The sequence below is a fragment of the Nomia melanderi genome, chromosome 3, assembly GCF_051020985.1.
Source record: "Nomia melanderi isolate GNS246 chromosome 3, iyNomMela1, whole genome shotgun sequence".
NCBI lineage: Eukaryota > Metazoa > Arthropoda > Insecta > Hymenoptera > Halictidae > Nomia > Nomia melanderi.
In genome coordinates, this window is record NC_135001.1 from 8,561,870 (window position 1) to 8,624,469 (window position 62,600).

The 62,600-nt window shown below is 36.5% G+C and overlaps 8 protein-coding genes across 13 annotated transcripts in view; 2 read left to right on the plus strand and 6 right to left on the minus strand.

The window, feature by feature from the left end:
- Positions 1–2,612, minus strand: part of gb (solute carrier family 7 member genderblind) — a 4,102-nt gene extending 1,490 nt beyond the window's left edge. The window contains exons 1-10 of one of the 3 annotated variants that reach the window (XM_076366212.1): positions 2,596–2,612; positions 2,083–2,235; positions 1,670–1,843; positions 1,295–1,517; positions 1,108–1,223; positions 837–962; positions 559–703; positions 361–484; positions 90–290; positions 1–8 (exon numbers count right to left, since the gene is read on the minus strand). The exon at positions 1–8 is cut by the window's left edge and continues 142 nt beyond it. In XM_076366212.1, the coding sequence (XP_076222327.1) occupies positions 1–8; positions 90–290; positions 361–484; positions 559–703; positions 837–962; positions 1,108–1,223; positions 1,295–1,517; positions 1,670–1,838 (1,112 nt within the window). In that variant the 5' untranslated portion in view covers positions 1,839–1,843; positions 2,083–2,235; positions 2,596–2,612. Of the gene's footprint in view, positions 9–89; positions 291–360; positions 485–558; positions 704–836; positions 963–1,107; positions 1,224–1,294; positions 1,518–1,669; positions 1,844–2,082; positions 2,236–2,348; positions 2,574–2,595 lie in introns of those variants that run through there. The other 2 variants (XM_076366211.1, XM_076366210.1) reach the window with 2 other exon arrangements.
- Positions 1–5,848, plus strand: part of Vha14-1 (V-type proton ATPase subunit Vha14-1) — an 8,856-nt gene extending 3,008 nt beyond the window's left edge. For all 3 annotated transcript variants that reach the window (XM_031983035.2, XM_031983042.2, XM_031983027.2), the window contains 4 exons: positions 3,796–4,729; positions 4,993–5,034; positions 5,276–5,436; positions 5,510–5,848. In XM_031983035.2, the coding sequence (XP_031838895.1) occupies positions 3,796–4,729; positions 4,993–5,034; positions 5,276–5,436; positions 5,510–5,659 (1,287 nt within the window). In that variant the 3' untranslated portion in view covers positions 5,660–5,848. The remainder of the gene's footprint in view (positions 1–3,795; positions 4,730–4,992; positions 5,035–5,275; positions 5,437–5,509) is intronic.
- Positions 5,849–7,580: 1,732 nt separating this feature from the next.
- On the minus strand, positions 7,581–11,245 carry LOC116429779 (vitamin K-dependent protein C). Its single transcript, XM_076366221.1, has 7 exons — positions 10,924–11,245; positions 9,681–9,768; positions 9,397–9,565; positions 8,793–8,998; positions 8,166–8,377; positions 7,947–8,004; positions 7,581–7,811 (listed from the first exon to the last, which is right to left on the minus strand). The coding sequence occupies exons 1-7, from the start codon at positions 11,008–11,010 to the stop codon at positions 7,690–7,692; spliced, it is 942 nt and encodes a 313-aa protein (XP_076222336.1). The 5' UTR covers positions 11,011–11,245; the 3' UTR covers positions 7,581–7,689.
- A 366-nt stretch (positions 11,246–11,611) lies between these two features.
- LOC116429771 (trypsin-1) lies at positions 11,612–17,461 on the minus strand. 2 transcript variants are annotated; one of them, XM_031983100.2, is made up of 6 exons: positions 17,105–17,461; positions 16,034–16,127; positions 15,469–15,631; positions 14,629–14,831; positions 13,205–13,407; positions 11,612–12,363 (listed from the first exon to the last, which is right to left on the minus strand). In XM_031983100.2, exons 1-6 carry the CDS (start codon positions 17,168–17,170, stop codon positions 12,181–12,183), a joined length of 912 nt encoding a protein of 303 aa, XP_031838960.1. In that variant the 5' UTR covers positions 17,171–17,461; the 3' UTR covers positions 11,612–12,180. The 2 variants fall into 2 exon arrangements, with proteins under 2 accessions (XP_031838960.1, XP_031838952.1); XM_031983092.2 differs by having other exon boundaries at positions 14,629–14,843.
- Positions 17,462–20,189: 2,728 nt separating this feature from the next.
- Positions 20,190–25,801, minus strand: LOC116430965 (trypsin-1). Its single transcript, XM_031985761.2, has 7 exons — positions 25,685–25,801; positions 24,974–25,056; positions 24,491–24,630; positions 22,262–22,424; positions 21,569–21,777; positions 20,968–21,219; positions 20,190–20,311 (listed from the first exon to the last, which is right to left on the minus strand). Exons 1-7 carry the CDS (start codon positions 25,799–25,801, stop codon positions 20,190–20,192), a joined length of 1,086 nt encoding a protein of 361 aa, XP_031841621.2.
- A 3,142-nt stretch (positions 25,802–28,943) lies between these two features.
- Positions 28,944–35,956, minus strand: LOC116430960 (trypsin 3A1-like). Its single transcript, XM_076365679.1, has 9 exons — positions 35,878–35,956; positions 33,846–33,979; positions 33,380–33,484; positions 32,869–33,037; positions 32,369–32,528; positions 31,481–31,686; positions 30,507–30,712; positions 29,737–29,794; positions 28,944–29,088 (listed from the first exon to the last, which is right to left on the minus strand). The coding sequence occupies exons 1-9, from the start codon at positions 35,954–35,956 to the stop codon at positions 28,958–28,960; spliced, it is 1,248 nt and encodes a 415-aa protein (XP_076221794.1). The 3' UTR covers positions 28,944–28,957.
- A 2,788-nt stretch (positions 35,957–38,744) lies between these two features.
- Positions 38,745–43,867, plus strand: LOC116429769 (trypsin-1). The gene is made up of 7 exons (XM_031983080.2): positions 38,745–39,279; positions 40,257–40,446; positions 40,971–41,133; positions 41,530–41,738; positions 42,208–42,410; positions 43,122–43,176; positions 43,682–43,867. Exons 1-7 carry the CDS (start codon positions 39,211–39,213, stop codon positions 43,795–43,797), a joined length of 1,005 nt encoding a protein of 334 aa, XP_031838940.1. The 5' UTR covers positions 38,745–39,210; the 3' UTR covers positions 43,798–43,867.
- LOC116429729 (soluble guanylate cyclase 89Da-like) lies at positions 42,474–59,409 on the minus strand. The gene is made up of 13 exons (XM_031983006.2): positions 59,224–59,409; positions 53,490–53,689; positions 52,122–52,315; positions 51,833–51,966; positions 51,046–51,282; positions 50,361–50,563; positions 49,953–50,060; positions 49,369–49,537; positions 48,379–48,522; positions 48,140–48,293; positions 47,284–47,393; positions 46,472–46,561; positions 42,474–46,394 (listed from the first exon to the last, which is right to left on the minus strand). The coding sequence occupies exons 1-13, from the start codon at positions 59,263–59,265 to the stop codon at positions 46,284–46,286; spliced, it is 1,896 nt and encodes a 631-aa protein (XP_031838866.1). The 5' UTR covers positions 59,266–59,409; the 3' UTR covers positions 42,474–46,283.
- Between the last annotated feature and the right edge of the window lie 3,191 nt (positions 59,410–62,600).

Below are 62,600 nucleotides of genomic sequence, written 5' to 3' on the forward strand. Positions count from 1 at the left end.
AAAATGCACTGTAAATAAGGGTATATAAATTCGAGGTATCCATTAAAAAATGCATGCCATATCATTAGATATCCATTTTTTATACTTACAAGGAATACTAAAGCAGGCGTAGGTGTAAATCTTGAAACATTAATGTGACCTAACATTGAAGGAAAATGTCCATTCCTAGCACCAACGAAACATAATCGAGACGATGTCATAATATGAACACTTAATCCTCCAAATGCAGATATAGCTACCATTACTGGAATTGTCCAAGCCATCACACCAAGTAGATGATCTCCAAAAGTCTAATGAGAACATATTTCATTACTTTTTTTTTTAAAGATATACAAATGAAAGTTAAAACAATATATTTACCACAGCTATTGCATGAGAAGCAATCATAGCAGTTGGTGTTAACACTGATAAATATGCGACATTTGCAAACACATATATACAAGTAACTAAAGGTAATGATATATAGATAGCTCGTGGCAAATTTCTGCAAAATTAATTATTTGTTCAGAATGTGAAAATACAAAAAGTAACACGATATAACAAAATTATATTACATACACGTAAGGATCTTTTAATTCTTCTGTCATAAAGTTTAAATAATTCCATCCAGAATATGAAAATATACCAGAATAAAATGCTACTGCAATTTTACCGGGGTCAGTTACAGTATTTTCAAAGGCATTTTCAAAATTTTCTGTATGACCTACAAATGTATGTTGCTTTTTATAGATTAGAAAGACATCAGATTTTTAAAAAAAGAGAATGATTGGTAATTATATGATCCTACCATTTATATGATTATTACTGTTATTTCCACCTACAAAAGTTGTACTTACCTAATAACACCCAGGCCAATCCGGCAATTATTATAATTGTTAAGGCTCCAATTTTAGTGAACATGAATACATTCTGCATTTTAGATGTTTCTTTAACATCATGACAATTTGCGAATGTGAGTAAACCTATTAAAAAAATTAAATTATACAGAACAAATAACCACTTATATGAACTACTTGAGAAAAATGGTTGCAGTAAAATATCATTTTTTAATTCACAAGAAATTATTAAAGATTTAACAATATTTTACACATAATAAAAATATCTTACAGATGGTGATAGCTGCTATTAATCGTACACTATTTTCTGGAATAGCACAATTTGGAAAAAATGGTTGCAAAACATATTGTGCAAAAGTTAATCCCATAATAGCATTTGTAGTTGGACTGTGAATAAATAATATTTATTTTAATAAATAATATTAATATTTTCTATTTTCAATAGAAATACAACTTACACAACAATTAAATTAGCTGCCCATAAATACAAAAAAGAAGGTAAAGCACCAAAAGATTCACAGATATAAACATAATCACCACCACTACGTGGTATACAAGTCCCTAATTCAGCATAACATAATGCTCCAATCATAGAAAGTAACCCACATAAAACCCAAATAATTAAAGATAGTCCGACACTTCCAACTTCTATAATTACACCTTTTGGAGAAATGAAAATACCTAAACAGGTATAATAATTTTATTTTAGTACATATAACACAAAGTTATTGAGCACATGTAAATCATGTTATAGAGTCATTGTGCTTTTCACATTAATGTTTAATATATTTGTTTATCGAACATCAAAATTAAATGTTGTAAGAATTTTTTACCTGAACCACATATAATTCCTACAATAATTGCAACACCTTCTAATAGACCAAGTTGTTTTTTCATTTGTATTTTTTCAATATTATCCATTTGCTTTTGACTTTGTGAATCATTATCTGAATTTATTAACTGCATTTCTTTAGGGGAATCATCAAATATTTGGGAGACCATTTTGACTACACAAAACAAATATTAAACATGTAACATTAATTATAATACAATATAAATCAAAATTTCAAGTTATGTTCCATGATACTTTTTAATAAATGTAATTTTATCAATACTGTTGCATATGGAAGCAATATGTTGTAATAAGTGGAATATATATGCAATTGTTTAGATCTTTTAATTAATTATTATGGAAACTTTCGATTTATAAATATTATTTTCGGTTTTATGAAAAAAATACACATACCTCATGGAAGACAAACAGTTCAAATTAAATTACAATACTGTATTTATTTTTGGTATGAGAGGTGAAACATAAATTTAAATATATAATATTATTATCTATCAGTATTTATCATTATCTACAAATTTTAATGTTTTTAGTTTTAATGGCTATTATCTGAAACATACAATAAGTATTCATACAAATAAATCACAATTTATCACAGTTTATAAAAAATCAATAATAAATGATTTCTTTCTGTTTAGCCAGTAAAGTTTTATTTTAAGTACTTCTATTTGAATGAAAAATAAATGTAGGTTACACATGTGAGAAATACACGTGCGTCAAGAAGATTTAAGGGCTAGTTCGCAACAACTCTAGATCAAGATACTAGAAAGAAGTTTCTAACTATCTTTGGTATATATTTTGTTTTGAAAATAAGTGAAAATGCAATTAAATCATTTTAGAGAGTTCTTTAATTATTAATTTATCTATTATATTAACTTATTGAATTCATGATCTTCCTTATTACCTAACCTTTGTAATATAGAATAATTAAGTATGATTTCTGATTTTCCTTTGGTGTGAAAGACATTAGGAAAGGAAAGGAATTTATTTATGCCAATAGTACTTCATGGTTATATATCAGACCTTTTAATAATGCTATATATGTTTATTTAGAAAAAAATGGTCTTATCTATGTCCAATCTGTATTTTGAGTAGACTAATAATATTTATCGTATACTTGTTTTTCATGTGACTGTTTATCTTAAAAATTTTCTTATTTACTTAATTAAAATAATTTTACATTATTGATGTTAATATTGTTTTAATTAGTAATAGTTTAATAGATTTGTTATTGTTAGAATATATACAATTCTTAAGCTTAAATATTTAAAACAGTAATTTGTAAGGTTATGTTATAAGTGTATTCAACGAACAAAAAAGATGGCGTATCTGTCAAATTCTGTGATAAGTGTATGAATAGATTTGCATCGGGACAAGTTCAATTTTGAGAGGTTATGGCCGTTACAATCACATAAACGTTGAATAGAGTTTTTGACATCGCATTTTTAATAAGAAGAATACGAAAAATTAGAGAAGACAAATAAGTATAATCCCTGAGAAAATCTATAATTAATATCCAATAAAACGAAGCATGACATATAAAGGACGATAAAACTAATACTTTGATAGTCTACCGCTTTTTTCAAGGAGAAATTGGTGTAATAAACAGAATACATAATGGGAAAATGCATAGCTTGTTTATTTTACGGGCTGGCCACTCTTATTTTTCTCCTTTACTCTGCGAAAGTGTCAAGTGATTCAATTTTAGATGTTATGAAAAATGATAATAAATTATGCAAAATTCCAATATTTTTATACAATAACACTGTTACAAGTACTTGTGCTAAGGAAACATATCCAGTATTGAATGTGTCAGCTGAACCTAAATATAGAAATACACTTTTGTGTCTTGCTTTCTATGACACATGGTACAAAGTCAATAAATCTAGTTCATTGTGTGACTTTTTTCACAAAAATTCTACCGATTCAGGTACTTTTGACTTATATATGCATCAGTTCTTTCCCAAGGAGGGAGATCTTGATGGCACTACATTTTGTAAGAATATTAAGGGTATAACGTTTTCATATAATAAATTGAAACCGTTGTTGTCTGTTTTACAACATATAAATATTTTTCCCATGTGTTATTCTTTATGTTTCGATATGAAGGCAAAATTCAATCCACTTTGTGGGATGTTAGCTTGGAGTAAAACCATTGATGGTAATAGTAATGAGCAAAGTGTTGATCTTCAGTCAGAATTAAAAACTGGAGAACTAGTAAAAAATGATACAAAAAAGGGACAAATGCCATCACATCCAGAACTAGAAATTCCAGGTCACTCAGATGGTATTAATAAAATTGAAACAATGGTAACTAATAATGATAGAACCATTGATGCATCTGACAGTAAACAGAAAGTGCTAATAGACTCAATAAACTCACTACCAAAATTATTAAAACCAAATCCGATAGGTGATAGGAAACATAACAATATACATATTGGAAATGATAATGGAATGAATCAGGAAAAGATTAATGAAATAGACCAACATGAGGAACATGCACAGAATAAATATAATAAAAACATGATAAATTCAAAAGAACCAAAGAATCAGAATGACGATGAACATGAAGAGCCACAGGGTACTCATAATGAACTGCAGACTGGACTTAAGAAACAACAGAATTCTAATGCGGTTGATATAGATGATCAAGCTCCAGAAACTGTAAAAGACATTAACGATAACACCAAAACAAATGTAATGCCACAGGATACTAATAATGAACCACAAACTGGACTCAAGAAACAACAGAATTCTAATGGGATTGATACAGATGATCAAGCTTCCGAAACTGCAAAAGACATTAACGATGACACCAAAACGAATGTAATGCCACAGGATGGTAATAATGAACCACAAACTGGACTCAAGAAACAACAGAATTCTAATGGGATTGATACAGATGATCAAGCTTCAGAAACTGCAAAAGATATTAACGATGACATCAAAACAAATTTAATGCCACAGGTTAACCAAGATCAGTATAATTCTCTTAATCGAGAAGAATGGAATCACTCTAATGATGAAAAATTATTAGAAGGTAATAATTTATACATATTTAAAATCTTTCGATTTTCTGCCTAGCTTACAGTACATTTGAATTATTATAGTTTTAAACACAAATAACCCAAATAGGCTTGATTAACATATTGATACAGGTAAACTTTTGTTGTATGTTCCTTTATCTATACAGTTCAAAATTTGAGAATTCTATATTTGTATATATAATGATATTATAATAATACAGTATTATCAATTTGCTATTATATTTCGTAATATATTTGTTAATTACTATGTTTTTAGATCAAAATGATTTAATTGAGCCTGACCAGCATATTGATCAAGGTAAACTTTCATTATATGCACATTTTAAAAATGTCTCTTCCTAAAGTTGATGATTATTTGCATGTATAACAATGATATTAAGTTAAAATAAGTAGTATTAATTTTGCAGACAAACAATTATGTTTCTACTAATTTGATTAATGGGATCTATATGATTAATGGGGCATATATTAAAGCTTCTTTATTTTAGTAGTTTTTTTAATATTGTTACACTGCCTTCAACGTATTTTTTTTCTAACAGGTGATCAAACTCAAAATATACCTAAACCGTCTGATCAAAAGGACATTATTTCTCATTATCATAGTTTGAGAACGGACGAGGAATCACACTTTTTTACTTATTTTACTATAGTTTCTTTGATCTCCATAGTTGCATATATTGGCTATTACAATAAACAAAAGGTAATTGAATATTCTGTAAATAATTGAAACTTTTTATATACATTGGTAATAATTTCATATTTTAACATTTTAGATATTGGCTATAGTATTAGAAGGACGGAGATCACGAAACAGCCGTGGCAGGCGGCGTCCTAGCACGGCCAATTATCGTAAACTAGATTGTACATTAGAGGAAGCAGTTACGTCACAATGCAACGCAAATGTTACCCATGTCATATATTAATGCATGTAATGTATTTGATACAAAATCATTGTATAATAGCACTTTATGTGCAACGTATTTTGTATTTAAGCATACTTCCATCATTATATAAGTTTATTTTTAACAAATTAATTGTTCGTTTATGTTCTATCGATCTTTACCATTTTAGAATTCATTATTGGTGAATAATATAATAAGATTCGATTACAATTTACAATAGTCTAATATTTCGCTACCATTTCCATATATTTAATCTCATTATCAATTACATATATGTTTAACAGTTTATTATAATCTGTCGTATTGTTGATAAACTTTTCTTTAAAATGACGGTAATCTTTCTTTACTAAAAATAAAGATCTCTGTTGTAAAAATCAATTAAATATAGTTTCTCTATGATTGCACATAATTTTTACATCATGATATCATGAGATCAAAACTATTACCCAAAATATGTAAAAGTTCATGTTACTACATACTTGTTTTATTAATACCGTTATTCCTTATACGATGTATAGAAAGATGAGCCTCATTTTGCAAGATGCCAAAAAAAACATGAATGGTGTAAATAAATATAATGTTAGAGGCAAGTAATATTAATAAATAAAACGTTTGCTCATGCATTGCTTAGCTTTATGTAACCATTTTTACCAAATATGTAATATATTACGGTTGTTCCTTAAGTTCTCATTATGAGATCACATAAAAATAATTTTGATGTGTACGTTTGTGGTATTTAAAACATATATAAATGTTAAACGCTTTACATCGAGATGTCGGTTACAAAAGTAACTGTTTTTATTCTCTTTCGAGTTACTATGTAATTATTAACACCTTTTGAAATATGATTTTCACGTCACTATACTTATTCTATTGACTCTCCGTTATCATAGACTTTCTTAAGTGAAGTGCATATTATAATAATAATTATAAGTAACAATGTTCATTTCCGTATATACTTCACGATCAAATGTTAACATCGGTGTTAAAATTAAGTAATACACTTATTTATGCGTTATTCTAGATTTAACTGATAATTTCCTTGCACAATGGACATATGTATTTGTACGTGTGCGTTAATATCAAAATTTTTGTCATTTACATATAATGAGTTTGTTGAAAATTGTACCGAATTAATTTATCAGATGAAATGCCGTCCACTTATATACGGTTGTGTCATAAAAAAATATTGTGAGTTTCGGTATCAAATATTTAATAAATTTCATACAACAAAATGACTGCAATTTTTCTTACAAACAACTGTAATGCATAAGTACAGATTGTTCAGCCTTGTTCAGGCAAAAAAGAAAGAAATTATAAAATGTGAATTAAGGTAATTTGCAATTAAAAATATTATTTTCAATAATAGTTTTAATTTTAACGTATAATATATATCATATAATGTAAAATAATTTTAATGCAAATATAATGTTCAATAATACATAAATAATATGAATGTGATTACTGAAAGGTTGCAAAATAATTTTTTATTTTATAATGTTTCCTTAAGTAGAGAAATAAGTAAACGGGGTATGAAAACACTCTACACTCATACGAGACTTGCCCTTTATATTTATAATAAATTAAAGTAAATTAAAGTAAAAGGTTAATTTATCAGAACGTATATTCTGAACAAGATAAGAATGAACTATTACAGAAGCATTGATTATACATCGTTATATTATATTTTATCATTATATGTATCACAACTAGAATAAGGAATAAATGAACTACAATACATTACCAGCTATTAAAGTTACGTTCGTAAAGTTAGTTAGGCCGCCGTAAAATAAATATCTCCGTGTTGGTACTACCCCGTACCGCGACAGCACACTCATGAGTGCGCCGCCGTAGCGAAAGGGTTAAGAATTGGAGAAAGGAATATTCGGGAGTAGGTGCTTAATTCGAATAATGAAATTTTGCAGCTCTGAGAAACATTTATTAGTAGTTTGTTTATTATGTACTTCTGTAAACGTTATAATTGAAATTCATAATTCTGTCATAATATATTTACAAATAAATAAACCTCCAACGTACAAATCCGATTCGTGTTATTTGGGACAGTAACAAGCATCTTTGGTTTGCTGCAATATCCAATTTAGATGTGGACTGACTCTCGTATAAATTGAAACTGCAGGTGTGTTGCCGCATTCGTTTACGTCCGAAATTATGCCTGTTTCCGAATATAAATTTCCTTATAAGCGAATATTCCATGAAGTTTTGTTTCAAGTGAACGAAATGGAAAAACATTTTATGCATTCTTCCATGAAGATCGATTATTGAACAATAAGTACAACGATATACATACCGAGGAGATCATAAATTCCTGCGTATGAACGATATTGTACAGAGAAACCTACGTCGTTCTGAAAAAATATATTTAGAATCTATATAAATCGGAAGTACACATAATTTCATAAATATTCTGTTGCAGACGGTATGGTTTTAAGGAAAACTGATAGTAACGTAAGTAAATACGCACGGGCGTGTCTGTATGTGTTAATAATTATTAAATTAGTTACTATACCTCGCATACGATTGAATTTCCACCTAAAACACCAGCACAGCCGGAATCTTTATGGAAATTTACAGGATTTATTCCAGACTTAATGCATTCGTTGTAACCCAAAATCGGAAGACCCAATTTCCGTGGCCGGCAAGTTTGATTACTGTTTTTGTCTTCTGTTTTGCTTACCGTCCATCCGACCAGGGTTCCCACTTGTCCGAGGTAAGTCGAGCCTCGAAGTTCAAATTGAATTTCAAATGAAACTGTGATTGATCGTTTTCCATACATTACTTTCCCTAACTTCTATTTCTGCTTTACTTTATCCCTGTGAAAACCTGTGGTAGACCATTTCTAGCGGGCACACTCTAAATCATTTGAAACTATCTTTCAAATGATCAGTTTGATGAAATAGACAAACAGGTAGATCTGAGATTGAACATTAGATTCGAAAACTCTATTTCCTGAACTGTTTTCATCTGAACTTATTGAAACAATGACTATCAAGGTATTCGCGTTACTGAGACTAGTAGTAAATATTGCATCTAATTATTCGAATGCCAAGTGTTCAGCTAAATAAGAGTTAGAGATTTAAATTGCCACTGCTTTCTCACAAAAATTGTCAACAATCTGAATGAAGTTCAACGGTACCTGGGTTCGGCAGACAGATAGGCGATATCCTCCTTTCGAACTTGATCGGTTGACTCAGTTTTATCAACGCTAAATCGTGTGCACGAGAACCCGGATTGTACTCTGGATAAAGGAGCACAGACTCCACGCTGATCACTGCTGAAGACACGTCCAAACTGCATCTGTCGAATTCTCCGAGGGATACTTTTACTTCCGCCGCAGTTACGCTATTAAAATGCGCGTTGATTATAGTAACATCGCAACAACGATTCCTCGGTATCGATGATAACGCTTCAGTCGCTTTCGAATAATAAGCTTCGTCAATCGCGTATCCAAAGTTAACGCTAGAACTACTAAATGGGACAAATTAACTCATTCCTAAATTCTTCATTTGCAACGACTAAAAAGACAAAATCATAGAAATCACGAAAGAAATTGGATTTGATAATACGCAAACTGAATCACAAATCAATCGAAATCTCAATGGATGCACTCGTCGAGTTCCTATAGAAGAATTTTAAAATGCCGATCTGACTGCTCGGTAGCTCTAATCTTATAGAACAGGATTGAACGTCGAAAACGCTTTCCGAAATGTTATCGTTTAGTTTTCGATATTGCTACGAACCTGACCAATTCGCTGGCCGCGGTTAAAATGTAACGATCGTTGATCAGGACCCCGCTGAAGGATCGTTGCGACCTCACGTGAACGTTCGCCAGCCACGGAAACTCGTGAGCTGCCGTGTATTCTCCGCCCAGCAGCCGTGCCTCGCCGGATCGATTTGGCCGTCCGCACACTGGGAAATCGTGCATCGGCAACGATTAAACGGAAGATTCTTCCAAAATTGAAACTGACTTCGAAACGCACAGATGGATCCGCGCAATTCACGTTCGCGACATGATGTTACTCACTGCAGTTGCCGCAGGTTTTGAATCGGCCGAGCAGAAAGTCCAAAACGCCTCTCTGTTGCCTCGCTCGCGTTGCCTCGACATACTTCGGCTAAAGGCAAAGCGAAATAACGGACATTCTCTGTTATTTTGTTTCGTGGTTGGTGAATCAAGAAGACTTTACTTTGAGAATCACTTTGCAAGACAAAAAGACCGGATGTTAATCGGTTGATTGCGTTTAATGAGTATACACGAGTTATCTTGAAGCTTGAAATCATACCAATCCTCTCAACGATAAATTATTTCTTTTTCCACATAAACATGTAATTATTCTTTGTTTCTTTTGATTTTTCAATAAAATATATACCTAAAGGTAATTGTAGCCATGAATTCCAAAACGACACAAGCCAACCAATCGACATTTCGAGAAAATCAATTTTTCCTTTCATCTTCGTTTGTTCATTCACCATCTGTTTCGTTGTATTCGTGCCGCACATACATCGTCATTACGTGTACATTTTGAACACATTCGAAACTGGTAACGGTGTCCCACGCCGTATCTAATTTTTTTAGAACGATGTCTGTGACATAGTCCTACGTCATTGAACGTTTATTTAGAAGAATACGGGTCACTTAATCCTGCGTCATTCCAAAGTCTGTAGCCAAGTATCAATAACATAGTTCTATCATATATTTTTTATACCCATACTCATTTGAATTGCAGTTTTAGCGCAGTCATTTGCACGAAAGCAGAAAACTCGAGTAAACCTTAATACTAGGTTTATTGTGTAACTTGTTCGATTGTTCCCAGAAAAATAGATGTTCGTTCGTTTAGATCATAAAAATCGAAGATTGAAAGACGGACAATTAAGATATCAGGTCTATCGGAAAGTTCTTTCTGTTGTCATCTGGAACTTCCAAAGACGAGTCATTGCACACAAATTACCATCGTGCTGTGAAAAGGTCATTAGTAACGGTGGAAATTGTATTGTTCGGTAAATATCAACAAACCCATTGAAAACGTATTATTCTCGTTTCATTAAAAAAAAAAAAAAAAAAAACGGCCAGAACTTTCCGGTAAACTCGTGTACACTCGTGTAATTCCGTCAATAAAAATCGACTCGATCGTTCGCCAAACGATCTTTATAAAATTCAATACGCGTCAAATCGACGCGTCCCTAGTGTCAACGCTGAAATTACGAAGCTATTTGATAATTTCTATTTTACTAGAAACCGGGGACAGCGAGCGAAGGAAAGCGAGCCTTACCGGTGAGGTGGATTCGTCGCAACGAATTAATCCCGTGGTTAGTGGAACGATGCAAACCAGGTACTTGACGAAATCTTGCAGCTTCATGGCTTTTCTGTCGACTGTCGAAACGGTACTGGTCTCGGTTAAACAACTGGTTTGTATAGCGGGACTGTCGTTGCCCGCATCCAACGGACCCCAAGGCTTTTTCTTCGGCGCGACGTTTCCCACGCGCAAGTTCGAAGTTCCGAGGATGCCGATTCGAGGATGTTCTTTGCATGTGTTCCATTTTTGTTAGAAATTTAAGTAACAGGAAACCGGTTCCGACGGTACTGTTAGACGATTTTAGGTTGGCGAGTCGATTGACCAACTCGCGGAAATGGAACACGTTATGCGTAACTAACAGATCGACGGGAACCGAAATAACCGAGTGCCGTTCGCTGGGTTCGCATACAGCGCGTTCACAGCGTGATTAGGTCATTCGATATTTCTCAATTATCATGCTTCTCGTTTGGAGGTTAATAGGAACTTTTGGTAGAGCGTTGTGCACTTTTTATTGTTATTTGGAGGAAAGCATTTTAAAATGATCTTTGCAAACAACGATTCGTTCGCTGCTGTCGGGAATGTAAGCTTGATATGTTTTGACGGAAGGTTTGAAAATTAGAACTATAGAGTGATGTATGTTGTTAAACGTTTTATTGTTCATTATTTATCTTGTTTTAACAAAGATTCTTCGCAAAGTCTTTAAAGTATACGGTAGGTGTCTTAATTATATGTTGAGCAAATCACGTAATAGCTTTACATAGTGTCTTTCAAGGATTTGTTTCGTGTTGCTTTTAATTAAGCAAATATCATCGTTCTGGTTATTAAAGATGAATTTTAATCGTGTTCGGGAGGAGTGACGTAAAATGTAAGGTGCACAAAAAAATAGAGTATCTTCAGCGTTTCGCCAGAAATGAGTATCGAAGTCTCCAACTTTCCACGGAGCATTTAGTCACACGAATGATCGAACGGTGCCATTTGTTTGTTAAGCTTAATCCAGAAAATCGAAGGAAATTAATTCGTTCAAGGAGCACTGATAAAAAATTTCAATTTCTTCGAAACCTAAATGAAAGTCTTCCAACTTCTACATCTCAAGCGAATAAAAATTAGAGTCTGGTTAAAAACAGTTTCGCCGACTGCGTTCATTTCAAAGCAATTTCCCACGGGCGCCAGTGATTGAACACTTTACGAATTCCAGCAAAATTGCGATCCCCAGTTTACATGCGAGTATCGATTTCAGTTATGTTCACAGAAACATCCTTCCCGCGAATGGTAAATGATCCAGTCTATGTATCGCGTGACTCTTGTGTAGACACCTGGATATCCTGGCCGGGCGCAGCCGTTGCCCCAGGACACTACGCCTATAAGCTCATACTTCTTATCCTCGCGTTCAGCTATTAGAGGCCCTCCGCTGTCACCCTGAAATCGGGAAGAAATTGTTACAGTTCGAGGACACAACGGTGATGTTTGCAAATACTGATAGGAAGCTGTAGGCCAGGCTTGTCCAACCTACAGCCCAAGATGGCTGTGAATGCGGCCCAACAAAAAAGTCATAAGCTTACAAGCTTTATGGTTGAATTACACACGCGAAGAATATTTAAGTAGGCATCTGTGCAAGATTCAGTATACCATTAAAAAACAAACGAAAATATAGATATTTGATAATCTAAATGAGTTTGTGTCATCGCACCCGAAATTACCCTAGTTCATTGATCTTCAGACGGTAAGCTAAGCACACAAATATTCCGTTCGCACGAAACGTTTCGGCTGAAAGTATTCAACACTCGAAGGATTAACTCTAGAATAACCGAGCGATTAACACGAATAAAATATATAATCCTAAAAATTGTAGTAATAGATTTTCCTTCAGTTTCTCTACGTATCGATTACAGCACTGAAGCGAAATTATTTACTTTTTTAGTCATTTCGGATATTTAAGGCTTTCACGATATCAATAGCTACGAAATAAGGAAACCGAAATCCGCCATTTTCACGGGTACGGTTATTCCAGTGTTGCCCCTTTGCACTCTAGAGGCGCCTCTTAGTCGCTAATTGATTCGACACAGCGAAATTATAAAATTGAATATTCAATATTAAACTTTGTATGATGCATCGATACGTGAAACATCGAAATGAAACAATTTCGTTCTTGAATTTACGTGCGATTCCTCGTTAGTCAGAGAAAATGTCGAGTACTCCCAGCGAAACGCTTTTGGAGTACACAGGGTTAAAAGAGAAAGACGACGAAATGAACTGTTACTTGGCAGGAGTCCTTTTTGCCATCGGGATATCCGGCGCACATCATGTTATCGGATATCATACGGGGGCTGTAGCTGGTGTTGCGGCAATCCTGGAGGCTCATGACCGGTACCTCGACTTCCTGCAAGAGGCACGAAGGCTTTCCATCCTCGTGCAAGGTGCCCCAGCCGGACGCGATTGCTTTCGTGCCGACGTATTCGTTATCTAAAAGCATTAAACGACCCGTATGCAATCGCGAGATGTGCTCGTCGAAGCGAAAAAGGAACGAACGGCCGAATCCGTCGGCGATAAAGCGTTCTGCGCTGCGTCGTGTCGCGTCGCGTCGCGCTGCGCTACGCTGGCTGATCCACTTGCGCTTTTCATTGAGAAGACATCGGTAAATAACAGGTGACGCGGATTACGCAATTCGGTAGCATCGCCAGTTATCGAGGTTCGATCCGAGCAGCTCCGAAGTCCCCGATTTACGGAAAAATCACCCGTTATCGCGCGGTTGCACCCGGCGACGGTACCCGTATGCTGACTAATTTATCGCTGCAATGGTGCAACCGAATCGGGGGAACGAATAACAGGTTGATTGACAGAATTGCGCAGCGAGAGACGACGGGGATCGATGCAATGCAACCGCCTCTGGTACGATACGCTTTCATTTTGCTGTATTTACGCTTAATTAGAGTGTCCCGTGTGGCCCTGTAAAAACACTTTCGGAGTTTCGAGCGGCGGACGATGGTAAGGCGAACGATTCTTTTACCGACCGTTCGTCGATGTACCGGGTGGATCGCGCAGTTACGTCGACAAACCTTAAGGAAAGTTACATGACGTTAAGGGGAGCAAGTAATATAATTAGTTTTTTTTTTCAATTCTCGCTTTGCATTTAGCGTGTAACGTTCGTGGTTGTAATTTGGGAATATTTTTTAATGGAAGACGATGAAATTGGTTAAAGGGATTGTTAATATTTAAGACAGGTGAACCCGTTGGCTTATTCCTTTCTTGGCTATGATCGATACAATTTTACTTTGTCGTTAATAATTCATTGCGAAAACAGAAAAATTCTAGGAATATTCTACACCTATGTTTGGTCTTAATTAGAATCGTTGGTAGCAGAAGGATAATACTTCATTCGAATTCAGAGAAATTGAATAATACTTATCCCTCTCAGCACTAGCTTTACGGAACGCATCAGTTTGACACATATAGAATTTCTTAAACATTATTTGCTACTCTAATCGTTTATTTTCCAACCCCTAATTTCTAAGATCCAAACGAACGGATATCCATTTTGTTAGAAACCACAGAATAAACTGTACAATGAAAGTCCGTAAACCTAGTGTTAAATTCGGTTTGAAATCTCCACTACGAGTCTGGCGTGTTGTTACGAAGTGAGGGGTTAGAAAGTCAATTTATGAGGAAGAATTTAAAAATGTTAACCTCTGACGGACGGCAGGCATATAGGTCTAATGGCGTCGCTCAGGGGCACCCTCTCGTTCAGTCGCAACAGGGCGATGTCGTTGTCGAAATTCAATAAATGGAAATCGCCCATCAGCACTCGGACCACATATCTAGTCTCAGCCCCCTTTTCGGTGCATCTATCGTGTTCTCCGAAGGTGACCTTGATCATGAACCACATGAACCTGAAAACGGGACTAGAAAATCTGACCATGCGCGGCTCGAGAACAGGATTATGATTAGCAATTTAAATTGAGACTTAGAAAAGGTAGCGAGATAGTTTTCTCTAGTTTCATCGTCGAACTTGCTTGTTAACACTTTGTACTCGAGAAGTGACTTTCATTCACCACTTGATTTGATATAACAAAGTTAAAAGGTCTCATGTAGAATATTAAGTGTTGTACAATGCATCGGTATGTGAAATATTCAACTAAAACAGCTTGGTTCCTTAGTTTGTGTTTTCTCATTATTTAAATTCAAAGAATGTCGTCCATATTTCAAAAGAAAGTTTTGAATATCTTTCTAATGAAAAACTTTTCGAGTGCAAAGGGTTAATGAACGCGTGATCACCTAATACGTGAGCTGACATGGAAGCAGCGATGAAAGCTCAGGAACTCGAGCTATGTACGTAATTTAGAAACTGCGTTTCCAATTTTCTGAATTGAACGAACACGCTATAATAAACGATTCCGATTTATTATTCACATCGAATCGAGCAGGTTTGAACGAAGTTCAACTTTCAATTAATTCGTTGGTCAGGCTAATTCCTCGGTATGATCGGGAGTTCCGGTAGTAAGAAAATTTGTTTGCGGTCGAACTTACCCTTTGACGCAGTGGGCCGCGGTGAGAACGTAACGGTCGTTTATCAGAGTACCGCCACAGTAAAATTTGTTCAGGTACGAAAGCCTAGCCATCCATGGAAATTCGTTGACATGAGTCGTTTGACCGCCAACTATCCGACTTTCCTCGTTCCGTACTCCGCAACCTGCTCATTTCAACGACTGAGTGCCTCAATTGTTCAACTTCGTTAACACGTTGAATACCGCACGATTTCATAGAGCAAAAATACAGAGAATGAAGAAAATATAATATTAAATCATTGGATTGAATTGCATTATTATTACTGCGCGTTCGTGTAGCTGAATGTCACCGCATTAGGTAGCATTGTTTATTGTACAGAAATGTTTTCAAATAATCATCGTTTAATCGTGTGAACTATAGTAATTTCATGTGGTCGGGGCATTCAACATGTTAATCGAGTGCCGGTGTGCAACGATGAATGCTACAGCAACGATTTTTACGATTTTATGAAATAGTACAACACTGTCGTTACTTATTTATCTTAATAGGCAAATGAATTGCTTCGAACGATAATAACAATACTCACTGCAGTAACATGGCGCAGGCGATTCCACTGCGGCCGGCGGCTTGTTGCCGAAGATTCCAAAAAAGTTTTTCACCTTCTCAGCGAACGTGTCTGCCTAAAAGTGTTCCGTTTATATTAAGCGATCGTTTCCCGAAACTTGTCGCACTCGTATCAGATATCACTCTAAACAGCATTTTATCCTTTCTTACTTATTACTCTATACAGACTCGTATCGCAATTATCGCGCAAGGAAAATAAATTCTTGAAACACTTGTAAAGGACACACGACTGTCCATAGTCTCAACGATACCAACGAAAATTCTCGACAGTGAACTATATCTTTACACTTTCGAATATTATTGTTCTTCAGATAAACGAAGGCCAATATCGAACTTCGTTCCACTAATCAACAAAACTTAACAAAAGAACATTAATATCTCCTAATGACCGTTTTCCATCTCGAGACAACGGTTTGCTATTTGACACTTCTGGAACGCGTCAATTTGACGTATATCGAATTTATAAACATTATTTCATGAATATTTATATAAATATTCATCAATGCAGTTGCACGAATATGTATGTTAACCTATTTGGATCATGAGGAAGTGTGAAAAAGGAAGCCCTTATCGCCAGTTTTTCTTCTAACTTGATTTAACCAGAAAAATTACAATAAGTAAAAAGAACTACTATTAATCAGAATTACTACTTTCATTTCCGATAACACTTTTCGTTTTTATTCTCTAACTATCGGAAAATATAACGGCACAATCAATTCTCTGATAATGACCTGGAAAATTCAGCGTACGTACACGATAAAGATGCAAATGGGTCAATTGTCCATTCTTAAATTCCCGATCTCCAAGATCCAAACGAAAACCAGTTCTCCTACGAACAGCACGATAAATGATACAGAATTGAATTTGTTCCGAAACCCGAATATTTCGTTCCACCCTGTACAACAAATGCCCGTTAAATCTAGCGTTAACCAAACATCCTCGTCTCCGATGAGGAAATGGAAAAGAAATCCCGAGAACGCGTTGATTCTATTTACGCCGCGAGTCGAACAATTTCTTCCAAAAATAAACTCACCTGGCAATGGTCCGATAGGAGTACTAGTAGAGCCACGCACACTCCAAGGCACCGCGAGAACCTCATTTTCCGTGACCTGGCTGGATCCTGTTTTATTGGTGTGAACTTTCGCGCGTCACGTACCAAAAAGGGAACGATTCTGTCGATGAAGGATTCGCCGCGCGGGCAATGTCATGGACGAGACATTACGGACATGTCCTTGGCCAGGAGTTACTGTCGCCAGTGTCCCACGGCAACTGAGGGCGAGCCAGGTCGAAGAGGTAATTGCTATTCCAGAAGAGAAGGAGGGCACAGCCGACTGGTCGGCGACTGGACAGTACCTGACCAGTTGACGTTCACGTTCAGGGTCGAATTACGGATGACTGTTATTGACCGTCATCAGGGTCACGGTGCTTCTTGAACGAATTCCATCGATCCCCGATGTTTCCCAGTTTTTTTCCTTACTCGAACGCTAATTGACCTGACGGCTAGTACATACTATGCGTTGTTCGCGAGATCTGCCTGGTCACGGCACAAGGGCAGAGAGGGGTCTCGTGCCATGTGTTTTGTTCATAGTTCGCATTGGTTACATGTGACCGTGTGTTAACCCCTCGCATTAACACATTGTTGACCGGCAATTTTACGTAGAAGCTATCCTATGTCACCGGTCATTATCCCGTAATTAAATATGACAGTGAAACAATCTGAATAAACTTCGATATACTTTATTTATATATGTATAATGAATTGAAGTGAAACTTCTGACATACCTTTTATATAACTTTTAATATTTACTTTTGCAATATTCTATATTGTCCTGCGGTTCAAACATTGAAATGGGCGGTGCGAGTGCAAACGCATGTTAACTCGTGACCGGTCAACAATGTGTTACACTGAACGTACTATGACCGATCAAATGACCGGTTTTAAAATCTGCTTGAAAATTCTGGATTTTCTTTGGTCCATTCGACTTTATCAGTTCTTACATCGTTCGATTAATCAGTTTTTCGATTGTCGTCTTTCCATTCGTTTCTGTGTTCACTAGAAAAAGATTATCGTTTCATTTCTTTACCTTTGTTTTATAACCAGTTATAATAACAAAGTACCGGTACGTTTAGTGTTAAGTGATCATCGTCGAGAAAGCAGTAATTCGTGTCGTTTCTTCACGACTGTGAAGTTGACAATTAATAGAGAAACGTATGTATTAATTGTTTGAAAATGGTGGTTCCCTTTATTTTAGTATATTTAGAATTTACCTAAAAGGTATCCGACCATTTTCGACGCGACTCGCTTCCAAACTCGCTTCGACGCACCCAAAAATCGTCCTCCAGTATTCATTATGCAGATTCCACGCGAGAAGTTTATGGCCACGTATATGTATCTCATTATACGCAGAGTTCTTATTATGTACCAGCCTGGTGTGTCATTTGGTGCCGTTTTATTGCGACCGTCTCACATTAACGATGTCCCATCGCTTCAAGGTAGAAAGAGACGTTCCCAGCCGATGGGGCCATTAAGGTCTGGTTTTTCCACTTTCAGCTAAATTACGATGCGTCCACGTCTCTCCTCCGCTGTATGATTCGTGAGAGCCGAAAAAAAAATTGTTTTCGTAATTTCGTGACGATGCGATCGAGAGGAATTTTTATTTACCCACGAAGAAGGCTTGCTCGTTGAAAGTTATGATTATCGCGATATTCGAGTTGCAACCGTTGCGAGTCACTGGCAACAATGTTCCATTTCGAACGAAAATGGAAACCACGATTCTAATTAGGCGGCGAGGCAATCAATTTTCGTAGCCTCTCGGTTCGTGCTCTGGTGATTTCGATGCCTGGTTGGAAACGTGTAAGTCTATATGTTTTAAAATGTGTACTTTTCTTTCGACGATTGAAATTATTTCAAATTCCTTGCATCCTTCTGTATACGATCCACGGTGACACACTTTACCTCGAGATAATTGGCAAACACGTTGATGTTGCTGTACATTGAAATTTCGGAATAATTTCACCGTGTACTGGGAACAAATAAATTCGGTGAAATTGCATTTCGTGCAACAGATGCACGACGGCTGAGTATTATTATCGAACACACGCGATGCATCGGCGTGCATACTGTCGTTCTGCTTTCAGCAGAATGTACGTTTCATTAACTTAATCCTGGTTTGACGTGAACCGTTACACACGCTTGTAATTATGCCAGCGACGTTCGGCCGCTATTCATGCTACAATAGGTGTGTCACGAGTACAGGGAATTACACGGTGTCCTTTGAATACTGTAATGTTTTTCTTAGAAATAAACGAAAACTGGAATTTTTCTATAGAATTCTCAAAGAACATTAAGTACTTAACCCCTTGCCTAGTAATAACGTGTCAGACTCGCGGTGGAGATTTTAAATAAAACTTAAGAGGCAGAAATGTTACTCGATTCTCGTGTATTCAGATAAAATATTTTTCTTCTGTTGTCAATCGTTATACTTTACAGCAAACATGGGCATAGAATAGAATTTTTCTCATTTTTTGAATAAATTATTAACGAAATAGTTGTATCGACCATAGTTGAGAAATGAATCGTAGAGCAAGGGGTTAAGGGAACATTGAAATGAAAGACGCATAAATAATCGCAGAAGATTCATAAGAAAAGATTAAATTTCTATTAATCCTCTATTAGATATTTTACTGTATTTACAGATGAGTTTATGTCTGCTTTACAAAAATACAAATGACTTTACAAGGAACTTTAGTACTTAAGCTACGAGCATTAAAATACAGTACCATTTGTTCCTTAAGTTCGAGTGAATTATTAGAAGTACTGTGACCTACAAAACTATGTACAATATAAATAATAAATAATTTCGCGAAACCGGTAAACTTACACTATATGTATACGTGTTCTAATTTACAGTTCGTATCTTCGATTCGTCGATTAGTGGTATTTAAGTGTCAAGTAAATCGTACTTTAATAATATTAAGTCCTGTAACAACAAGTACGATTCCCGTAGTTTTACGGTTCGTTATTCTCGCAGCTCCGTGTTCATTCCTCGTGTATCGCTGTGTTATAAATTGGCGGAATCAATAAATTTTCTGAACCGGGATAACCAATAGAGGTTTTATCAGCTTGCACAAATGCATCCTTCTTTCATGTTCGCGTTCAGCCAATTCAGATATCTGGTCACTCTAGTATACACTCCCGGATATCCAGCTCTCCCACATCCAACGCCCCAGGAAACTATTCCTGTATTCAAAGGATACAGGACGGTTAGAAAGTTGCGCTGCGTACGAAATCATTTCGGAAATTCCTGTTCCTTCGAATCGAGGACAATTGGTATATCCAATTACCCGGTTAATGGACGACAGGAACCATAAATCAGTCTTATATTCTCCGAGCAAATTTCCAACATACAATCTGTAATTTCACTCTTCCAATTTATAAAACATTTCACACTTTACATACGTACTGCAAGTGAAACGAATTCTAAAAATTGTACATGCACTTCTAATTAACCGCTAAGTAAAGTATTTTATTAATTGAATATTCTATATATTATTTATATTATATTGATCGAACATTGATACATTGAATTATTGAATATTTCTATTTTTTCAATTGAATATTCTTTTGGTACAAGCACGAACTTAATAGAACTGCAGTTTAATTTCTGTGTATCATAATTCGCGATGGGATCCCTGAAACATTGTTAACACGTTGACTGGCAAATAATTAATAATTCTTCCTTTTAATCTTTGCTGTAGAAAGAATAAGCGATACATAAAACGCTGACGCTATTCGTGGCAGTCAACATGTTAACAGTTCATACGATCACAAATCTTGCATTCGTTATGTCGATATGCAACACTAATTATTAGTAACATTTAATACGAATATCTCACCAACAATTTCAAGTCTGTCACCCTCCTGCACAAGAAGAGGACCGCCGCTGTCACCTTGACAAGAGTCCTGACTACCGCGGCCGGCGCAAATCATGTTATCTGTAATTCGATTGGCTCGATATTTCATCTTACGGCATTGCATTAAACTTAATATCGGTACTTGCACTTCCTGAACTATTCCTGCCAACATCCCCCCTTCCGATGTCCGACCCCAACCTACCACGGTTCCTTCTTTTCCGGCGGGATCGGCGCCTGCGAACATTTACGCACATTTTTATAATATCAACACGAACACAAGAGTCTCCCAGGCAAAGACGACTATTATTATTGTTCGATCGAACTGTAATTATTACAAATTATCACTGACACTTATGCGAGCAACAGAAATTTTATAGAAACTTTTTATTTATTTATTTATTTATTTATTCATTTGAAACAGGTGCCCTTTAGCAGAGAAAAGGAAGAGTTATAAATGAAGCGCAAAGAGTTTATAAAGCAACAGTTTCATATTATGATACAGTAGACAACAGAATAACAAGCGAAATTTGAAAGTTTTATTATTAATTCCTTTTTATAGTTACCTTTTACTAGGATTCCTTACCTTTTTGGGGTAAACAGACCGGTCTAATACTTTTCGTGAATTTCACCGATTTCCGAAGCTTCAGCAGCGCGACGTCGTGATTGTAGGAATTCATGTCAAAGTTCCTGTGACGAATCACCGCGCTCACCGCCCTCATTATTGCACGCCCATCCGTGTTCACATACTGATCGTAATCTCCGAGAACCACGCGAATTTTCGAACGTTTCAACCTAGAAAACATGTTCGGTCTCGTACTAGAAGCGATTTCCTAGAAACCTACGGAAGAACTTTCCTCCGAATGTAAGTCGTAATTAAAAATTCTGTAAAGGCTACACGGTGTTGTTCGCAATGTTGCCTGTGCAAATTAAACCGTGAAATCGCAATAAAACCTCGAACAGGTAAAATGTAAAAGGAGAAATTACGAAGAAAACGAGGTTCGATTGTTCCCGTGCGAGTGCACATTTTCACGGAACAGTAGGACGAAAAAAGGCAGTAGAAGAAAGTTCAATTGAAAGCCGATTTTCGAAGTTCATTATATAGCAGCGAACTTGCGGATAAATGAATGAACGATAAATTTCGATTACACGGTAGATTGTAATGTTTCTCTTTATTAGTTCTATTTATGAACGCACGAACCCCACGAGTCCAGCAATGATATCACATTTTTCTATGGCGATTTTCTTGTGTCGTTCGTAGAGAAAATCAGAGACCTACCTACGTACACAGTGAGCCGCTGTAATAACGTAATCATTGTTAACGAGACTGGCCCCGCAATGAAAGCGACCCTCGTACACCAGCCGAGCTACCCACGGATATTTGTTTGGGGTTGTGGGTCTTCCACCGACGATTCGATTCTCTTGATTGGACAAACCGCATTCTGAAAAGAAAATTCTCGTTCGTTACTACTTATTACGCGCCATTGGTCCTTCGAAAAGAGCAAACACGAGTCGAGAAATGTTTTCTAAAGGAGATTGTTACATCTGCGTAACAGTCGAAGGTACTGCCACAGACGAGACGTTGCCTCTTCACAATTAACACGTTGAATATCATGGAGGTCACCGATGACCCCCAACTAAATCGAATTACTATAGTTCACTCAGTTAAACTATGATTACTTGAAAACATTTCTATATTACCAATTATGCTACCTAATGCGGCGATATTCAGCTAGATGAACATACAATGACAATAATACAATTCAATCAAATAATTTAATATTATATTTTTTCCATTTCGTGTATTTTGGTCTATGTAATCGCGTGGCATTGAACGTGTTGAGGATACGTGAAGAAACGTTGTCTGTGGAATCGATGTTTACATTAAATATACCGCAACCGACAATTTAGCTTTCTTCGGCGAGATAAAGGCGACATTTCGCGAAGCTAATGAGAAAACATATTTTCCTTCTGTCTAGTAAATTTGTTTTCAAAAGTTTGAATTTAGTTTGAAATTGTTTTTAGAATTTTGAACTTGATTTGAAATTCTTTTTAAAATTTCCATTTGAAATTGGTTTTGAAATTTGATTTAGATTTCTATATTATGCAATTAATCAGTTTCTATGCCATGATATTTAACACTAAAACTACCAGAGAGGTCAAAACGACCCATTCCTGATTGCTTCTTTAAGAATGATTAAAAACGAATTGTAAATCAATGGAAATATCAATAGCACTGTTGAAGTTTCCACAGAAAAATTTCAAAAAGTCAATTTGATTGTTCGGTAGTTCTAGTGTTAAGGGATTTGTTGGAATCGTTTGATCCTACTTTCAATATTTTAGCTTCATAGTTTGAAACATTTCTTAAAATTTTTTTTTGCAAATTATTGACAGTAAAATTCGTTAGTTGAGTGAACTCGCGAAGAAAATCATATGGCAAAGGAGTTAAGCTAATTGTATCTGTTACATGCTTAGGATGTTGATGTTTCTTTTTCATCTGTACTGTTGCGACTCCTAGACTATAATGACGGTCAAGTGTGAATTCTGTTGCGTGATGTAACTACATAGTCGTCAAAGGAACACGAAGGAAAGTGATTTTTCAATTACACTTTCGCCACGCTACGAATGAAAACCAGTTTTATCAATATCTTTTGTAACATGAATCCTGCAGGGATCTATAACAATGGAATACCGTATATTTAAATATTCAAACATTTAAATAGTTGTTATAAATTACTCCTCTTTTCCGTAAACGATCGACCTCTTTAAATTTTATGAAATATAAATTCAGTGGTTTATGATATACATCAGCAATATTTATTGCATTTTCACTGCTGAATATCCTATCGGGCTGTACGCAGAATAAAATCTTTAACAAACTTTATTGCGTGTTTTACGAATATATAAAATCTCCGGTCTACTGTCAAATAATTAGCGATATTGTTAGTCAGGATAGAAAGTTCGTAAACCGGCGATAGAAGATGGTAATTTACTATAGGAAAGTAAAAAGATCGGCTGGGAATCTAAGAATGCCAATAATGGCGGGGAATTTGGATGATGAACAGCGAAAGAAAGTTTGAGGGGACAAAACTGAATTTCTAAACCTACTTAAACGGTTCTTTTAAATGTCCATTTGATTTAATGTTAGTAAAAAGGTTAGTTACAAGCCACGCGGGATAATCAAGCCTTAAAAATCATTGTTATTCGAATTTCTATGTATACGTAAAATTTTTAACGTTCGGTAGGATGAAAAAACATTATTAATTGCAAAGACGTTATTAATATAAAATCATATAAATCATATATCAGAATAATTATGAAAATAATTATTAATAAACGGACACTGAGTTTTTTGAATATTCTACTAGTTACGTTTATAATTTTCAAACTTTCATTCAAATTGTCGTCAAACAAACGTCATTACTTATGGCACGACGTAATGAATAAAAATACAATGTAGCAAAAATGGCGATTAAAAAAAACGCCAATAATTTATGTATAGTCTTACCGCACGTACAATTCCGCGACACTTCATCGTCGCTATCCCCACCGACGGATATGTCAAGACCAAATAATTCGTCGAACAGGAACTTGCCCTTTCGGTTGTGTGTCGAATCTGTCGCCTGAAAGAAACTCGCCGCTGTAACACTTCCACAGAGCGCTCACTTTCCATTGGCAAATAAGTAAGGACGATCGGAGACAGTGACCACGAATGGTGGGTCAAGGTCTTCGCCGTTAAATTCCAGTTTACACCAGCAAACTAGAAATCTACCGCACTAAATCAGTAGAATTTATTTAGAAAACTGTAACCATTACCCTAAAAAGTATAACAATTCTAAAATATAATAAAGATCGAATCAACTTTCGCTTCGATCGAGTGTCTAATTTTCAATGATCACTCTTCCATACGAAAGTAATGTTATTTACTTAACCAAGTTAGCTTTTACAGTAATTAATCTCGAAATCACTTACATTAACTACTTAATAATACCTATCACTTGCCTTTAAATTTCTTATTGTCGAGCCGACTTTCACAGCGCCTTTGCAACCGGCAATCATCAATCTCAATAGAAACTATTCTCAATTCACATTAGTAAAAGTCATCTCCAATGAATCAAGCTTCACCCCTTCACTCTATCGATCATGCTATCATTACAATATTCCTAAACGATTATCCCAATCTCTTTTGGTGAAAACACATAGGAATTCAGGCAGAAAGCAAAATCTCAGATTCGACCATACAGTTTGAAGATGACTCGATGTCTAGTGAAAAGACACAGGTGCAAAATGTGTCTTTCTACTTCACAGTTTTATAGTTTCGATTGATTACGTGTAACCGTATTGATGAACAGCAAACTAGCGATGTAAGATATTGAAAATTGGGAAACAAAGCCAACAGAAAATTAGATGAGGAAGAATGAAAACTGACCAATAAGCCTAGCTATCAAGTGATTCTCTAGCAGAACAGAAGATTACTCGATGTCCAGCGAAAAGACACAGAGGCAAAAGTCTCAATTGGTTAGAGTAAAATAAGATAAAATAATAAAAGTAACAGAAAATTAGGCGAGGAGAATTAACGAATATCAAATCAGCGATAGAAGATATTATAAATCACAAAACAAAAGTAAGAGAAAATTAGATGAGAAAGAATGAAAACTGATCGATTAGCCTATCCATGAAGCGATCCCCTAGCAGTACTTACAGAGCGATTGTCAGCGGGCATCGGATCATCCCTCGCGAGTCGGACGTCCAAGCAGGCGGTGTGACCGAACAGCACCAGTAGGGAGCCGAAGAGGATCCAGATTTTCGTGACAGTCATCTTCCGATGGTTCGTGCGATCAGCGAGGCGAGCGGCTGGATGAAAATGTCACAGGAGAATTTCACCTGGGCCACCCAGCGGGCTTCCTAAGCGGTCGTCTCGTCCACGGGCCTCCTCATGATCGCGCATTCTATCGCCTGCCCGTGCACCGTCCGCCGCTCATAGATCTTCTTCACCTTCTGGCCCTGTACTTCATCCAGAAGCTGCAGGAGATCAGCGGCCGTGATGCAGACGCTTTCACCTTGCCACCACGAGCACGCCGTACTGACCGAGCAGCCGTTCAACGGCTCGCGAAGAAAGTTCTTTGTCCGTGTCCTGTTGCTCTTCCCATTCAGTACGCGACGCTGATCGCACGTGATCCTCTCGATTCGAAATTGGTAAGATTCTCGTGCCCGAGGATCCGTGTCACGCGACTATCACTGGTCATCGATCGGCCGGGATCGCTTTTTATAGTTCCCTACGCCGGCTGCTCTACGCCGATACCCTAATTTCCACTAACCGAAAACTTTTGCCGACCTTTCTCCGGCGTAAAGGGAGACTTTTCAGCTGGTTAACCGTGCTCGGCGAGTGTGTTCGTTGTAGAACATAGACTAATACGAGTTCCTTCAACGATCGGTTACCTTTTCCGAACGAGTATCCAGTTTTTGTTCATTTCGCTTCGATTTTCTATTCTAGCGTACGGTAGGCGCGCCTATGCTGTCGTTCAGTTTCGAGTTTAAGTTGTTCAGTTGGCAAGTTACTTTGTGTTACTTTCGTGTTACTTTTACATTTAGAAGAATCTAATAAATCTGTCCCGCGTTGGTCGCGTATACTAATTGATTTTATCGCGCACCCTGCGAGAGTTTTAATTCCACGGTGAACTGGTCGAAGCGTCTGGGCGAAACGGCGCGCGGATTCTCGCGATTTCAACGGGCTTTAATGGTCGAACCGCGAACGGAAGTCCTTGATTCGATTTCCGACCAGGATGAGTAAGTAGCGCGTACTCATCTGTGCTATCTTCGCGCGGTGGTCCTCTCCCAGAGCCAAAAGAGCCTCCCACCACGGTATGTCGCACCACTTTTATTCATTCAAACCGACCGCCCCACTCTGCAAATTAAACACACGCTTTCGGTACCCTTTCGAAAAAAATTTCTCTTTTACTGGCCGACCGGGACGGGCGTGGACGACGATTTCGACGGACCGATGAAGTTCCGTGGAAGACGCAACGGAACCGCGGATATATGTCCGCGAAACGATATTATTAAAAAAGTTCGTTGTTTCGGCGAAATTGTTCTGGAGTTTCGCAGTTTATTTCGCGCTTGGTTTGACCGTCATGTGGTCGCCTGTCGCAATCTTCGGGGAATTATTTGCTAGGATCGTCCTCTTTGTTAGGGGTTTCAGGGAGATTTGGAATATTTGATGGTTCTGTTGTTTGGAGCGACTTGGAGGTCGTTGTGTTTTATGTATTATGTGTATGAAATTTATGAAATATATGAAATATCTGATATATTATTGGCCAATATAAGTTGGGATCAATTTAACACGTTTGTTACCTTATTTCGGTGACGGTCCCCCAATTATAATAGTTTCTTCAATCCAATAAATCTTCTAAACAAAATAGAGGACTGAAACAGAAACGAGTCACTGAGTTTCTAAATATAATATCGTAGTTTATAATTTCTAATAACGATATCTATAAGATTAATTTCATTATGATTATGTAAAATGTAGAATTATGGTCGTCACAAATATGTGATGCTGGTAGCTGGTGTTAAAACCTTACCAATAAATATTAAAACCCTTTAAATACTTGTACACCAAAAACATTACTACCAAATAATTAACAACTACTTCTCGATCGAGGAAACTACATTAATTTGCATCTCAACGAATTACTGACCTTCTTCGGATTAAAACGAAACTTCGTGTAACGTTCACACCGAGACAGTTGTCTTTTCATAATTAAAATTCAATTTGAACCATAGACCCACTTCAAAGTGTTTTGCGTAATCCTAGTATCATTTTCTCCGACTCGAAGCGATTTCTACGACTGTTACTCGTTTTCACGACCGTTTTACAGCTGTTTAAAATTAACTTTCGATAGGCGCGCGGTTAAACGAACGGTCGTTGTTGAAATAATTATTGAACACTTCGAAAATGAAACAGAGCTGCGTCAAGATCGCTTTGTTATCAGTTCGAAAAGCTGCCATTCCTGTTTCAATTCGGGAAGAATCAGGAGTCGCCGGTAACGGTCTGGAGGTTTCACTAACCCACATTCACCATTGAAAGCAAAACGTTTCTGACTACTGACCCGGTTTCTGTTATTGCCCGTTCATCTCGATCGAGGACTCCGTCGTTTATCTAACATCTTTACACGGCGTCTACGCCTTTTTTCGAGCCGGCTTTTCAACGACCGTTACTTTTTACCGGTTTACTCGAGCCCGATCCGTTTCGGGTTTTTTTCCAGACAAAAAGAGGATCCATGCGCTTTTGTCTATTCATTTTCAGTCTATTTAACGAATTAACTATCTGAATTATCGTCGCAGTACATCTTGTTCCTTCTTTATGTTATGAAAATATCAAGGTAATCGAATATACAAATAATAATGTAACGTTCAAATGAATCTAGTTAAACACATTTCATTTCGAAGTGAAATTAACCAGTATACAATATTCTTCGCGCTTAACCGTGGATTTTATTGGGGAACAGTTTATGCATATAAATACGGAGTGTCGCAGAAATATTTAGTAAATATACTCTTTATTTAACAATCATTTTTACAGGAAATGCGACACGACAGAGGCACGGCACTTCTTCGTGTATTTATGTACATAGGACTAGATTTATCTTAATTAAGTGCAACGAATTAACGATAACAATAAATTAATGATTCAAAACGATAACTCGATGGTAAGCGGTTTGCAGCTATTTACAGATATATCTTTGCCATACTGAATACGGAAATAATCAAGAGCACGCGATGGCGGGGACTATCGTATGTACTATATCTTAATACTGATCGTTCTAGTTTCACTGGGTTGTCTTATACAGCTGAATAGGTACTAACATAGGTTTAAGGTTGGAAAGGTGCTTGGTCGTTTCTTCGTCTGTTTGTTTAAAGTAACGATTATGTTTTGACCTAGTCGAGTGTTGTGGTTTCGAGGTTTGTCAAGAAGTTAGTGACGAGGCGGCGGGCACACGCATTCGTCATCGAGACGGTCCTTCAGCCAACCGAGATAATTAGTCAGTTTCGTGTAGATACCTGGGAAGTTTGGTCTCGCGCAGCCACGACCCCATGAAATGATACCTGCGCAAAAAATGGCTTTAGCAATTCGGAGGATTTATGTCGTATAATTCGTTACTTTCTGTATTTATCATTTTTCTTATATTCTCTATTTATTATTTTCCGTGTTCGTTTCTTTTATTATGGTCTGTATCAAGTATTTTTATTACGTTCCGCATTATGTCCTACAATAACGTGTTTAAAATGAAAATTTTAAACTAAACTCGACGCAAAATGGCTTCAGTGAATCGAAGTATTCATGTCGTATACTTCGTTACTTTCTGTGTTCGTTACTTTTATTATATTCTGTATTAAGTATTATTACATTCTGTACTCTGTTCTACAATCAGTGTCCAATAACGAAAACTTTAAACTGAACTCGACAAATCTAGATCTCGTGTACTTTCTTTGAATATAAATTTCTATTATCAGTCGTCAACCGTTAGGGTAAACATGGCACTAGAATAAATTACAAATTCTTGTCTTATTCTGATAAATGATTAATGATAAAGTAGTTTCATCGAGCACGGTAGTGAAAGAAGTCTCATAGTACAAAGAGTTAATTCGTCACGTGAAAATATTTAATGAACAATTCACGTTTCTCAATTGAAACATGACAAATTCTTCGATTGAATTGTCATAACTGTAACGAACATTTATTTAAAGTCTCACCTATTACTTCGAGGTGTCCGTAGGTTCCTTTTATGTGAAGAGGACCGCCGCTGTCACCCTGAAAGCAACATAAAACTTTAAATCGAAGATACCCACTATTTTTAGTACAATCAGTTATCATTGAAATATTCTTTTTATTGCGTTAATCTACGACAATGCAATCGATTCACTATTTTAATTGGACTATAAGTAAATGTGGTGATTGTAAAGACTTCAACGAGACCAACATTCTTTGTCTTTCTCTGTATTTTGATTTTAACATGAAGAAAATAATGGTAGATCTCTGAATTTAATGTCAGTATCAGTATTATCGAACTAAATCATCGGTATTTAGATGTACTGGGCCATAAAGAAATGCATCAGGGAAATATTATCATCATGAAAAGATTAAATACGTAAATCATAGGAGAGATAACGTGTGATCTAACAATCGCAGATGTTCCTCATAGTTGATTACTCGATTGCAATTTAAAAATCTCTTAACTCCTTGCCCTGTAACATCGCGTAAGATTCGTGGCGATAATTTCAAACAAAATGGAATGAACGTAAATATTACTCTGTTCTTTCGAATTCAGAATAAATAATATTTTTCTCCTATCGAATATGCTTCTCTGTTTCTCGATAAAACATTAACGATCAATTGATCGTATCGATCACAGTCGAGAAAGAAATCGCACGGCAAGTGATTAATAGAATATTAATTGATTACATTTATTATACGATTAAATATACGACGAACAGAAATGAGGCGGAAAGAGGTGAAAACTCACGAAACAGGCATCACGTTCGCCTTCCAAGTAGCCAGCGCAGAACATGTTCTCAGTGATCCGCTTTTTCTGATATCCGGCTTGATCACACTCTTCCTGAGATAAGATTGGAAGGTTAACTTTTCGCAATTCATTGCTCACAGCTTTATCCTCTCCGGTTCGACCCCAGCCGACCACCGTAGCCGTTGCTCCAGTATAATCGATTGCTTCTGGAAATGGTACAGGATGTCTCAACGGTTTCGTTTCTAACATTCAATACCTAAGAAATCAAATCCTCTAACTTTTATACAACTTTCTGTAGATTCACTGTCGCGGTACTTTTACTAAGATCACCTAACTTTCGTATCGAACGAGCAACATTGGGGAAAATTCACGAATTAACACTAAATAAGATAGCTAGCGTCGAGATCATCTACCTTTCGTGAAGAATTGAATGTTTACAATTATCGCTACAAGTTTAGACACTTAACCGAGGTAACAGATGTAACGTGAACATAAAGAATCGTGTAAATTTTGAAGGGAACGAGTTTTACTTTTCATCCAGTTACGAATTCGCACGTACACACGTGAGGCAGTGATGAAGTAGTTACGGACATTTCTGGTCTGACTTCTCTGCACTGCTTATCGTTATCTGTGGAAGTCTATTATGGATTATAGTGACCTAACGAAACCGTTCGAATGTTTTTTGATTGGAACGTTACGTTCAATGGAAAGTTTTCTGTAAGCTACTTCTTTCGAGAAGAGAATCATAGGAAACCGTCATACGACTGAATGTTTACTATTATTTTTGTATATTCTAATTGAATTTTGTTCCAGTATTATTTCCTCGTAGACGCTTCGTTTCATGTTAGTCAATTGCATCTGTTCGTAATCTGAATTATTCTAGATTCGATTGTCTCAAATCGACTGTCCACTGTACCCGTTCTCCTTTTTCGCGGAATTGTTGCATAATTCTTCGGCAAAACGCGAATACTCACTGTCTTCGGGCAGACATGCAGTTCTCACGATACCATTCACGTCCACCGGACGATCCATTTCGACGATGGCGATGTCGTTGTTGAACGTGTACGAGTGAAAGTTTTCGTGGATAGAGACCGACTTGATGCGGCGCACTATCGCGGTCTTGCTCAAATTTGGACGGTCGCTGTCAGCTAAAGTTAACTTGATGCTCTTTATGTCGAATCTGGAATGAACGGTAATTGATTATCATTCACCTTACTTCGCGCTGATAATTTATACTAAACCAAATGATTTCTGAACAAATATTTTCGCTTCTTCACGCCGACAATTGATACTAAATTTCCAAATGATATCTAAAAAATATTTGCTAATGTTTGTTATGAACGAATAAAGGTGAACCGAGTTCGGTAACAATGCAACTTAACACTACACAGCCAAGCCCGTCGAAATGACGCATTTCAAATTTCTTATTTCACGTTGAAAATACTATTAACACGCTGACTGTCATGGGGGTCATCGATGACCCCCAACTAAATTGAATTACTATAGTTCACTCAATTAAACGACCATTATTTGGAAACATTTCTATATTACAAATAATGCTACTTAATTTCGTGACATTTAGCTAGAAGAACAATGCAATAATAACAATGCAATTCAATCAAAGGATTTAATATTATATTTTTTCATTTTGTGTATTTTGCTCTATGAAATCGTGCGGCGTTCAACGTGTTAAGGACCTTTGTTGGTGATTATTTTTTGGCTTTAGTCAAAATAACTTGTATTTTAAAGTTTTGTATATAGGATATCTTGATGTATTAAAATCAGTTAATATCATCGATCGACATGCTGGCTGTTCTTCTGTTAATTTGTATTTTAATACGCAATGATACGTCAATACTCACCCCTCCATACAATGAGCCGCCGTGAGCACGTGTCTTCGAGTGATTAAACTTCCGGCGCAAAAGAATGTACCGTGATTGCTCATGCTTACCATCCATGGATATTCGTAGACACTGGTTACGTTCCCACCGACGATTCTTATTTTTCTACCTACTCCGCACACTGCAATCGAAATATACACATTTAAACTGTTATTAAGTCGGAAAACAATAATCAACAATTTTTATAATCGGTGAATCTATTTCAATTTTGTAATATATCGACCATCAGATTATTGACACTATATCAGAGAAATGGAAATTTACACTGTTATTAAGTTTAAAAGTAACCATAAAGGTTCGTAACTGGTAAATCCTCTTCACCGATACATCGATAATCAGATTAATACTCGTTAACAAATTTCGTCGCAGATTCAAAGCTCACCGCCCGTTATTTTGGTGTTCAGTGATCTCTCACCCTAAGTAAAAGCATATAATCGACATTTATATTTCGTTCAATTTACCGCAATCGTCGCAGACGTTGGGTCTCTTCGAAGGACTCGAAGCCGGCGAATTGAAATCGATGTAAGTCACATCGTCTATGGGTTTCAGCTCCTCAGCATCGGCACTCGTGATGTTGTAATGTGTTTGAACGTTCGAGGTGGGCAGGTACTTCTTATTGATCCGTTTTACCTGAAGCAAATAAAAGCAAAAGCAAAACACATCAGAAAGCTGGAGCAAATGAAAAATTCGTAATCAGAACGGCAAGTTCGTCGAACCCCTAAAAACTACTTCGAAACGTTCAACTTCTAAAACCCCCAGATACATTTTAAACTCTGATCAATATCCCAGATCATTTCATCCAACTAACATTTCCAGCTGACACCCTTCCAAGTCGCCTTATCCCCAAAACGCGAGCAGCCAACAGGAAAACAAGTGAAAAACCGATCATCCGAGACACACGAGTATTTCCCCCGAATTTCATCGAAACAATGCCACCCGGTTCTAAAAAAGAAACATACGAGTGAAACTTACCACTGGGGGCAACGCGTAGCTGAAACAGCACGCACACAGCAGGATCACGAGTATCCGTTGCATCGCGGCGTGTATGGACGTGTCTTGCACGGTGTGTACAGGTGGCTACTCCGGATTTCGGTGCTGGTGGTCTGCTCGGCGTGATGATATGGTGGCTGTGGTGGCGGGCGTGAAAAGTCTAAAAGTATCGGGATCGTTTTGCCGTTTTATAGTAAATTATAACTATCGAAGAAGCCCGGCCGGCCGGTGTCGGTGGGGATCGTCAACCTTGAGTGGTGCGATTGCATTGGCAGATGTTGCATGTGACAGCCTTTAAATCAGCCGGCGTGTCCGTGTACGCGGCGTTGTCTCACCTGCACACAGCCCACCCGCCGCGGACACAACGATAAAACGCTGATTTTCAGCGTGTACGAACGAGCCCAGGTCGCGTGGTTGTGTTTGTCTCAGAGTTCTCAATATTAACCACCATCGAACGACCCAATGTCAAACACCACCTCTCCTCGCGTGCCTCCTCTTGTTGTATTGGCCTCTCCTCGGTGTTCTTCTCTCGGCGAGTAGGGCTCCCTTCTTCGTTCCTGACCCCCTGACACGTCCCGTGATCTAGGAAAATTGGATCAATGTCAGTTTCGTCAGCCGAAAGTCCTCGCGCTTCCCGTGCCCGTCTTCTGGCATTGTTCTTCTCGACGACGGAGCGGCGTCAGAGATAGCGCGCCGGATCGCTGATAGAAGGGGTTCCTTGCACGAGGAGTGGAACGCTTGCCGCGGTTACCGGTGGCTACGTGGTACACGCGTGTTTCTTGGAGCCGCTCGGCTTCGGACGGATCGCCGCGGTTTTCGTTGATCGGTTTGATAATATGGTTGTTCTATTGGTTGCTACAGTTGTTATAGTTGTTACATATTGCCATAGTTGTTATAGTTATTATAGTTGATATATATTTTTACGTGTGTCATATACACATTGTCATAGTTGTTATTTTGTCGATAATATAGTAGAATAACTGGAAATAGTTTCACTTGAATACTATAATGGATATCTGAGAAACCGAAGAAGATCTAAAAAAGTACCAAAACTAATTTCTCTCAATATTTAGCATACTGTTGCTCTATACGAAGTTCAGTATTAAACATCAATCTTTATAATTACTATATCAATCAAACGGCGATTAAAAGTCGTTTCCCCAGTTCAAAGGGTTAATTTTCACCTGTAACTAATAAAGTAACCTACTCTCTCACTACCAACAGATAACAGAAAACCATGATCATCACGCGGCGCGTGATTGGTCCTTCGGGCTAGGTACATTACACACTTAATGTTATTCGTCTCCAATCGGTTGACACTAAAGCCACCGAATAGGTCAACACGACCTATTCCCAATTTCCTCTTCCATAATCATTGAGAAGATACAAGCGTTTGTCAAAGAAACGACTAAGCAACCTAATTTGCCAATGTACAAATTAAAATATAAACCAATGAAAATCTCAATAAATCCAAATCGTGCAATATCTCCAGAGGAATAAAAGAAAGTTAATTTGACTGTTCTTGAGTGGTAGTTCTAGTGTTAAATGAATTATGCAACTCGCGGGTCGAGTTCCGGATCTCGTAGAACTTCGAGGATGAACCGCCAGGCCTGTTGCATCCGTGAAATAATTTCGCTGGAGGTGTAGGCGGGGAACGTTTCGCTACAAAGCTTATTCCAAGAAGTTTGATTCTATGGCGGTATTAGGTGGTTTCTGTTGCGCTCGAAAATCGGGTCAATGTAACAGCGGCGTGTCTTCGGATTTGCAAGACCGAACGGGGCAAACATCTAGCGGGCAACCGTGGAAACGGCCGTTCGACTGCTCGTTTTCCTTTGCCTGCTGCCCCAGTCTGCCGCGTGAGTTTTGTAACATCGCTGGAGCGAGGTTTCGCGTCCAACTAATTACACTTCGTTGCTTATCCAGGCTTACGAGGTGTCGAGATAATTAGTCGATCATACGATTAACGTTATCTTACGTAAATTTGCGCCGATCAAACAGCCTCGCTCGCTCGAATAACGATGATTAGGTTCACCCATTGTCGTTCAACGTTTATCCAAGGAGCTGTTTATTTCCCGAAAATAGAACTGTGGATCTCGTTTAACGCTAAGCGTACCGCGAACCGGTTAAATGACCGATTTTCAAATTTGATTAGAAAGTCTGCGTCTTCTATCGTTTGTAACTCTATGTCAGTTTCTATAGTGTTCGATTAATCAGTTTTACAACCGTTGCCTTTGCTTTCTTTTCTGTTTTCATTTAGAAAAATCATCCAACTTGTTTACCTTTGTTTTATAGTTATTTGACCGGTTAACCAACTGCATTCCTGAAACTGATACTTACATGTATCGATAGACACTGTTTTTGGACGTCGTATCTAATATTTTTATTAATACAATTATTTGTAAGTCTTGTAAAAATATATATGTAAGTTAATCAGTGTATTGCATCTTTATTTAGAAAAGTACGAAAATTAGTTGATGTACTTTCGAATTGTAACTGGGATCTATCGAAGTTCTTAATTTTGTGCAATTTAAATTCTAACGTGCTGTTTAAGATCTGCATAACTCATCTTTGCATCTTTGGATGCAGTCGCTTTCAACGATTGAATTTATTTGGGAAAAAGATGTAAGTTTGAATTTTCGGACTTGCGTTTCTTGAGACTCGAATGGCTCGAACATTGACGTTCTTTCACTCGTGAAAGTTTGAATTTAACGGGAGTAGATTTCGAATTTACGTTACCTTGGTTAATCACTTGTTTCTACGTAATTACAACTTTTCTATAGCTTTCTTTATGTCGGAATGGTTTATTGTAACATTTGTAAGGCTGCGAAGTTTATATTGTTTTAGCCTGTCACAAGTATTTGCATCTTTTACTGATTATTGCGGTATCGTTATTGCAAATTTTGATTGTTTTTTTAATACTGCGAAGCTTGTTCTTGTGTTCGATGGTATATCGATGATGATTGCTGTAAAGCAGTAGGTAATAGACTATCTTAGAGAGTAAGAAGATAATAATTTGCTGTGTTCGATGTTTTGTAAATAAAAAAAAAGCCGTAGGAATAAAGAATGAAACAGATAAATACATGATTTACATTTAAGCAAGAGTTGAGAAACGGTTGCGTTTATCGACTGCGGTGCAGTGAAATGCAATTAAGAGCGAGGGAATTGCTATCGCGCACGAAAGTGTCGGATAATTTATGCCCATCGTAACGGCCGCCACGATTTTTAATGTTTGCTTTGGATTCAATGTTAATTTGGAACATCGAAACTCAGCATACATTTGAATGTGTTTGTCCGTGATTTATATTAGCATCTAAACAGCTTCCTGAACTTGTAAATTTTATTACCGAGAAACGGGATACCGTGATTCCTGAGACTATTAAGAAATATTGCATTGTTGTTTAGAAATATTGATCCAAATTTTTTCATCCGGAAGATTTTATGTTCGCGGGAGTAGATGTATTTATTAATTTTATTATGATTTTTGACTCTTTTATTTGGGATATTTGGTCACGAGAGAAGTTTGTAAAGTAAAACTATATAAAACTACGTAAAACTATATAAAACTACATAAAACTATATAAACCTATATAAAACTATATAAACCTATATAAAACTATATAAAACTAGATAAAACTAGATAAAACTATATAAAACTACATAAAACTATATAAAACTACATAAAACTATATAAAACTACATAAAACTACCTAAAACCACATAAACCTCTATAAAACTATGTAAAACTATATATAGTTGTAAAGATGATTAAAATTATCAGAAAAGTTTTAAGATGTTTGACCCATAAGTCATCAATTCGATTGTTATTAGTAATCGCCAAGTGGAATATTTGATAACTGTAAAATATTTGTATGAAAACCAAGTAATATTAGTAAGAGAAAAATAAATCTTCGTCATGTGTACACGTGGTTCTATGTATACGGTTTTACTCTTATCTGAAGAGTAGAAATCCACATATTTGATAGTCGTAACAGAAACTCCTCGTGTCGAACGTAACGAGGCAACTGTAGTGTAATCCACTTAATAAAATTGTCTTGCCCCTGAAAAGTGTGAAATCATGGCTACAATCTGACCCTGGCGATAAGTTTAAATAAGGCAAGGCTTCTGATAACATTAGTCATGTATTGTCATACATTGTAACAATAAAGCAATGGCCCACCCGCATGAGGGTAATGTGACCCATATACCTTGACCCACTGTCACGGGTTACAGGTGAGATACACACCTCTGTCCTACTTCATCTTATCATTCCTCTTAACATTAACTAGAACTTTGATAACTTGATTTACATCATAGATCCTGTCATCGGGTGAACGGCTAACTTCGCTGTCTTTTCAAGGTCTCAACTAACTCTTTCTATCTTTTTTTATAGAAAAATTAATCCTTTGCACTCGGAAGTATTTCGTTAGAAATACTTAACATTTTCTAACTAGATGAAGATGGTATTTCTTGAAATTAACTCGAAGAGACATTACAAGTAAATTGAGAAACAAAGCTTTTTTATCCCAATACAGATGCATTATACATGGTGTAATACTAAATATCAAATTTTATAAGTGGTGTTTGAGAGTTACCTCTCGAGTGCAAAGGGTTAATAATTTTACCAGAGACTCTTCTATCTTTTTATTCTTCAAAATGTTATTGAAGAAAGGGCGAACAGTCGACACATTGTCTTTGGAGTTACCATAATTTATTTTATAAATTACATACAGGTAAATGATTCATTGATTATGTTCAAATAGTGTGCAACGAACATATGTGCTTCGCACCTTAGATTTGACATGAATCTCGCCGAAATAATTGTTAATCATACATGAACATAAATCCGTATATTCTAATAATATCCTACATATCAAATTATTATAATTATCTAAACGAAATGATACTTTTACATCTTTTACTCTACATTTACCATTCAAGTACTATCAAACTGTAACAAATGATGATCAAAATGGTAATACAATTCAACAAATTACAATTAACGAATCATAACAAACAAATATCAAATTACAATTCTATTCAAAAATTACATTGTTACATCTCTAGCTCAACGTGTACCATTTAAATGTTATTAAACAATAACAAATAATCATCAAAATGGTAACACAATTCAACAAATTACAATTAACAAATCCTAACACACAACTCTCAAATGGTAATAGATAATTCTCTCAAAAAAACTACATTCTCGCATCTCTATCTCGCCGTTTACCATTCAAATACCACAAATACAACGATCCCGTGTCCCCCATACGTTTCCATAATATTCTTTCAAAAATCAACACCCTTGCCTTTATTGTTCCGGCGAAGCGCTCTCCGATGCAGCGCTTAACGGCAAACCTGTTGATCGTTCGTTACATTCGAACGCGAACGCGGTCGATTGGTTGTTCCTTTTCGCGAAGATGACCAGGAAGGAACACGAAAGCGGTGTACGTGAGCAAAGGTGAATCACCTCTGCCGAAGCGGTCGTGATCCTTGTATTGTTAGCGAACCGGTATCGCGTGCGTATAACGAGATTTTCGGTTCGTCGATAATGTTTGCTCGGTCCCGGGATTTACATACAGTTAGCCTAAATTTTCACTCGGACTACTCGCCAGTCCACTATTCCGTATAAATATAGATGTGGCGCCGAATCGAAGAGTTGTGTGAAAGTGTACGTCGGCTCGGTAAGAAGTGTATGGTTCGCCGATTGAACTCGGTGACTTGGTTTGTACGACGGGCGTAGCGCGGCTCAGTTATTGCCGGTATTTACTATCGTGTGCAACCGGGAGCAAAAGTCCCAGTGTTCAGTGACAATGTGGTTTCGTTTAATAGTTTGCACTGCCGTTCTGGTAGCGGTGACTTGTCGCGTTAATTGCCAGGAAGTAAGTACCTGTTTCAGCGACGCCGCCATTGACATCCGTTTCTTCGTGTCCTCTCATGCTTTCATCGTTTTATATATTAAGAAACATTAGAAGTACACGCATAAGTTCGTGATGTTTAGTTTTCCTGGTATATAAAATGATATTTTATGGGATATAACATTTTTATAACTTCACGACCTGTCGCTGTGGAGTATCTTTTACCGATTAAACCGAAGCAGTTCAAACTCGTCTCGTTCCGCGACTGCAAAACGTAACGCGAAAAGTATTAACATACCGCGGCAAACATTCATGGGACTTAATGGTATATAGGAAATTTTCATTTTGGGGAATAACGATATTATATAATAGCTTACTCGTTTTGTTTAATGATATGTAACATCTTGTTTGATTGGAATGTGTAAGGTTTTGCGATCTTTCGAAATTAGTATTTGATATTTTGTTTGGTAAATAAATAATTCGATTATTCGATGATTCGTGTTTGTTTCTTGATATACTTCAGTTATTGCATTTAATTATTTAACGCTAGAACGATCGAGAGTTTAATATGAATAATATATGATTTTTATAGAAATTGTGACAGTAAAATTTTGTCGATTTCTTCGTGTATTCATTTTAGTGTTCGAGTGAAATTATTTTTAAAATCATTTCGGATGCTTAACATTTTCAAGCTATCAATAATTACGAAACAAGAGAACTGAAACCCGCCATTTTGACGGGTGCGGTAGTTCTATTGTTAATGAAGTATTCGGTTATATAAATTTCCTATATTTATTTGTATATAATGGGATAATGATTAATCCATCTCTTTTCTTCGTTCGGAAATGTGTCTATTCCCGGTTACCTCTCGAATTAATATATTCCAGCGCATTTCCATTACTTGCTTAATTCGTTAACTTAACTTATTCCCTCTGCCATTCTCCTCCCGTCGCGTTTACTTATTCAAAGCTTCTGTCCATAACGACGAGTGTTCACCGTAGGATGAACAAACGACAGTCGCCGACGATCTAGATATCAATTTGAACATCACGCTGTCCAATACGACGGCCGTGGATGACAAGAATTTTTGGGAATGGCTGTATAACGCCATTGGCGCGGTAGTGCCGACAACTACAACAACAATTGCTCCTCCACCGTCAGCGAGCGATGAAAAAGTCTGCAAGCCGTGCAGTAAGAAATGATTTCTTCGTAAAACAAATGAAATCGTAATTGGAATATTTCTGTATTCGAATAACTGATGCCTAAAAATTCAACGCTAGATATACGGGGCGCGTCAGTTTGACGAATATTAAATTTAATAGACAGTATTTGCTTTGATCAAATTGATTTATATCGTTCGAATGAAATACAGATTATTTTAATTTCAAAGATTCGTCTTTTTTGGGGACGATGAAATGTAGTGTACAATAAGTACTCGTGAATCTAGTGGCAATTAGAAATGAGAGCGAACAGAAAGGAGTTTTTTGTAAAATTGGAATCATTAATTGAAGTTCGAAACAACGATATGAAAATATAGATGGTGTAACACGTGGGTTGCTGTAGATGTTTTGAGACACAGTGAGAACTATTGCTTTTAATACCGAACGGCTGAATGACAGCAGATCGCCGAAACAATTTGCAGCAACCCACATAATGTTACAATACAATTAACTCGTGTTAAGACAAGCCGTGAACGGTGTTATGTGATTCCACAGAATGCGGTTTAACTAATACACAGACGCGTATAGTGGGAGGCATTGAGACACAAGTTAATCAATATCCCTGGATGGCGTTGATGATGTTTAGAGGACGATTCTATTGCGGTGGATCCGTTATAAACTCCCGTTATATATTAACAGCCGCTCATTGCGTTGACAGGTGACTCGACTTTCTGTTTTACCAGTTAACTGTCTTCGACGAGTATACCAGTTGAAGCTCAAAATAATATTTATTTCTTTAACAATCGATTATTTGCTTTTTTAAAGAAACATATAATTATTTTTCATTTGACTTTAGCTTTTCATTTTCATAAATGTTAGACGCGTTTATTCTGTGTCCAACGTGTATACCCATGATCGAGTGATTTTATCATTGATATAGTATATAATATGATTTCTGAAACAGAATTCCACAATTAACTGGTAAATCGTCTATCCTCTCGTTTCACCATTGTTACATTATACAGTGCAGCTCGAGAAATAGTCGAACGTCGTTCGAAGTAAATGCAACTTAAAAAATAAATTTATGTTTCTGTTTCAACGATGTTTAAATCAGGTTCGATCCGAAACTCATGTCGGTTCAATTATTGGAGCACGATAGAAATTCCACGAAGGAGACAGAGGTGCAAACGTTTAAAGTCGACAGAGTGATGAAACACAGCCGTTACTCGACGTTTAACTACGATAACGACATCGCGCTGGTCAGATTGACCAAGCCTATACGATTCGAGGGGAAAATGAGGCCCGTGTGTCTTCCGGAAAGAGGTATAATAATATATATAAATAATAATATAATTCTATAATAATACTATATAATAATATTATGATGAATATATAACAATAATAATTTAATTCATTTTTTTATTTGCAAACTTTTGCAAATATTCCATTATTCTCTGTCGACTGATTAGAATTATAGAAAATTCTGTGACTATTTCATCGAATATTCATGAAATTTTACCGTATAATTAACTCCTTGCCATACAGCGACGAATGAGACTCGTAATGAAGATTTCTGGACTAACTGAACAACAATCAATGTTGTTCGTTGCCTACGGATAAAAGTAAACAACTATTTTGCTATTATCACTGTATTATCTTCAAATAAAATTTCCACCTGAAGTAGAATGGACAATTTTGTTGCGTTTCTTCCAAATTGTCGATAGTAAAACGGCACGCGAGCTTAGTGGCGAAAGTAAATAGTACGTCAATATTCGAAAAATATCTTTCGCAGCGAAAACATTTTCTGGGCTGAAGGCTGTAGTAACCGGATGGGGTGCGCTCTCGGCATCCGGTGAAATCTCACAAACTCTGCAGGAAGTTACGGTGCCTATTCTCACGAATGCCGAGTGTCGCAATACTAAGTACCCGGCGCGGAAAATCACAGACAACATGCTTTGCGCCGGTTACGAAGAGGGAAAGAAGGATTCGTGTCAGGTAAGTAACGAAGAACTTCGTCAACATCGTCCTTATTTAATATCTTCTCTTAGTATTCACGAAAATTCGATAATTCATTATAACGTTATTCTAAATTATTTATACCACACATATATACACTGCGCTTCTCATGTTAGCTCCATCACACCATAAGCTGAAAGACTTTTCTAATCGCGACGCTCGAGCTGTCTCGACTTTCGATCCGAGATCGTTACTGGCGTGTAACAATAATGAGAACTAGAGAATTTTATTTTCTATCATTACATCTCACTTCATCGCTGCGCGCCAATAATGACTATGCGTGCAAGATCGAGGTGGCTCGAGCATCGCGAGTGGAAGAGTCCCCTTGCCTCTGTGCACTTTTAACTTAGAGGTCGATTGAGCTAACGCTAGGGGCGTGTAGTACAGTGGTTTGTACGTAGACAAATTCCTTCACGTTCAACGAGCAAACTTTATTTAATACTAGAACTACCGTTCAAATGACGAGTTTTGTTTCCTTATTTTGCAATTTTTTATGTTTTCATAGTACTCGATATCCGAAACTATTTCGAAGATAAACAGTTTCGCTGAAATGCTATGTCAAACGTCTAAAGAAATAAACAAAATGTCTCGTTACGTATCAAACTCAATAATTGCTCGGTAGGTCTAGGGTTAAATATATATTTATATATTTGTTTCATTTATTAATATCCTACAATTTGATTTTATTAGGGAGACAGCGGTGGTCCTTTACACATCGTCAACGACGTCACATACCACGTAGTCGGTGAGATCTATATTCCATATACCGAACTGTTAATTCTTCTCCTATATTGGGTTTATACCAACAAATTCATCTACTTTGAAATGGATCTATTTCATTTTGAATCTATTTAAATTTAAACATTCTTTGTTAAGATCGGAATACTGAAGATATTCCTCGACTAACTTTCCACCTTGAAATTCATATACTTAACACTATTCTGCCGAAGGTGTCGAAGGACACCTTTCAAGATTGTAACTTAAAATCAAGTTCAAAATTCACTCGAGGAAGAATGATTAAACTAAGGAAATCATTTCAAGTTAAAAGTTCGAAAGATGTCTTTCGACACCTTCAGTAGAAATAGCGTTAATTTTGAATCTATTTGCATTAAAACAATCCCTTCGTACGGTTCTAATATTTATGGAATTCCAAGATGATTAAAAAGTTATAATCGTTATTGCTGTTATCGTTCAAAGATTCACGATAAATATTGCGCCACGAGACAATGATAAATTCGTATCATTCGCAGGGGTCGTGTCCTGGGGCGAAGGTTGCGCGAAGCCTGGCTACCCCGGCGTTTACAGCAGAGTGAACCGATACTTGACGTGGATCAAACGCAATACCGAGGATTCTTGCTACTGTTGATTCGACGCTAATCTATAAATTGTAGATTCTTATGCATTCGTGGGAAACTTGAGAGCGTTTGACCGCACAGAATGCACACGGTACGAAAAAAGTAGGGTAAGTCGGGTATAGATGGCCCACTTTTCTGAAAGAACTGCTACACCATAAATATCATTGATACCACACAAGAAATATATATTTTTGAAAGTATATACGTGCAAAAACAATAGTTAAATAGTATTACAGATATTTGACGATCTAAATTAAATTGGGCCATCTCGCTCGGAATTATCCTACATAAAACGCCCGAAGTATTAAATGCTGAAGTTCGGCCGGAATTGCTGAAAAATGTTGGAACACATTTTCATTGTAATTCTACTCTTCAAATTATGTTCTTAAACATTTCAATTTGCACGAGGATTCGCGGTCTATGAATTAGAGCAACGAACAACTTTCATCATTGACATAATTCTCAGTTACTGCGACGTCGTGAAGGCGCCTTTCAGCACGCGTGCGTCAGCCATATTGCAGATTACCTAAATCTGTGACATTAAAATACTCGGGAACTACTAAATGCACTCCGAAGTTCATATTACACAGGCGGAGTGCGATAATTTCGCTTGTTAAATCGGGTGTGACTTGTGTTCAATGCTAGAACTACCGCACCCGACAAAATGGTGGGTTACGGTTCCCTTATTTCGCAAATATTAATATTTTTAAAAGCGTTAAATACCCGAAATAATCTTAAAACTAGATATTTTCGCTTGACTACTATAGTGAATATACAGAGAAACCGAGAAAAATCTATTGTTATAATTCTTATAAGGATCACACGTAAACAATAGATTTACGGGACGCGTCAATTTGATGCATATGGAGTTTTACAAACAGTATTTGGTATATGTTTACGTCGATGTTGATTGATGTAATTTCGCGAATATGCACCTTAGTAGTCTACTTTTAAATTTCTAATTTCCGAGATTCAAACGAACGAATATCAATGTTTCTAGGAACAATAGAATAAACCGTAAACCTAGTGTTAATTGCATTGAACGCTCGGTAGTTCCAGTGTTCAAGGTGTTTCTGTCACACTGGTGACGAAGCGATTGAAAATTAAGGCACGTACACCGAGACAAAGCTCGCAACATTGAACGTATGAGAAAGAAAGTTCCTGGGACTTTCTTTGTTTCGACTTGGAATTTCGGTGAAAACTCACGTACTCGCTTTGACACCAGCTCGTGGCTGGGTCAACTGTTCCGCGCGTGTTACCGTTTCTCGTTTACACCGTTGACAAATAGAATCAAGTGTCGATTACTCAACCATTCATAGACATAAGTCAAGTTGATGGCCCACTTTTTGATGAACTCTTAATTAGATATTCGAACGTTAACACATTGAGTGCCGCATGATCTCATAGAGCAAAATACACAAAATGAAATCATATAACATTAAATCATTTGATTGAATTGCGTTATGGTTATTGCACGTTCATAGCTGAATGTCAACGTATTAGGTAGCGTTATTTATAATATAGAAATGTTTTTAAATAATCATGGTTTAATCGAGTGAACTATGGTAATTCGATTTAGTTAGGGTCACCCACCGGTGACCCCCGCGACATTCAACGTGTTAAATCATTGTTACTCAATATTCTTCGTCGTCTTATATTTTAGAGTCTCCCACGAAATCTCATAAATAATATCCATGTTGGAATAACTGAAACATACTGTACAATACTCATTATTTATTTTAAATAAATCGATTTATACTTTAAACAAAAGGCATGCAGCGATTATTCAAGAGAGGTGATAAGTCTTGAAAATGAAAAAATGATAAACACGTCTATCTAACAGGAAAAAATTGCTCCACTTAATTTCGAAATGTCAAACGTACTCGACCGTCCGAATACCGATCGACTTGCTGGAACGGAAACATGTTCTTATTACCGGCGACGTATTACTCCGATTCATTGTAGAATAATATTGAATAATATAGAATAATAGATAATTCCAAAATATTTATAATATTTGAATTGGAAATAACCAATACGTGAACGGTAACACAATTAATACAACATTAATTGACTCGATAAGAACTAATCGAAGCCATGAATTCCAAAACAGCACAAGTCAACCGATGAAAATTTCAATAAACTCAATCTTTTCATCTTCGTTTATTCATCATTCGTCGTTCACTATTTATTTGGTTGATTCCACGCATACATCTTCATTACGTATACATTTTCAATATTACTAAATAGATCTCAGTAAGCTGAAAGCTCCATCGATAACTCAAATGGATAATGCTACAAAGTAGACTTGTGTTGATTCGGTATTCACGACGTTCAAAAAATTTCCATTGTATAAATTTTGGCATCGAAAATCCGATTTTCTGGTTCCCGGTAGGTAAATATCGTGGAAAATCGAATTATTCGGACCTCGGTGGGTAAAGTGTTAACAGCGTGGAACAATGCGAGGTTTTTCTTAATTATGGACATTCGCCACGCGCTAAATGTCACTGACTAGAAGTCCTTCGGGCTGAGCCGCTTCTTCCACCGTCGGCTCGACGCTCGTTTCCGCTTTTTCGTGCAACCAATACGTCTCCATGTTGCCCTTCCCCTGCGGTTGAACAACAAATTGAGTATCACGGGTTTTCCGACCAAGGACCGACGAATCGGGTTTCTTGTAATACGAACCTTGACCCAAACTATCCCGCGTGAATCAATGCGGTAGCGATCTTCTGGTAACTGTGCTTTCGTGTCCGCCGAGATATGAACCTTCCCCGGCTGTGTCACAGAGTTTACGAGTACAATACGAACGTTATGAAATTTTATTAGTAACGAGAAATATTGCTTGACTCTGAAGCTTTCTTCGAAGCTGTTACTTTAAAGGTTTCGTTAAAAACTGCGCCGTAAAATGCACATTATTCTTCCTATCCTAGTCACAACATTGAAGCTATTGACATTTTGTCAAAATTGTTTAAGAATTAAAAAGTCGAAAAGTAGCAAGACGAGTTTTTTACATTGCTATGCATTCGTGATGAACACTCTAGGAACACCGAATTTTTCTATCGTTTCTCGAATTTCCAGTGTGAGGGTTATGTCTCAACAGTGGAAAAAATTGTTTCTTAGAGAATACATATTCATTATGTCTCATTACGCTATTTCGAATTTTTTTTGAACATTTTCGAAGAGATACGTGTAGTTACGTGTTGCGAAGGATTAATGAATTAAAAGTGTATTTACGAAACGTTTGGTCAAGTTTTAATACAAAGGATACATTTTTTAGACGAACATCAGCAGTTGTAATTAAAATCAACGGCATTTTTGTGATTTATTCGAATCTTTTATGCGTTGCACAGAATGAATAGACTGGAGAAGATAAAAGTCGAAGTTTCGCGCATAGAAAAGCTCCCCTTCATTTTTGATCTTCCAATTTCGCGTGTATCAAACTTTTCGTTGTACTTTATCGTTTCCCGGTGAAATCCATATTGCATAAGCAAACTTACCAGACTGGTTGACTGCATTCTCGAGGCAGTATTCACAGTGTCCCCGAAGAAGCAATATCTTGGCACTTTGATGCCGACAACACCTGCCACAGCTGGTCCAGAATGAATTCCTAAGAAAGTGGAACACGTTTGTACACGATTGCGTTCGTGCTCGGTTGAATCTTTCATATTTTTCATGGAGAATGCCGAATGTCTTTCAATCTTAGTTCTAACGCTGTTTTCAATCGATAATATTGAACGCAACTGTTTCACAAAACGAAAACCTTTATCATGATTCGACGAGGACAAGTATCTCAAATTATCGATGGTCAATTATTCTATCAATAATGACGCACAAAAGGATGCTCTTAGAAATATAATTTCACGGTAACTTTATAGTAGCCTCCCTTATAACGTTAAAAAATTGTAAAATTGAGTTTTGCAGATTTCGCGTTAAATCTTATTGCAGAGTGTTTCAATTAACACGTTCGCTATCAGCGCTTATTTCGGTGACGGTCTGCTCAATTATAATATCACCTTCAATCCAATAAATCTAAACAAAATATTAGAAAAATGAAACTAAAACGAGTCATTGAGTTCGTAAATATAATGTTGTAGTTTATAATTTCTAATAACAATATCTATAAGATTAATTTCATTTTCATTACGTAAAATATAGGATTACGGACGTCACAAACATGTGACGCTGGTAGCGAACGTGTTAAGCTTTAAATAAAAAAATCTTATTCTTTGAGTTTTTCATCTTATGACACGTTCATCTTTTTCCTCTGCATTGTTTTCTCACTTTTAGATTTATTTTTCAACAACTTTTCAACCGCGTTATAGTGGAGTCTACTGTATACCAGACATATAATACCTATTCGAATGTGTATGTCAAGACCAGACGGCAATTTCAGTGATTGAACGTGCTTTATCAGTTGCAACGACACGTCCGCGATGTTCTGCGCGTGTTTCTCGGTCCTGTCGGGTGCGCCGCTGGCCGCCATATAAATTCGACCAACCGTCTCTACCTGTTGAAAACCATAAACACAGGATAACGTGCCACGAGCATGCGGCTGTTTTCATTTCCTCCCGTTCTCTTCTATGTGGACTTACTTTGTACACGTTAAATTGGTCCATCAAAGAGTCGAAACACGAGAACACCGCGTTCATCGAGGAGACGATGTCCATTGCACCCTCGATGGTCGAGTAGTCGAAGTCACAAAGCTCGCAAAACAAGACTGTTATGGATTCGAACGACTGGAGGAAAACAAGAAACGGGAAAATGATCTTGTTGCTTGTAAATGGAAATATTCGGTTGACGCAACAGTTTTCATGTTTTCTCGTAGGAAATAAAAAGAGGAGTTTTTCAAATATTCTTACTGACGTAATCTATTATATAATTTCCATTGGTTGCTATTATCCTCTACCATCTGTCTATAAGCTTATTTGTACTATCATTGTGAAAATATGATTTTCAAGAGAAAAATGAATACAATGATATTTTTATCAAAAAACATATAAATTCTTGCATCAACTCAATATGACAACAATACTTTGTCACTGCGATCGTATGTCACGTGAGAGATGACAAAATGGAATCTGTCGAAAATCGCTGTCTGTAAAATGTGGGCGCGATTTCCTTGTCAGTTAAGCATCAACAACGGAGAAATTAACCCTCTATAGGCCGAATTTTGTTTCGTGACAATAACAAAATTTATGCAGTATGAAATTAATAAATGTCAACGTATGAACATGAATTAACAATGTATTCAATAGTTTTAATACCTTTATTGAAACAAATATATTTTGTAACTTTAAAGTTACAATGACGTTGAACGTAAATGCCTGTGTGTACAAAAGTTTAAGTTGATTAATTATTTAATGTCGTTCGTCATTTTGTGATAAAAAATTAAATAAATAAATTTAACCCGGTATATTGATGTGTGACTTCAAAGTCACACGAGCCTGTAGAGGGTCAACATCGCAATTTTCGCATATGTACCGAAATCAACTGCAATCTAGCGAGAATCATGTATAAAAAGCTAGCGTCCGATAAGGGTTAGAATACTAGGGGTGCAAGAGGAAGGATTCTTTTGTCTGTACCTCGCAGGTGCTCAAAGGGCACGCGCCAGCTCGCAATCTGTCGGCCACCGTCTGCGGTATCATGGAGTACAACAGTTCATCGCTTTTGTTTTTCCAACGGTCCAGGAGCGCGTAACTGTTCTCCAGTTCGCCTGATCTTTGCTCTGCTCTTTCAAACATCATCTCTAGTCTGAAATATTAATGGATTTATAAGTAAATATTCATACGAACGACAACGCGTTGGGGAAAGGTTAGTTTCTCAGTAGATCATTTAATCTTTTGCACTTGAAAGTTTTTCAGTTGAAGCATTCCAAATTTTACGATTTGGCGTTAATGATATTACGTAATGAAGAGATATACTTAGATTAAGGAACGAAGTTGTTCTATCGCAATATTTCACATATTGATGCATTATACAAACATTTCAATATTTTATACATTGATGAATTATATAAATATTTCAGTATTTCATATATTAATGCAGTATACAAAGCTTAACATAGTATATAAGACTTCATACTTTTGCTATATCGAATCAAGTGCTAAGAATCACCTCTTGAGTGCAAACGATTAACTATGTCCAAACTAAACAAGTAATATTTTACCTGCCGCAATGTTGCCATCCCGCGAGGACCAATTCTCGACTGAGGCCGTGGGGATTCAGATCATTTAAGTACAAACCCATGTTGAGTAGCTCGTCTAGACTGTTAATTCTGTTGAATCATGATTCCTATTATTCATCCACTTTTATACGTCAATGATCATTATTTATATCAAACTCCTATCTCAAGTAATCGAAAACACATGACCTCTTTTAAAGGAGAAATCCACAACAATTGAAAAATGAAACATTTTCACTTTATGCCTTGTTAATCTTACTTTTATAATATAGAAGCACATTACAGCACGCATTTTAAAATTCCAGTAATAACATTATTATTTATTCACGGTTCAGTTCACTGTTATACTTAAATACACAGTATATTCTTTCGAATATGCCTTTTTTAACTTACAACGGGCTGCACAGGAAAATGATGGCCTTAATATCATCCAGGTACCTCATCTGACCTTTCAACAAGATACTTCTCGCTCCCTGGCTTCCTCGTCTGTCTAATCCCGAGCTTGTACTCGCATTATTATCTGTGTTCGACGTTGCGTTGCTATCGGTCGATCGAATCAGTTCTAATTCAAACATCACCGAATGCAAATACATTACCTGCACAGGTGTACGCACATCGTTATTTTGCCTGGCGATTATTCTGAATACATCGATTAAGTAGGTCATTGGGTTCACGGTAATGGTTGTCGTAGTGCAATTAACTGTGAAAGTAAGGACTCTACACATGTTATTATTGGAAAGTAAACGTCGGAAACGGATAAAAATATTCAGATATCCAACGGAATATACAATCACCGAGTTCTTCTTTTTTTCTTTCTTAAACAGAGTTCAATGATAAATTTAACGAAACCTATCGAGCACGGGAAATATATTTTAATAGAGAATTGTTATATTGTAAGAAATAGGGTAAATACATCGAATTGAGGAAGTATTGCAAGAAACAAAAAATATGAGATGCAAATATATCTTGTTTGTGTAACATTGACGTTTATTTTATCAATTTCTCTTAGTGTACTGATTGTAAATTGAAATAGGAGAAAGGTGGAGAATTCTATGTAACGAAATGTATATTTCCTTACATTGCCCCACGTGAAAGAAATCCCTTTAGGCCTGCGTAATTTAAAGATTTCTGTGATGTGCCTGTTCAGGATCGATGAGCTGCCACCCCAAGCTTGCAATAATTTTTCTCCACCCCCCAATATTCGCATCTCCTTGTTCATTACGATTCCGAACGGGAAAAGTCGTAAAAGAAACGTGCAAGACACCGGTGCCAATTCCTTTCCCAGTGGAGTTTTCATTTTGGTATTTTTTGCAATCTAAAAACGTTGGGTATCAGCATGCAAGTTATATCGATTACTCAAAATTACGTAAAGGAACATTAATTAATTCTTTGCATTGGTATTATATTCGTACTTCCGAATTTTTCATCTTTCGTAGCGAAAATATTGGACAAAAAATTGTACAGATTGTTTGAAATGAAATAAAGAAACATTATTTAACTCTGTGCAACGATATTATATTTATACTTTCGAATTTTTCATTTCTTTTCGACGTAGTATTCAAATACAAATTATAACGATTACTCAAAATTAAATAAATAAACATCATTTCATTGAGTGCAGCGATATTATATTTACAGTTTCGAATATCTTATATTTTATAAGGAAAATATCAGAACGCAAGCTACATCGATTACACGAAATTAAGTAAAGGAAAAATAATTAATTCTGTGCATTGGCACTATACTTAAACTTCCGAATTTTTCAGTTTTTTTTCTAGTCGAAGAGAGCTATCTACAAGAATACTAATGTAAATACGATAATTGTTTTATAAAAAGAAGCTTGCTTGCTTTCCTTTGTTACTTACGTATTCGCGATTATCGAAGTCGATTCTGAATTTAACCATTACATTCCTCGAACCTGGGATATTGTTCGAACTTTCTAATACTCGAATGTTCAGCTTGGTTTTGTAAAGTTCTTCTGCTATTTGAAATAATTGACCTGTTGAAAATACGCGAGTCAGCTTGTGCTACGTTGTTAAAAATAAAAATAGAATTCACATAACGAGAAATTTCATGTTTAATCAATTTTTTGTCTATTTCCCCCTTTCGCTTATGGTTCGTAAAATATTTTCTATATAAAAGAGCATTTCTTACCCATAAAATAATGTGTAAAACCCTGCCTGGTGCTTCGATAAACTAATACTACCCCTTCTGCGTCAACATGCGTAGTGTACATCGAAGGGCTTTTCATTTTTGGGTACGTGAATCTCATTTGCATGTGAATGTTGTCGACACTTTGTAAAAAGTCGCAGAAATAGCGACCGGTGGCTTTTACTGTACAAGCGTACCTATAAAAGTAACAATTCCTTTTGCGCGCAGTTTCAGTGAATTTTGTAGAAAAATATATTTATATATCACGCAATATTTCAATGAATAAAAATATACTTATATATTACATTTATAATATTTCAATGTAGAAAAACATATTAATATACTATGCAAAATTTGAATGTTTAAAAATACCTACCCTTGTTTACAACACTAGAAATTACATTAATCGATTTATCAACATACGGAACTCTATATACAATATTAGAAGCATAGTTATTTTAAAAACGATTCTCCAGACATTTCAATGAAACATAAATTTAAATAGAAAATTTCAGTTAACACGATTTCCAGTTTTCGTATCACACTGAATACAACGAAATGTAAAAAATTCAGGTAAATGATTCTCTTGTGTCAAAAGAGATTGAAGCGGTATGGCGAAATTGTTTCGAGTCAACGTATCGCGTGGAACACGTTCCGCAGTTTACGCTCGGATAATTGTCTCCCCCGAGGCTGAGAAAACTGATAAGACCGAGCTACACCCGATCCTTATCGGCTCCACCTACACCGAGTATTAAGTAATTGAGACAATCAAACAAATCGTCTATAATAACCTGTCGCGCGTGTTACAAATTGAAAAGAGTTTCATCGAATTTCATTGAAACAATACGCTGCCAGTTGATCGGCGATGGGGATCAATCATTAAATCGAAGTCAATCAAACCGATAATCAAACGGGACGTTTAATGTCGTTACCAGTGATAATAATGCATCATTCATAGAATAATCCTCAATCTGTATTAAAAAACAAACGATTTAATTAGTCTCGAATCCACTTTCTCTGTACAAATTATTTTTAGTCACGTGTCCTCGAATTATCATAATGCTCCAATCGATTTTAGTATCACTTTACTTTTATTCTTCTGATATCGTAATAATATTGTATAATTACATTTTGTAGAATATTGTACAGTAATATTGTATAATAATATTTTGCACAATATTTTACAATAATATTATATAATGATATTCGGTACAATATAGTATAACAACATTGTAATACTCTGTTTTCGTAATATCTTATCGAGACACCTATTGATAATGTCATTAAAACAAAAAAGGATATTTAGTTTCTGCAAGCAATTACAATAAATTAGGTACAACCATCAACACAAATTTCGAATAATAAACTTACCCTAAGTTGCTAAAAAATCGAACGAAACATTTGCCGAAAAATCGCATCACATTGTCCACGGAATCGTTACTCAGCGACGCCAAAGCAGCTGCTAAATTAGTCATAAGCTCGTCGGGATATACTTGCCGCGTGTTGAAGACCATGTGCTTGCAGTCAGCTTTTTCCAAGATCTGAAGCCAAATCTCCTCGCCGTATTCTAGCTGCAACGAAAACCTTGTTTGTAGGACGTTAAACGATTTCAAACGTATGATTTCGACGTTCACGAAATTCAAAGCGAAGCATTCGCAAACTGATCAAAATCCAAACTCGTACCGTCGCGCAAACGTCCCATTGTTTCATATGAACGTACAATTGCACAAGAACTTACAGTTTTCACGGAAGAAATATTGTCGAGTAATAGAGAAACCCGAAGAAGTCTTTCAATATCATTTCATTGTATTTCGTTCGGATATATCCGCCGCAGAATTCCTGATCGATTTTCAATAAAAGTAACTGAGATACAGTGAGAAAAGAGGGTATAAAAGGATAGGGGCATCTATCCGTTTCTATTGCACACGAGGGAATATTTCCCTTCAGTGGTTGTCCCATTGTCTTTCTCCCACGAAAACTGAGGAACAAGTTGCGCATACGGTGTCTCGTAACATAATTCATGCGATCCATTTCTGAAATGAACCGTGCACGAAATATAGTGTCGCACGAACTAAGAAATGCCATTCGTGTACAGCAGCGTCACCGACAGATTTATTTCACCCCTTCGTAGAAGAAGCGAAGAGATAAATATGTGGATTTGTTCGAAGGATCGTGTAAAGTTATATGAACACCATGAAAAAAATAAGTTTACGTTCTTGTCGTACAATGTCTCGTGTGATTCGTCATGAAGATTTCTAGATTAATTTAATAAAAACCAACATTGTTCATTGTCCACCGATCAAAGCAGAAATCTTATTTCGCTCTTACCAATTTATTATCTTCAAAGTAAGTTACAGCGGAATGGAAAATTTTTGTAGTAAAATGTTGCTTAGTAGTGAAGTAAATAATAAGCCAAGGGGTTAATACTATAACCACCACGTCCGTCAAAATGGGTTTCGATTTTTTTATTTTGGAATTATTGACATCTCGAAAGCGGATGTTTGAAATGATTTTGAAATAAACAGTTTCAGTTGAATATTCCAATGAAATCTATTGTCACATTTTTAATAATTCCATATTATCCCTTTAATCTATTTCATCACTGCACCTGCGTGAAGTACTTTGTCGTTGATAGTTTATCCGAATCAAAAGAGAATTCCATATTCATCTATATCCACGTTTACCTTAAAATGTAACAATTAATAACAGAAATATATGGTGTAACGTGAACTCAAGACAATTGAGATTCATTTATTTTTGTTAATTTCAACGTGAGATCTTCCTCACGAGTCTAACACGATGTTCGACAGCAAAGGGGTTAATCGTATTAAACGCTCGGTGATTCTAGTGTAAAAGTATAACGTTGCTCTGATAAGTGTACAAAAAGCGATTTCACGTTTACGTATCCACGACAAATTGCTATCCACAATCGAGCCATTTTCTTGCTCACCGTAGGATAATCAATGTTCCTACGAGCATAATGATTCCGATCACGAAAACGAATACTGTCCCTATACTAATGAAATCTCGTGGGATTCGATATAGTAAACGGACACGCGAATTTCTCGAGGTATATCGTTCAAGTTTGACGACCGAATTTTAATTGCGTGTGCGTGTCGAAAAACACATGTGCTTGTTAATAATGAATCAACCTTCGTCGTTGATACGGTCGTTTGCGATACGTTTTGTTGAACAAAATATTTATCTTTAAACTCTCGAACGAAACATTTGTTTAACACAGCATTCCAAATATCATTGAAGAAAGGGAGCACAGTTTAGTAACAGTTTTCCTAACCATTTTCAAATTCAAAGTATTTTTAACGTTATCCGAAAATTGAAAATTGGCAAAACTCAAAATTCTTTCAACGATGAATTATTTATTCCTCTAGATAAATGTATAATTCTTCGTTTAGCTTTAATTTTTCGTTACAATATACTGTAGGTGTATTTATCCTGTGTTTAACGATTAGCCAATTCAATGTCTGATTTTATTGCGTAATAAGAGATTTTTAAAACTGAGTTCCATAGTCGATAAGTTAATTAAAATGTAGAAAATGGGGAGAAGTGGAAAAGAATCCAAAAAATTGAAAATGTGATTAAATAAAGGACACGAAGAACGTTGCAGGGTTGAATAGGTGACGTGACAATATTTTTTTGCTTCTTTGAGCCTTCAAGCTTCAACATTCCGAAAATCTCGCATGGAGAAACCGGTTGAAACAATCTAACAAAAAGAAAAGAAAGCAGAGGACCGTGATAATTTGTCAGCGTTCTACAACAGGTGTTCCTTAACTACCGGAAGAGCAAGTCTATTTTTAAAGCTTTACTGTACAATTAAGGTGTTGCAATGAAAGGAAGTCTGCGTCCATTCATATTCAGATATCTCGTTTATTGCGTATGTACCTTCAAACCGTTTCCTTCGGAGATTACGTGACACCTTTGTTAAACGGTTGATTGCCCATAGACGTCGCGATAAATCAAAAATTTCCACGCTGTCTCATAAACTCGACAAGCGTATATAGCACACGCTTCGACTATAAAGTTAAATGTATTGTTGTGAACGGAAAAGTGGCCATTTTTACAGAATCCCAATTTCCCAGTCACCCGATGGGAATTTAACGATTCGAAAAGAATTAGAGACGTACACTTCAACTGTAGACGTTCACTGGACGCACATTTCCCATTGCCATCGAAAACTGATAGGAGTGTCAACTAATGATTATTAAATTATTCAAGATTAAACGGTATTATTATTATAATTTATAAAATATTATTTTTATAACATTTTATATTCATTATAAAATTTAAATAATTAACATTTGATTAGGTACAATATTATTAGGCAATGCTATTTTTCAGTTAATTAGTACAAGTATCGTATAAATTATTTCTCGGTATACCTGTAATATCGGACACTCTTCTCTAGTCCGTCGAAAATTTATTCCCAAGCAACGTTCTCTTTATACATTCTTTTCTACTCGACGAGAAACAAACGTTTTTATTATTCTGCGCGCAATCACTTCATATTGAGTCAATCTACAAAATGTAGTATTTCTCGATAATTTCGTACTATTGCGTACTGTCGTAAGCTTTTTGCCAGGATTTGCCAATTTAGTAATACCGAAGAGGATAGCTTATTGGAAAAGATGTTCGGTATAACGTTTAGAGGAGAACTTACTGCGATACCTGTTGCAAACCCACTTTAAGGAGCTTAATTTCCATTCAGCCATTATTCTAGAGTATTAGGAATAATTTGATGCTTAAATTGTATCGATTGAACATTTTCTAAACTGTAAGAGTGTGAAATCTAAGGATGTTAAAATTACAAAAATAGGTGTTGACGTGCTTCTAACAATTTCGTGCAAATATCGTTGTACTTTGGCACGTTTTGTTAACAACGAAAGTTTCTTAAATTTCACAGTTTTTTTATTTTGATGTGTATTAATTCGTCTACACGAATTTAGTGTATTTGCGGTAAGAAATGATTTTCTTTCCTTAGCTAGTGTATTATATTGTACTACGTAATTAATCTTCGTTAATACTAACAGCGTCGTTTTTCCGGGAAACACGGACGTTATCCTAATTCGGCGAGGAATTTGATACTCTTGAATCTTGGAGGAAATAATTCATAGAAACTTTTCGATCGGAATTTAATCATTTTGACAAAGAACGTGCAATGCTTCACGCGCGCATTCGGAATGGGAACTAATCGAATCTATTAAGAAGAAAAGTGTCAATTTCATTCGAAGAAACTTTCGTTCCCAGTTTAATTGGCGCGAATTGAATCGATTAAGACTAACTATGTAAGTTGTGCACGTGCTTTCTGTTTCGTTCATTTCGGTTTTGTTCCTCTTCTTCTACTTCTTCCCTGAATATCGTTCAACTGCATCACTTAAGATCAAAAGATCACTGTGTTTCTCACGTTTGTGTCTTTACAATTATTTAATATCGTTATCTCGTAACAAAGAGAACGTATTACTCCTTTTATTGTCTTCCATTAATCTTCGCAGAGGAAACAACATTAAAGTATACCGGTCTACAGAAAATGTGATGATTGCTCTCACGTTTCTTACACAAATTTCTATTCTTTACAGATTAATGTACACAAGCAGGAATTGCACAAAAACCCATGCTCTTCGTTAAACATTTGATTAGACTAAAACACAGAATTTACAATCACTCAAAAATATTTTTATATTTAGAAGAGACATACATTCAAGTAAATAAATACGGCACTACAGATAATATACAATAAACTCACATGAAAACTACACATCTCTATACAAATTCCCAATTGTATAAATCATTCTCAAAAAATCACAGTAATATAAAAGCTGTATTCAAGAAAGCTCCCCTCAAAATCGAAATATAAATGCTACAAATTTGTATTCCTCGGAACTCAGAATAACGCAGAAACGTGAATTTTAACACTAATTTCAAGAACTTGAACAAAGAAAAATGTCATTAATACACGTTTTGCGTTCAAGGGTGCGCGATGTAACGACAAAACGGCGTTCAAACGAACTCGAAAGACGCCTTTCTCATTTATATTTTAGAACGGTCCGTTTATTCCGCCGGAGCCGGTGCATTGCAAGAGGAACGTTCAACCGGAGAAAAAAAAGCAGCGGATTAGAAACGTAAACAAGCGTCCAGGCGGACGGCGAAAACCGTGTTACTTGCCAAGTTTGCGCACACAGACATATCATTGAAACCTGATTCACATTAGCGGTCAACGGTACGGTCGGATCAAATCGTAGCCGGTCATGATCTGTTGCCAATGTAATAACATGAAATCCAACAAAAGCATATACAATTAGTGTTGTAAAAATTACAATTACAGTTCTGAGCCTCGAGTCTTGGTAGCTGTAGCCACGACTCAAACATTAACACCAGAACTATTAACACTTTGCACTCGAGAACTTTCCACTGGAAACATTCAACGTTTTCCGATGAGATATAGACGACTTTCTTTGAAACCAACCAATGAGAAAACGTACATAAATCAAGGAATAAAATTATTTTATTCCAATATTTCAAATATCAAAGGAACAAAGAACATTAATTCTCCTAGCAGCAACAGAATCAACCGTACAATAAATAAATACTATAATAAATATACAAAGAAATTGAAAGAGAATTGTCACAATTTTCATAAGGATTGAACTTTGATCGTATTAACCCATCATTAAGCGTAACAATCTGCAGAGAATTGCTTTTAGATGTCTGAGCGTTACTTTGCTGTATCAGTTGCATTTACATATTGCTACATTTTTAAACATCGATCACCGAAATTTGTAACTTACGAAAAGGATAAGGAATTCAACTTAGTACTTTTACTTTGGGTTTGCGTTACATCCAAAATGTTACATTAACGTAGAACTATCAATTAAACGATAGACTAAAAATCCCGCACCATCGCGAAGCCGATATTAATTGCAATGAAAATCTCGGAAGACTTTCAATTGAGCATTTCTGATTTATAAAATAAGCTTCACACGTAAAGCGAAGATACAAGTGGGTTAAACGTTTGGTAAACAGTTCTAAGTGTCGATCGCGATCGATTGTTGTCCGACCGCACCGTTGATCGCTGGTATGAATCAAGCCTTACCTGCACGAAGTGCTGCACACTCTCCAACAGCATGCCGTACATTGTTCCCGCGATATATTAAATTCTCGAATGACGTGCGCATTTACGGCGATCGGATCGTGGCCGGACAGTCAGCCGGGGAAAAAGAAGATCGGTCGTTTCGCGGTCCGGAGTGGCGTTCCGTCGCGGGACCGTGTCGCATCGTTGCGACGGCTCGCGTCGCTCGAGTCAAGTGTTTCGCGCCATGCCGGCCGGCGTTCGACGTCGTTCCGACGATTCTCGTTTCGGCCCTTTTAGAACAGAGGGAATGAAAGAGAAGGAGGGAAAGAGGGAAATAGAGAGGGATCGTCACCGTTCGACGCCGCGGCGAAGTTTGAGTTTCAGCCGTGTTGCGACGGGGGTAACTCGTCGCGGGAAGGGTGGTTGCGATCGCGCGCGCTCTCTGCGCAGGCCTCGGTCCGTTTCCTGTGACTTTTTAACACCTGATTGCATTCGACGTTTGTCTATCGCAGGGAAGTGCTTGGTTCTGGGGAAGCTTGATGCCGAGATGGAGGATTGAAAGATGGGGAGGTTTAACAGGTTGATTGTTACGAGAGCTTCGAGCTATTTGTATGATGTTGCTTATTCTATTGTAGCGATGAATGTTAGAGTTAGGTTGTTAGGTTATACTATTAGCTAGGTATTTGAGTTACCGAATGTTTTGTGGTATTACTTTTTCGTAGAGAAGACGAGTTAATAGCGATTTGGTATTGTAGTTCTTACGTTATATTATTAGCTAGGCATTTATGTTGCTAAATGTTTTATAATGTGAGTTAGTTTTCCGTAGCAAAGATAAGCATTATTAGAATTAGTTATTAGCTATTAAAGCCAAAAGTTTCGTTTTTCTTTGAACGTTTGAAACATTTTTCCTATTGGAAAGAAATTGCCTTTCAAAAGAGTGCACCAGCAAGAAGACAGTTACGTTTAGCAATGTGTTCTCGCCTCGAAAAATATGAACCCGTCCAAAAGTGATAATATGTGTCGCAAATAAAATGAACAACTCGAAGATGAAGATATACTGTTATTTCTGATACGCACGTGCCATCATTCTTAACTCGTACATGCTTAACAGAAACGCGCAAAGCATTATAACGCGTTGTCGAGAGACAGAACCCACCAGGTGCGGATTTTATTCCACGTGGGTCGTCCTAATTGATTAATTATTCATTAATTACCATTTAATTGCTAATAAGTCCGATGCGGGGTACAATTCGTTCACGATTAAATACGGCACCGAAATTCATTTATAGCAATTAACGACGCCCATCAATAATAAGGTCCCGATGTATTGCATTATTTGTGTGCCTGCTATAGCTGGCTCAGAAATAACTGGTCAAGATTACTACACTGACTACGAATTATGTTTCGCATAAGATCCATTTATATGGCGTGTAACGACTCGCTTTCCTTCCTGAAACCACGAACAATGTGTGCTTCGACGCTTAACTAATACGACTGAGTTTATTTTTCTTCTGAGCACAATAGATTATTACCGACATTCTCGAAAACACGAGTCAATTGACAGACAAGTTAATGAACAATTAATCAAACGTTCTAGCGATGGAATTAAAGAAAACAAATTTAATTGACAAATTAAATAAAACACTCGTTTGCTTTCGATATTTGAAATAAATTCCCTAGTCATTCAGTTTAGCTTTATATTTTAACTAGAATAAACATGCACCTGTATTTATGAAGTATATTCTACACTGTTTATTCGATTTTCCATTTAAAGAGAAATTTGAAGAATTAATGTGTATTACTGTAGCATTTTCATCTACTATTGTTTGGTCGTGTTAACCGACCCAGCCAGCGGGCGGCACAATTGTCATCAAAATTATCCGTAGAATCAACATCAAGCCAAGCCCGCTATCCCGTGAAGCAGGGGATTGACGAGCATCGGTAGCGATCGTTGTCATTCCAATGAATCAGAGATCTGCCATATTTACATCTGTTATGTAGAACCAGTGAATATTTCCCGAGCACAGGAATATCTGAAGTTTCAGTGATGTTCCCAACTAGCGCACTGTGGGCAAAATCACAGGTTTACTGGTCAAGAGTCTCTAATATTTGAACAACTGAAGATAACCTGATTTTCTAATAATACATATACGAGTCTTCTATATAACGAAATGTTCTTTGGCAATTCCACAAAAATATCCCAATCATCTGATACGGGTTCTTGCAATAATTAATGATTATCGCCATTAGTAGTTGCCGAAGCCGTATTATTACTACAATAAATACGATTCAAGTAATTTTTTAAGAAGCTTATTATATTTATTGCCAATTTTACTTTCAGTTAACGCGTTAAGCGCAATGTCAGTCACCGATGACTGACGTTTCCGAATTGAAAACAATCGGAACATGCAAGATAACCGATGTTGAATGAAAATGGTCAATAACATAACTAAGTTGATAATAGTGTAATGCAGGGATTGTAACGTCAATAATTAACAATTGTTCTTGCTTTCTTTTGTTACAAAAGAATAACTCTACGGAAAAACGGTCAAGATTTTCGTGACGTTTAACGTCGTAACACTAGAACTGCCGAGTATATAATACGATTAATATGTAATCCCTATAAAGATTGTAACAATGGATTATCTCCAGTTTCTTCAGACATTTATTATAGTATTCAAATGAAACTATTTATTTCCAACATCATTTCAAATATTGAATGCTTTTAAAATATCAATAATTGCCCAACAAAAAAATCGAAACCAGTCATTTTGACTGTTACAATAGTTCTAATATTAATATGTTAACTGCCACGAGAATTTCTAGTGTTCAAATAGTAATACTTATTCTTTAATAACAAAGGCAAATCATATTGCAAATAATTATTAATGGTTTAGTATCACAGTAGTCATATTACGCTATAATCTACCTCCGTATGTTACTAAATATTTTTATTTAAAATCAAGTTTCCTATTATAATTATTCTTCAGCAATTTGGAAGCTCCGGTCGCCGGTGACCCTCAACCAAATCGAATTACTATAGTTTGCTCGATTAAACGATTATTTGAAAACATTTCTCTATTATAAATAATGCTACCTAACATAGTCACATTCAGCTAGATCATCCAATAATAATAATGCAATTCAATCAAATGATTTAACATTATATTCTTTCCATTTCGTCTATTTCACTGTATGAAATCGTGCATTCAAACAAATCATTTTATTCTTCTATAGACTCCGAAAAATTGATTTTCAGTCATAGAGACATTTTCCCATCGCGCGGCGGACAGATCGGTAATTCTGTTGGGTCCGTGCGGCGTCGGGCGGCGAACGCAGCCAGTAAAAGGCGGCGGGAGCACGTCGGTGCGCGCGCGCGCGACCGCGAGCGTATAGTG

Excerpts from the sequence above, each read along its gene's own strand:
- LOC116430965 (XM_031985761.2), bottom strand. The coding sequence starts at position 25,801 with ATGACTGTCACGAAAATCTGGATCCTCTTCGGCTCCCTACTGGTGCTG. Across the intron at positions 22,425-24,490 it reads GTCGCGGAATTGTACGTGCG|AATGCGGTTTGTCCAATCAA; the intron begins GTAAGACTATAC and ends TTTTCTTTTCAG. Across the intron at positions 21,220-21,568 it reads GGTCTGTTTACCCCAAAAAG|GCGCCGATCCCGCCGGAAAA; the intron begins GTAAGGAATCCT and ends AAATGTTCGCAG.
- LOC116429729 (XM_031983006.2), bottom strand. The coding sequence starts at position 59,265 with ATGTACGGCATGCTGTTGGAGAGTGTGCAGCACTTCGTGCAG. Across the intron at positions 51,283-51,832 it reads ACTTCGATAATCGCGAATAC|ATTGCAAAAAATACCAAAAT; the intron begins GTAAGTAACAAA and ends CAACGTTTTTAG. Across the intron at positions 48,294-48,378 it reads ACCAATTTAACGTGTACAAA|GTAGAGACGGTTGGTCGAAT; the intron begins GTAAGTCCACAT and ends GGTTTTCAACAG.
- LOC116429769 (XM_031983080.2), top strand. The coding sequence starts at position 39,211 with ATGTGGTTTCGTTTAATAGTTTGCACTGCCGTTCTGGTAGCGGTGACT. Across the intron at positions 41,134-41,529 it reads GCCGCTCATTGCGTTGACAG|GTTCGATCCGAAACTCATGT; the intron begins GTGACTCGACTT and ends TGTTTAAATCAG. Across the intron at positions 43,177-43,681 it reads CGTCACATACCACGTAGTCG|GGGTCGTGTCCTGGGGCGAA; the intron begins GTGAGATCTATA and ends TATCATTCGCAG.
- LOC116429771 (XM_031983092.2), bottom strand. The coding sequence starts at position 17,170 with ATGAGGTTCTCGCGGTGCCTTGGAGTGTGCGTGGCTCTACTAGTACTC. Across the intron at positions 15,632-16,033 it reads GCCTGCGCCATGTTACTGCA|GTTGCGGAGTACGGAACGAG; the intron begins GTGAGTATTGTT and ends TGAAATGAGCAG. Across the intron at positions 12,364-13,204 it reads GCAAAAAGGACTCCTGCCAA|GGTGACAGCGGAGGGCCTCT; the intron begins GTAACAGTTCAT and ends TCCCGATTTCAG.
- LOC116430960 (XM_076365679.1), bottom strand. The coding sequence starts at position 35,956 with ATGCAGATCTTAAACAGCACGTTAGAATTTAAATTGCACAAAATTAAG. Across the intron at positions 33,980-35,877 it reads ATCCCAGTTACAATTCGAAA|ATCACGGGACGTGTCAGGGG; the intron begins GTACATCAACTA and ends CAATTTTCCTAG. Across the intron at positions 33,485-33,845 it reads TGACATTGGGTCGTTCGATG|CCACCTGTACACACCGTGCA; the intron begins GTGGTTAATATT and ends AATCCGGAGTAG.
- LOC116429779 (XM_076366221.1), bottom strand. The coding sequence starts at position 11,010 with ATGAAGCTGCAAGATTTCGTCAAGTACCTGGTTTGCATCGTTCCACTA. Across the intron at positions 9,566-9,680 it reads CAAAACCTGCGGCAACTGCA|TGTGCGGACGGCCAAATCGA; the intron begins GTGAGTAACATC and ends ACGATTTCCCAG. Across the intron at positions 8,378-8,792 it reads TATCTGTCTGCCGAACCCAG|GCTCGACTTACCTCGGACAA; the intron begins GTACCGTTGAAC and ends TTGAACTTCGAG.